We start from the raw sequence: 72,040 nt of genomic DNA on the forward strand, positions 1-72,040 counted from the left end.
TTGAGTCGGGCCATTTTTAGTCAGTCGGTCGGGAGAGGACAACCAAACATTTTTTTTTAAAGATAGCCTATGTTGTAAATTTTTAATTTATTAGTGGGATGTAAATCCAAAATCTCTCAACAGTATTAGTTTTCAGAATTAAAAACATGATAATATACCAGTATCAAAAAATAATACTAGTATTAGCCTATAGTCTTTGCGAATCCTACTCCACAATCTATCTATAGCATATCTTTCCCTTACAAACGAAATCTACTGACAAACAGAAAAAAAATACAAAAAAAAAACAACCTTATTTTCCTTCAAAATCTTCTATTTATTAACTTCTTTTTTAATTAAACGGGATTTTTTTCGAGTAATGAGTAGAGCTTGATGTGACAAGCAATTTAAATGAAAATATTTCAAAATTGTGCTACAGTTATTTACATTGCAACATTTTGATTTGGAATTTGAATACTTAATGGCAAAGGGTGGCGGACATTACAACTTCGTTCTAAACACGAATAAATTATACAAAGGCCTATTCTTAAAGTATCAGAATAAATGCGTAGACATATAATGTTACCGGTATATGTAATCCAGCGAAACCAACTTATGTATATATTCATGATTATAACACGCCCGCACTCTTAGCATGGTGTATTCTATTGTGAACCAAATAAATGGCTGATGAAATAGATGTCTGATCTTTTTGAAGTCTTGTTTGAAAATTGTGCAGTGTTTTGACACAAACTGCGTACCATACAAGGTCAACTTTATAGATCTCGAGTAGGTAACATGGCATAATCTACAAGCGAGCATTTGCTGGATTTTGAAGGACAAGTGATGTAAGTATACAAATATATGAAAAAAGGAACAAGTATTGCTGTCTATATCGTTATTGTGTGTGTCTTTTACTAAAAGACAAAACTACTAATTACATGTAAAACCTGATGTACAGGGCATTAACCTTATGAGAAACCGTTTTGATAGTAAATAAATAATATTCACCTCAAATTATCAACACCTTGAATGAAAGCATTTTTTTAAAAATTAAATCAGGATTGACAGTCAAGGTCCGCAGGATACGCGGATGTTGATCCTAAGAAAAATATGTATGACTGATGACATATTTTTGTATGATTGATAATAATTGTATTTTTTTTTTGTTGTTGCTTGATTGACAAGGGGTTTCTGGTCGCCCCTTTAGATAAATTATGTTTTTAAAAGAGCCTAATTTGAAAAACTATATATTTTGTTGTTATATATAGCGATTTCTCGTGTCACTATGTTGTAATGATGGATTACTCAATAAGAAATTTGTCTAAGGATGAGAGGGATTCCGAATTTGCCAGTAGAATGATGATAAGAGCTGCCTGTGGATCTTTTGAAGCGTTATATTCCAGTAGCAGGTACATTTCTATCATTTCATTTCGAAGTCATTTAGAAAGGTAATGTATAGCTCAAAACAATTACCCTAACATGCGTTTTTAATACATGTATTGTAAATGTACAATTTGGAAATAAATTTATACGCACATATAAAAAAAACTTATAAATATATAAATATATATACGAGGGTCATTCAAAAAATACGGAGGCAATGTTCCTAATCGTCATATTATTAATACTAGATGAACACATGTTCTTAAATAAAAACATTAATTTTGTCGAAGTGTGAAACTTCATTTCATTTGATTAAATAGAACTTAAGTTAGTTAATGTTTAAAGCAGCATGTTTTGTTACCATGGAGCACGGTTAACCAACATTGTAACGTTAAAAATGACGTGGAGAGAGTTTCTCAAAATTACTAGGTGCATTTGAATTTCATACACGGTTTGTAGCGTCTTCTCCATTCATAAAAACGTATCCATAACACTAATCGCCTAGTTTTGTAACAGTTGTGTAAATATATAGCTTGAACCAGGTTGTCAGTATTTTCAAATTCTTTACCGCGTTCATGTAACTCTGTTAGTTCTGCAACAGTGAAAAGCACATCACGTTCAATGACGTTCCCCACTCTTTTGAAAAGATTTTAAACTATAACCTGTTTCTTTGCAGACAATCCATCGTCCGATCAATCTCGATACCACTCAAAAATTGTATTTTCCATATGACACAAATGCATGGCTTATTTTTCATACATTTCCTGGTTTATACAGATTTTTTAAAGTTTGTTACAGAAGTTTCCCGAATGCAAAGCAAAATTTTATTGCTACTTGCTGCTCCGTGACGTCCTCCAACGTCATGGTTTTTTGCCACTTTTAATCAAGTCCACATGTATTTAGAAACGGATATCTTTTAAATGGAGCGATGTATTACATTACGTGATAGCATCTTAAGTAATACAACAAGACTTACATGTAATTCAAACATGTAAATTTTATTTCGTTTCAGCTCCATTTATTAGAGGTGTGGTTATAGTAGATACTATAATGTGAAAATTAGTAAATTACTCAGTTTTGACGTTGCTCTGTGACCCCAGTTTTGCTGTTCTTAATCTTCGATAATTTTTATAAATATGAAAATATATTCCAATTTTTTAACTTAGATTATTTGAATTTGTCGTTAAAATATGTGTACCAAATTTGGATTTAATATGACGTTAAATAAAATAGTTTGGACAAAAGTCTACGAACTTTTTGAACTTTTTGAATGACCCTCGTACATATCTTCTTTTTGTAGTGGTAAGTTGCCCTCTTTTTGGTTTGAAAAACGGCCTTAAAGGGGCATGGACACAGTTTCACCTAAAAATTTTCAAACTTCATTTGTCGAGATACAAGACAGATTTAGAGCTCCAAACCTTTGTTATGTAAACAAGGCTAGTGTCATGTTTTTATTTAGATATGTTAACCTATCTAATATATGTCAGTTCAAAAACATTTCAATAAATGAGTTTATTCTTAATTCGATTTGACAGTTTCTAGTGATTTGCTGAATTTCATGTTGTTATAAATGTGATATTTACTATATGTAAACAAAAAGAAGGCAAGATCCTTGTTTACATTATGAAAAAGTTCTGTATTTCGTTTGTTAATCAACAAATGATGTTCAAATTTTTGCTGATCATTAAATGATGCCTTAGTTAGGAATTGTAAACATTAATATTGGTTTAAAAAAATTAAGTTGAAACTGTGTCCATGTCCCTTTAATGCAATTGGAAAGATTTGAACTAACAAATCTTTTGAGAAATAAGCAAAATAAGCTACTGCAAATAAAAAAAACCTTTGTAATCATAGTTTAAAGACCATCCTTGACTTTTACGCTGCCGTATATAGATGTCAGACAAATGTCTTTCGGAAGAACGTGTTTGTACTAAATGCGGGAAAGGAAAACGTTGGATTTGCTGAAGTTCATTTTGAGGACAGCGCTAAAGAGATACCGTAAGTAATGTAAATGGTGATACTGGGGCCATTAGTTGGCAAGAAACGTCACTTCCGCTCTAAGGGTATATTTCACACTGGATTTTACACCTTTGGTGAAACTTCGGGGATCAGCTCTGTGGCTACTGAGCTACTCGCTTTCACAGGGGATCTGATTGGAACGTAATTAAAATTAAAAGATGATGTTTATTCGTAGAAAGCAGGACAGAAAGTGTAAACAAAATCAATAAGAAATCAATTTAACATTATACAGATAAATATCATAGTCACCACTCCGGAACTCTACAATTCCTAAACATTGCAAATATTCTAAAAGTAATGCAAAAATAAATCAGCCAAAGGAACGAAACTAACGCTTACCTAATCTACATCTTACTTATGTAATTGATCCAAATAAAAACCAAACATAACAGAAATATTTCCTAATTTTCTCGTTCTTCAGCATTACAGAACTTTTCACTTTCATTTTTCTATAAAATTGATTAAAACTCCTACATTCCCGCCATTAGAGAGTTCTTTTTGGTTTGAAAAACGGCCTTAAAGGGGCATGGACACAATTTCACCTAAAAATTTTCAAACTTTATTCAAATTGACTAAAATTAAAAATACTACAAGGCACCTTTGTTTGAAACAAGTCATGTTTTTATTTAAATAACAATCTAAACAAAAAAGAGAACAGTTTCAGTGATTTGATTGTTATAAATTAAGATTTAAACAGCCTTGTACATAATGAAAAACTTTAAGTTCTTATTTCGTTTGTTAATCAACAAATGAGATTTTTTCACTTAATAAATTGCAAAATTAATATTGGTTTTTAAAAAAATTAAGATGAAACTGTGTCTATGTCCCTTTAATGCAATTGGACAAGATTTGAACTAATCTTTTGAGAAATAAGCAAAATAAGCTACTGCAAATAAAAAAAAACCCTTTTTAAATCACAGTTTAAAGACCATCCTTGACTTTTTCGTATATAGATGTGACAAAACTTTAATGTGGGAAAAGAAAATGGATTTATTGTGTACAGCGCTAAAGAGCGTAAGTAATGTAAATGGTGATTAGGGCCATTTAGCACTAAGGGTATATACGTGTAACCGTCATGCCACTAGGGTTAGCACATTCAGTATTAGATTGGCTTAAGAAGTGGAAGGTTGTGCTACAGAGAAAACGTGAATCAAGTATCCTTACTCTCGCGTGGACAGTTGGACAAGTCCTCAGTAGACATATAGTGTCTTTATTTTTATATTATTTTGAGTCTCGGTCTCAGTTTAGTAACTGGGGAATCCATAAATTAGGGGAGCCACGTTACAATAATGTGAAATCTTTATTGGACAAAAAAGACAATACTGCAAACATCAGTCATGTTACACGTAGCTTATGTACATGTATAATAAAGGAACATTTAATATGAGTAAAGGTTCATATAAACATAATATTTTTTGGTATTTCATACAAATAGTATATACTTTAAAAATAAAATTACATATACAAAGAAAAGATGTAAGTTTTGTAACATTCTTTTGTATTATTATAATTTTATTATTAATTTATCATAGATGAATCATGAATGATATATTTAATTATTATATTATATATATTTTTAATTTTAGAGATTTGAAAGATTTTATAAAGACATTTGGAATAAAAGATGTGTGCAAGTAATGAAAATTATTTAAATCTCTTATTATAATCAGTTATGGAAAACATTTTTTCAAAAAGGTGATAAAACAAGATATATGATAATTTGAAACACCATCAAGTGATATTCAAATGAATGCCATCTAAGTAACATTGCATTATTATATACAATTATGTTATAGCGTATTATTTTATAATTAATATGTCTTTTATTATTTTGTAAGGCTTTTGCTGTTTAAAAGAGTATTTGTCTTTCCAATACCTCGTTCCGAAGCGTATCTACATTTCTTAGCCGTAGAAGAAAAGTTCAAAGGTCAAGGTTATGGCACAGCTTTGCTCAAGAAGGTCGAGAAAGAAGCTGTGTCTAGACAATGTAATGTAAGTAGATAAAAGTAGATGGTATTATGCATAAGGCTTATGGTTAACAAGGTTGTATGTGGATATGATCCTGAAGTTAACATCCACAAGTTAATTAAATATTTTATGATTAGAAGTAGGTGGGTTCGAACCCCGACTGCGACTGACATAGGTCGATGAAAAATAGGTAGCAACTGTTCCTTCGCCAAGCGCTTGGCACGTTGCATTGATAGTTGCGTATCGATTGGATACGTGTCACGACAGACGTTGACACAATAAAGATCTCACCGCTCAAAGGCGTTGAGTACCGAATAAAAGTCTAAAAATTTGAATCCCTTCATCAGAATATAGTGACTTCTGTGTATGAGTGAAAAATTAACGTACACACATACATATATACATACACAATACAGCAATAAATAAAAGCTTTATTTAACGGTATAAATGCTTGTCTCTGCTGTCTTAATGAAGTATACGTAAATAATAAATGCAAAAATATTGCCATAAAGTCATGGTTATGATAATCGTATTGAAAAAAGTTTCTTTTTTATCTCCTTTTTTTTTTTGTATGTAGAAAATATTTTTACTGACATTTTCATCAAATACACGAGCGATAAAATTTTATGAGCGACACGGATACAGGGCTGCTGGAAAACCCCGTACTGGATACGGATTGTTCCCTATCCTTGTCAATAAACCGGTCAGTATAAATCTTATTGTCTACCTCATCTCCAAAACAGCAAATGCAATTTCAAGCAAATCGTTATATGATGTTATTTACAAGGGATCATAAATAGTGGAATATTCATTGATTGGATTATAAATGGGGTGGGGGGGGTGTAGAAGACGTTCGTCTTATCTTATTAACATGACGATTGCTGTATTTTTTTTTCAGGGTATCATTCGATACGAAAAGCAGTTGTCATTGTAGTGAATACATATTAACTACATGTACATGATATCAGAGGCTTAAATATATATCTTTGTTTTCTCGACATCTTAATTCATATCAACAAAATTGTACTGTGTACGCTAGATAGAATCATTTTACTTGACAATTATATATTTATGTATATTTATAATACATTATATATTATTTAATATGTATAATATATTACATAATCATTATATTAATATGGTAAATATTTAAGATGTAAATATTTACATCAATGAATTTAAATTTTTGAATAATATTTAAGGGAAATATTAGCCAGAAATTGCTCAACATTGAAACAAAGTGTATAATATGAAATAAAGATGCACACGTACATACAGTCATAATGTTTTAGATTTCTATTAACATCGTAAAGAAACTAATAAATGTTCCTGAAGCTACCATATACTGGAATATTTCAACGAAAAAAATCAAATGTTTGAAATAAAAAGAAAGGTTTTTAATGAGTCTTGATTTTATTGATTTGAATGACAATGAGCGTATTTAAAAAATATTTGTTTTACAATGGTCAACAATTCTACAAGAATAAGAATGGTAACATGTATCAAGCTGTTGGTAAACCAAGAGTCTAATAGAAAATCCATTTACCCTCTTAAGCCAAAAACCATGGAAACATCGTAAGGTCTTAAAATTGCATTAATTTCCTGCCTTATTTAAAATTTACCATTTAATTTACTATAGTTTACATATACGTGATTTTTCTAATGTTTTAATGTGTTTCACAGAAGTTGTAAAGAAAATCTTCGGCATTAGAGGTCAAATGTGATGGCATTTTATAAACGAGGCTTATTTTTAGGACAAAAACCTTCACCACGATTGCCATTGTTTGCAGTTATATTGAATTTATTTTTTAAAAAAAATTATGTTCATTATATAATGCCTTTGGAAACACAGAAACTAACTTCATGAAGCGAAAGTACACTGGTGCAATGTATATTACATGTACATAGAAAAGGTAACAATTTAATTGTCTTGAAGAGCATACCTCTTCATTATTACACATCAGTTCAACCTCTTACTATGGTTTATAACCTTACATAGATAACTTTTATGCAAGGAGATGGGTGAACATGACGAGAGATAAGCCCATAGCGCGACAAACATGAAGGTGAAAAATTAAATCTCAATTTTATCAAAATTTTCCTTAATATTTCATCTCACATTAAAGTATACTTTAGATAAGCCCATAGCGCGACAAACATGAAGGTGAAAAATTAAATCTCAATTTTATCAAAATTTTCCTTAATATTTCATCTCACATTAAAGTATACTTTATGTAAAATCTCTACAACTTGCACAAATCTCATAAAAATCTCATAAAAAATAAAATAAAGTTATTTGCCTATGAAATATTATTTTACACACACGCCTTTTTTAATCAAGTCCATATGTAAGAGGACAAAATGAGATTTCATTTTTTCACACTATAACACTATTTTTCTGTATAAAGTGAAAATTAGAAAATTACTCAATTTTGGGTCATTTTTCTCTCCTTGGTAATTTTTTTGAAAGATTTAATTTTTTTCCTCTGTTGTTAAAATATTTGTACCAAAGTTTGCATAAAAACATACATATTTTGGTTTCCAAAATTATGGAGCAATGACCCACTATACCTTAAAAATATAAGTTTATGTCATAACTTTCGTATCTTTCCGAGAAATACTTGAAGTCCCTTAAGTCAATGATTATATCACAAACATGATTAAATGCCACACTTGATCAGGACTTGTGTAGCGAAGTGGTTAGCGTGCTAGTCTCAATAGAGAATGCAACTCAGGATTTTTATTGCCAGGGTTCGAACCCAATGGATACCACATTATTTTTTTTTTATATAAAAGAATAAATGTTAACAAAAAATTTTCCTCAAAACTTTTTGTTTCTCATGATTTTATAAAAATCAATGACGAGAACTTTACTCTAAATACTAAATTCACATTTTGAATATGATTTTTATATATCTGAAGCTATTGGGCTTTCTGCATGCTAAGTTCACCCATCTTCTTTATTTTTCAAAATTATCTTGCCGTGAGCTGTTGCTCGCTGATTTATATATTGTATTTAAAGAAAACATCATTTCTTATTAAAACATTTCATTGTTGAAATAGTTCCATCTTCATCCAAGTGGTCTTCTAATACTGGTAAACGAAAATTTAAAAGAAAACATGTAGCTGGCTCAGAATAATTTAGAATTTTTAATAATATAATTATTAAAACTGATAAAGGAATACAAAATACCTGTCTGAGATCCCAGGAGCACATGACAGTCTGTTGGTGTCATATTTTCATCCAGTCTTCCATCATATTTTTGATTATACCAAAGTATGACGCTTCCCTTAAAAGTAGTTTCTTCAAATTATCTAACACAGATTTTAAAGGTTATATACATTCATAATTAATAGAGGATATCTATATTGTGTGATTTGATATTGGCTTTACACGAGTTGAAATGGTGTATATTTACACCAAAGGTGGATATATACGACTTTCGTTTTAACAAAACTTCGAGACTTCCCCTGCGAAACTGCCACATGAATGACTGCCAAAATCAAATTGATGACGTATAACTTGATGACGTAGCACCGTTGATGTTTACATGCGTCGAGAGAAAGTAGATCGAGTTCAAAATTTAGAATATTTGCTATCTGTGTCTTTGAAAACATCATGTGAAAATTGCTGGAGCTTTACATCAAACGAACTTCTGACTGAAAGTTGTTAGGACTATGGGGATCGTGAAAATCAACTCTTTTTACGATGGCAGTACAAATCGTGCTAGGCAAAGGGGCCTGACTTTGTCTAGATTGTTTGCTGATCCATGGTAAGTTACACCTACATTACTAGGTAGGCATACGTAGTATAATATAAGAAAGCAAAAGATGTCAAAGGAGTCTTATAACAACAACTTAACTGGTACATCAGGCTTTACTTTCTCCGAAAACGATCTAAGAGGGGGGGGGGGGGGGTAAAGTTCAATTACAAGATTTCTAACATTTTTATCATTCATTTTATAAGGGCAACAATTTTCACAAATAAAAGTTTCAATAAAATAAAATCTTGAAGCGAGGGTTCGTGTCAAAACCGGAAGTGCTATTGATAAAGCATGTACCCGTTGATAAAGTATAAGTTTATCCAACGGCCTGTATCACCAACAGATAATAACGTTTATCTCATACGTGTGGGTGATGGATAAACTTTTGTAAGCTTTATCAATAGCACTTCCGGTTTTGACAGGAAAAAGATTTTATTCTATTGAAACTTTTATTTGTGAAAATTGTTGCCCTTATAAATTGAATGATATAAGTGCATTAATATCGTTAAACGCAAGAAATAGACTGGTTTATGTCAAAGAAGTGTCTTATTTTATCACGGAACCCGTATTCGCTACTTACCCCCCCCCCCCCTTAAATCGTTTTGGAGAAAATAAAGGCCTACCAACTCCTTTTACATATTCAACAATGCTTTCTTATATTATACTACGTATGCCTACCTAGTAATGTAGGTGTAACTTACCATGGATTAGCAATGAATCTAGACAACTAACGTTAGGCCCCTAGCCTTGCCTAGCACGTTTTGTACTGCCATCGTAAAAAGAGTTGATTTTCACAAAATAGTTAGTAGTCCGTTTTTATGTGCAGTTTAAAAAAAAAGTTTGTTTTAGTTTTGTTTAAGCGAAAGTGGAACATCTATAATTGTGTGATTTGATATTGGCTTTATCCAACTCTTTTAAATGGTGTATATTCGCGCGGCAAGCCTCGCGAATATATACACCATTTCAACTCGTTGGATAAAGCCAATATCAAATCACACAATATAGATATCCTCTATTTATCTGACCACAATACAAATCTATAAAAGTTGAAACATGGAAACTTCCTAAGTTCAATTACAAGATTTCTCATTTTTATTTCTCCTTTCTTTTAAATCTGCGTGCAGCTATTTTCAAAATACACGAAACAGTTTTTTTTTATGAGTAAACTATGAAAAAAATCCCCATACATGTATTGCTAATTACCTTGATAAAGGGGATTCTCGTCTTCTTTGGAGTAAAAACCATAGACCCACCGTATTTGGGTTCATTTATCTAAGAAAAAGAAATACAAAATACTCATCATGACATCAAAATAGTTAAAGTTTTATGTGCAGTTTAAAAATATAGTTTGTTTTATTTTGGTTAGAAATATACGTACGACAAAGTTCCATGTTGCAATTCTTCTTCTATCGACGTAAAAGAATGTCTAAAAGGATAAAGTAAATAAATCCTATTTTGTTTCAAATATATACTGCTATTATACTAGTAAGGTATAAAGAGGAGTAATTCTAATTTTATATTTCAGTGAAACAAACCTCTTCTGGTTGTATGGGTAGCCGAGTAATCAAACGCATTCTGTTCCTCAGCGTTTTTCTCAAGAATTGATCAATGTCGTTTGTGGTATATCTGAAATGAATAAGCACAAATATACTATCAATCTATGTGTTTATCAGATGAGTGAACGAAAATTTAGTAATTTAACATATGTAACCTTGCTGAATTATGTAATATATTAATTTAAAAAACCGAAAAATCATACTTACTTATGGCTGTTTATTGCTGTTGGTATGTTGGAATGTTGTTTATACTTAATTGTTGCCTGCTAAAAGGAAATAAAATTACTTTATTTAATCAAATTTAGAAAATAACAACAACAAAGAGATATCTTCTCAATATTAGAACATACTCCATTTATCCCCAGATTATTCTGATATCATGTATACTATTAAATTTTGCGTTTAACTCTTACTAGTAAATTCAAAATTAACAACATGAAACTGATCTAAATATTGGACAAAAGAGTCATAATAGATAGCATGTATAGACTACCTGAAGAATAATAAATAAATAATAAATAAATTCAGCAATATTTACCGTTACGGTTGTGCTATTCCTAATCATTCTTATTTCATTTTCTGTCAGAACGTCGTATAATACTGAAATCCTAGGTCTAAGATGAAAGATTTCCTCCTTTGAAAATAAATACGAAATATCCGATGCTTTCAAGATACATCTTAACTTTGCTTCTTCTTTAGGTGTCTACAAATGTAAACATGATCTACAAATTACAATGATTTATATACTACATTTAAACACAAAAAATATCCTAAAGAAGTCTTCACTTCGAACACGTGTTTCTCACCTTCAGGGGATTTCGACATAGCTGTACAAATTTCGACTTTTTACCCTTGGTGTCAAGTGTAAAACCCATAGGTTTATTTTTATCATCCAATGGCATCCCATTCAGACGCATTGTGTAAAATTCCAAATCTCTTTTTAAAAGTCGATTATTTTCTTCTGAAACACACAAAAATAATAATAATAAGAACATCACTAAAGTGTTAATTATACTTTTGAGCTTTTCATTTTCAACTCATCTAGATATGAAAAAAAGATAATTACCTTTAATCATTAACTGTTTTAAAATTTCAATTGCTTTTTGAGGCATTCCAATCTGGCAAAATAAAAGCAGATGCAGTTGTAATAAGAGTTTGTAAATCCTTTGGAGGCTACAAAATTTTCATAAACTGTATATGCAAAACCAAAGCAGAGAAACATGATTCCTGTTTATATAGTTCAAGTATACCTTGTTGTATACACCCGCCAGTACTCTGCCTACTGTTAACTCAATGATGGTAGAATCCATATCTTCATTTTCTGAAAACCTGCGGTGAAGTTCCTCAAACCATGCTACAGCTATACGCATCATGTCTTCCTTGTCCGCCATTGAAGCAATGAAATAAAGTTCTTCCACAGAAAGAGGATTTGTCGTGTAGCCTTTTATTTTCCCATCAAACAAGTCTTGAATGTCCAGGTCGAACATGTCGTAAAGTTTAAGAATATTAATAGCTGAGCTCTGCAGATCCTTTTCAGTGATCCACCCACCCACCTTCCTTTCCACGATTCCGAGTGTAATGTTAAAATCTAGAAATAAATTTAGTTGAATAGATATTTATCTATTGTATTATGATTCTAAGAAATTGAAGAACGTAAGTTGTTTTTTGAAAGACATGAAATGTTACTTCAGTCATCTTTTCCTATCATTTTCTTTTTCTTCACTCACCTTGAGATGCAGGCGTTGCTTCACAATCGTCACACCAAATGAGACGAAATATCTTATTCCAGTCATGGTAAATTCTGTACAAAATGTGGAAAGTATCCAAAGGGTTCTCCGAGAATTTATCCTCTAGTAACTGCTGTTCATTCTTTGCTTTTGTAAGAAGACTGTAAAATATACCATATATAACTACAAGTAGGGAAGTCTTCATACATAATGTCAACATTCGGAGAGAAAACAAACCTTTTTTAAACTCGATAGATCCATAGGATTAGGTCCATAAAAATATTTCAAAAGCGTTTTCACCTTGATATACTTTTGTAAATTGTTTTGTTCAAAATGTTAAAATGATTTTACCTTTTAATATCTTCAGGTACAAAATCAGCGGTTGTCTCTGTGGCATCTATATATCTTTCAAGTCCTTTTATTAACCTTTGTTCTTCTTCTCTAAGCACGTTTATTTGACATACGGAAGTAAATAATCCAGAATTGGAAGAAATTAATGTACAAATGAATAATGATAAGACGCAAAACCATAGTAAAATAAATCCCATTTTTACTTGTCTTTTTACCAGTCCACAACATACTATACAGAGTAAGAAAAATCATTGCTAAATCGATTTGGTACACGTGTGGAGTACGATGCCACATTGGACAAATCAATTCCCTAAAAACAGCAAGCAACACGTTGGAGATGCGAGGTCGTTCTCATCAGCTGTTACACAAATCGCACATCTTTTCTTTATAAGTTTATTCGTCAGTGTTAAATTGTTTATTTTTCAATGAACTTGACAACTATGCAAAATTACATGGATTGAACAATGACAGTTTAAATACGGAAAAAAGTTTTAAAGTCATGCAATACATGCAGTTTACAGCTCTTAATGAAGTTCGGGAGGAATTTCAGTAAAAAGTTCTGTCATATTTAGTCGGACAAATTGCCTACAAAGGAAATATTTAAATAAAATACAAAGTCTGAATAGGAAAAAGGAAAATTCATATGAAAAATCTTACTGACGGGCAAGACTATTTTCATTCTACCTTTCATAGGCAAACGCTGGACCACTTTCATAAGATGCTTTGGCATTCGATAAATAAGCCAAATTTTTGGTCAGGTCATAAATGGCGACCTGCAGATCCCCGGATTGGACAATGGAGACCACATCCCTGATAGTATTCTCAACAGTGATGTTGCCGTGGTACTTTTGAAGTTGATTTCCAAGAACTTCATTAAATGCAGGGCAATCCCAGTCCATTCCTACAATCCGTTATATTTGTATCATGTATACAAAAATTCAAAATTAGCCTTGTCAAACTAGGGTTATGATGATAATGGATTACAATCTTAAAAACAATTTCTTATCTTCAAATTAAGCAACTGCTTTTATTTTCTAAGATAGGCCTATACGAAAATTTTTCACATACCCCAGTAGACGACGTTTTCTATTTTAGGATGCCATTTTTCTGCTGGTCTCATGTTAAGGTCATCAAAGAAGTCTGCTACAGAGGCAGAATACTCAATACCCCGAAATTGTCCGATCTGCCACGAACATCAGATAAAACATGTATGGAATAGTGTAAATTGCAATTCAAGAGAAGCTAGAAAAACATCAGTTGTAGTTTGTTGACATACCTTCGCGTCTCCCACTCCAAGAATTAGATTACAAGTTCTCGGGGAGTTTGCTATGCGGTTAATTGAGTCGTCTAGTGTCTTATCAAATTGAAGAATATCTCGAAGAAGGAACTGAAAATACGTTTAAAATAATTTATCGTTAGAGAAGCTGAACAAGTATTTGCATATAGCATTAGGATTTTACAGTCAGTTCAACGCTTTACTTGTGAATTATTCATTTTCCAGTTGTACTTAAAATCTAAATGACAACAAATGTCTTTAAAACTAACTGTAAATGGAGTTCCAAATCTTGATTCAGAACCAAAGGTCGAGTCCGGAAAAGATACACCAATCTCTGATATTGCCATCTTCTGTGAACTCATTCCTAATGTATAAGACATTCAATATATTAAATAATTCATTATAAGGATTTTATTATCATTTTCTTTTTTTTTTACTGAAATGAAATTTTGTAAAAAGTGTAATTTAATTGCTCTTTTAAAAAAAATTATATAAAGTAAACTAACACTTCATGATTTCGTAAAATTTTTGCTCTATATAAATCATCAGTTAGTCGTCATATATATTTAAAAAATGAATAACCTGTAATTGATCCAAACCAGCCGGTCCACCCAAAATTAGCAAAAGCATGTCCGTCCTTTGGGTAGGCAGGATGGTAGACAGTCACCTGGGGATAGTCCTTAAAGGGACCTTCAAGTGAAACGGTTGGTCAATTCATGCATAAATGGCTAATAATAGGAAAACTGAGAATTTCGTAAGCATTTCACAATATGATGTTTACCATCAACACTCCAGTCTAGGGCCCTGAGTTGTAGGAGAGAATCTTTTACTGGCACAGCATTACCCCAGGCACCAAACATTGAACAGCTTCCTTTTCTGGACAGAAGGAAAGAATCCTTTTCGAGTTTTTTCTTGTACTAACAATTTTTTGAAAACATACTAGTAATCATAACATGTAAATCTAAACTATCTGAGGAAAAAATTGATACATGTAAGTAAAGCTGCTTTAGATAAAATGAACAAATACATGTATATAAAGCTGAAGAATTTTTTTTGGTGGATAAATGATTAATTTCTCCGCTTTCTTTACATTTCTTTCCAAATCTTTTCTACATTTCTTTCCCACTCTCTTTCTTCCGTTTTCGATTCACAATGTGGCACTTTAATTTACTGTAAAGCATGCTTACGTTAGTTCTCCTATCATATGAATGCGAAGAAGCTTCTGGAAAAGGAAGAAAAACATAAAAGATTATTCAACATAAATATCACGATATTCGCCTTTTAAATCACTAGGTTAATGCACTTATTATTCAAAAGTATCTTTCACTTGTAATTCAATGCCGCATCCATCGGCGATACCCTGGGCTTCTTCAAAGAAATAAGATCCAGAATATTTTCTCGTTATGTCTAGTTCTAAATCCAGTGCTTTTTCCAGGCTGTAATAAATTGTCTAATGATTATTATATTATACACGTATATTTGAGAAAAATAATTATTTATCAGGTTAAGACAATCCTACCCGAAATCTGCAATATCTTTCAAGAACCATGGTTTGAAAATGTGGACAGTTCCATTGATTGCCTCTATCTAAAACACAGATATTTTATACTCAATGACTAAACACAATATAAACGTAAAAATATACAATGATATTAAAATTCTACGAAACTTTGTGTATAATTGCAATATCTTTTTAAGTTCCCATAACATAAATCAGCCGTATACCACTTGATCCTCTAGATATTCCCAGACGGCGTCCATCATTTTGACTGCCTTGTCACCAAGTAATTGTCCCTGGGCCTTACCCCAGTCATAAGGCTTACCTGACAATAGAGGTAAGCTTAATGCAGGTTACAGATCTCTTTAGTCTGTTGCATGTAACATAAAACTGTGAAGGTTCCAATTCTTCAAAATATTGTTATTGATGACCAAAGAGTTGTAAAAGTCTCTGTTATATCTAGCTCTTTAGAACGGTAAGAGCTATGGAACAAAAAAAAGTATCTACACGAGGAGCATCTTAAACACAAATGTAAATCAGTTGAGTTTTTTTTTTTTTTTTTTTTTTCAAAATATTACTTTTGGTGTTTCAGAGACTATGAGAAGGACTCACCCCAGACATGCACAATGTCAAAGGCGTCTTCACCAGAACCAACAGTATAGAGCTTGCCATTCACAACTGACTTGACGTGTCTTGGAGGTAAGGTATAAACTGGGTTTAAATTTTGTTTAGCGTTTTTACTGGGCTGTAACCACAGAGAAAAATGTGGCCAACGTATTCTTCTACCAGTCAAAAAGAATGAAGGACAAAAATGTAAAAAGAATACTAAAGTTTACTATCCAGAAATGTAATTTTTATGTGAAATCATATTTAAGACATATCTGTTTAATACATGTATATAGAATTTTAATTCCAGTGTTTTGGTATAATCCATTAACTTACTGATCCGTGACAGAACGCAGCCTCTGTGACGTCAGGAACCAGAACGAGAATAGCCAGTATCCAAAGAGACTCCATTTTGTATTTACTTATATATATGTGGATTAATATATACCAAGAAAGAGTGCATGTATATATGGCTTTATCAGATACCAAGGTCTTATCTCCTTATATAGAACATTTGGTAAGATAATATTTTCAGTACTATTGTTCTCGCTTTACAAAAAGGGCATAATAGTGAATTAACATTAAAAAAAATTATATGTGTATAATTTCTTACTTTAAAATGAGGTCAAAACAAAAAAAGAAAATAATTACACTGTCACTAAATTCACGAAAGACGTTTTGTTAAAAAAAAAATATAAAGATTAGTATTCTCGTTTTTCTTAATGTATTATATGTAATTTTCTATTTCAATTATTTTTTCCTTAATGGATTGTACGGCATTACCTTAATTCGCCAAAAAATACACTCCACGCCGGTGTAATAACTACAATACAATTTAATAAAATTATATTACATTTGGTACACTGTAATAAGCTTTCAAAATATTCTCGCCTGGTCTCGATTTTAAAAAAATGTATATTTTATTGATCCGGTGCTGAAATTTTAATTTACTCCAAAGAACAAAAACACAATAAAATATTTAATATTTTATTTTAAAAAAGAAATTGGGATAGTTTAAACAACCCATATCTATCTGATATTTTAATCCTCCTTTTGAAAAGTCATTGATGGTGATACTTTATCTTCTATTTTTTAGTTAAACAGTTATATAAATTTTGAATAAACTAGCCCAGACAACACGAACTTATACCTTAAATGTACCTTATACCTGGCTAACAATTATCATATACCTAAATTTATCACAGTCAAAATATAATTCCATTTGATTTATTAAATTAAGAAGGCCAAAATACTGAAACTCATCATTAATATTTTTATACACATGTAATGTAAAAGTAGTAAATAAATTAAATACAAAGAACTTTATTCAGTATTAACCAATATTTGCCCCCCAAATCAAACTTTGATGGAGATATATTTAATTAAGTTCTTAAACAGGGGAGAATATGCTGACTTCAAAGCACTGAATATTTTCATAAGTAATGACGCCATATGTACGTAATGACGTCACAAACATGACGTAAATTTCAGTTTTTTATGAATTTTACAGAAAAATGTATATATTTCGTCGATATTTTGAGTAAAAGTCACCGAGCGCATGCGTGTTCAGGATCAATATTTTGATATAATGTGTAGAATGATAATATCAATGAAATATGTCAATATTGTTCCTGAACAAACTTGCGCTCTATATATTTTAAAGCTAAAATTGTTGAAATTTTGTCCATTTTGTCCTCTTTCTGAAAAAGGATATAAAATCGGACTAGTTTGTGACATCATAAAATCAAAAATTGTGAATATACTGCTTTGAAACTATAATATTTTCCGTTAATTTATATTTCTCATACAATTTATCGAATTCAGCACATTTCAGGATGTTTTCAAAATTTGACTTTTGTGGGGGCAAATATATGCAATATACCGCATATAGTTCTTTAAAGGCAATGGCTGTGTCGATCATTTCTTGTAAATAAAATAAATATATTCATAAAAATAATATTAGATAATATAGAAATTTTTCTTAAATTCTAGTACCTATTTCTATTCATACACAAAACATGGTTGGTTTTTGTTTAATATTCTATTTTCATGTATCAGGAATAAATTTAACACACACTCTGTCTGAATGTTCTCTTTCTATTACGTAGTTTGTTTCTCCTTATCTAGCACTATCTAGCGCTTGAAGCATCTCCTCCCTTGTAGGTACTTTAATGTCAGACATAATTTGTTTCTTGAGTTCCTCAATCTCCTTACTAACTTCCGGTAGTAATGTGTCAGGGAATTCTGGGATGTCTTCCTTTTCTAACAAGTGTTCAGTATTTCCAACAGATGAATGAGCTGTTTCCATTTCACGTTTTGTCAGAGGAGCACTACCGGGTCTAGTCTTTGGTTTATGGGTCACTTCTTCATATTCAGGGTCCCCGGGTGCAAAACTCACATCGGATCTTTGTTTAGAATGTAGCATGGACTAAAAAAAGTTAACAAAATATTACTTACTTGAAGTATGTGAATGTTTCATTTTCATACCATTTTTTAATAGTTCAAATTCATCAAACACAAGTTATCTCACCTGCATGACCTCTCTAGCGGATTGAACCCTTTTAACTCTGTCCAATTCTACATTCATTTTTTCATCATACAGCTGTCCGCATTTCTTCACATAAAGTCGTCTGTTACGGAATAACATGTATTATATTTTTAATCTTGTATGTATAACAAACTTGAAATCTAATATAAACAAAATATGACAAGACTTACCTTAATTCAATATTTTGTGTTATGAGGTCATTGATCTTTTGTTGATACTTGGAATCGACTTGCTGAACTTTCTCATCAAATTGCTCTTCAAATGACATCAGTTTTACTTTCTGCAATATTAAAATGATTAAAATGAACATTATGTCTTACAGTTGCCGGATTATACCAAAATTAACTTCCCTTTCGGTAATTATTTTTCAATTCCATCAAAATAAAATATATAAGTACTAGGGATGTCAAATCGGTCAATTTTTAATACTCGGTTACTCGGACGTTTTTGCGATCGAGTACCCGAGTACTCGGTAAAAGTGTAAATACATATAAACAGGTAAATTGATGAATGTAAAACATTGTAAACTCTTGTAGAAATAAAACCACGTGCTCTGATAGAAGGTTTACCAGTTCATGCATTTCTGTTTTAACAATGATGAGCACTTCGTGCCCGACGAAATTTAATACAACATTTTTTAAAGTTCAATTTATTTATCAGATAATCACAAGAAATAAAATCGTTAGTGGTTCACAGTGTTTTTGTTTAAAAAAAATCTACTCCGTAATTGTAATGTAAATCTTTGTTGCGTTTGACGTCCAGGTATCAGTCCTACAATTTGACTTGAACTTCACCAAGTTCTAACAGAGCGGATTTTACGATTTTCGTATACTTTTCGATCCTAGATTTTATAGTATTACGGAATGGTATTTTGTAGTGAGGTGCAACTATGGACATCATATTTTTAAAGCCTTTGCCTTCAACCATTTGTTCATGTATTGGCATGTAATCAAACACAGACATATCAACAATCGCACGTGTAATATCATCTGTTTCTTTTCTCGAGAATTTACGTCTTCTCGGAGATTTGACAAAATTGTCTAATTTATTTAATAATAACAGACCTTAAACGATGTTCAGTGAAAACAAATAAAGCAAATCATTAAATTAGGGTAGAAGACAGCCGAAGGTGAGAAAAGCCAGGTAACAGGTGCTTGGTCACGATAATTACTGTATAAACATGGCCACGGGCGATAACGGTTATTTAGAGGAGTAGGAAACCATGATTACTGTATGTACAAGTGCAATGAGTATTTTACGTTTTAAAACAGATTGTTTAATGCATTAATAAATAAACATAGAAATATTCAAAAATACACATCCGAGTAACCGAGTACCGATTTTAGTATTCGATACTCGGACGTTCGACTTATTAAGTACTGATTAGGTACATGTGCATCCTGGACACGGTGAATACTTTAAAACATACCGTGTCAGCAAGTTCTCTGGAAGTATTGGCCAGCTGTTGACAGGTTTCGTTATAAGCAGTGGTTATGGTCTCTAGATCACGCTTTGTTTCCTACAAAAAATATGAGGATAATGAACAGCAATCATGCGCAAAATTCCTAATGAACAATTTAAAGTAAGAGCAATTACTGACAATTGGAAACGTCAGAGGTGGGTTCAGGTGCCAGGAGGAGAAAGCATCCCCTGTCAATAAGCTACAACAATATATGCCCTTTGTCTTGATTTTGTACATGTATAAATCCATAGTCAGATCAGGTTGGAAATAATCATACATAAAAGTTTCTATTGGATATAAAATAATATGTTGTGAGTCATGGTAAATCGAAAATTATAAAGAATTATTTAATTTTACCTTTAATTCCGCTGTTGTTTTCTTTAACCTTTCCAAATCAGCAGCTGCATTTGAAAATTTCCTTACTAAAGCCTACAGAAAAAAGCATGTTCTAATCTTTATGTAGTTAATGAATTTTGTTTTTCAACAGACTGCAGTATTATTCTTATTCTTCCTTTCCAAAAGAAGACAAATTTTGCTTTTTAAGATGGTACTTACATCCAGTTCTTTTTTGTGTTCCTTGCGTAGACTTTCAATGGTTTTCTGATGATCTTTCTGCATTGCAATCCTCTCTACATTCCTCTCCTGTATCACTTTCATTTCTGTCAGGAATTATTCACATAAAATTACAATTCATAATAATTTGTTATCTTTAAAAACTAAGCTCACAAATGAATTGAAAACATTAAAATATTATAAATCCTACTCATTTCGTGGACAGCAGCCTGTTTTTCCTCCTGAAGTTGAAGTTTCAGATCATTTTCTCGGTTGTTCCACTTATCGTCCATATCTTGATGAAGTGAACTTTTATATGACTCAAATGCGCCTTGTAGAAATTCTATTTCTTTCTTCATTTTTACTGAAAGAAAACATTAATTAAAGTTCCAGAGATGTAAGATTTACTTCTTTTCAAACTAAACCATTTATTTTCTTAACAAACAATTTAGCTGGTTAAACTGTTAAATGCATTCAGATTTGGGGCATTATAATTGTTAAAGTTTTTATTTAACACTAATTGTTGACATATGTCGCTTCTGTTTTTCTTTCAAAAGTCTCACTTTGTTGAAACTTTGACAAAACCTCCCACAAAACCCATGGTCCATACATGAAATGTAATGAATACAAAACTAACAGAAATCTTTTGATTCAAATTTTAGGAATCACAAATCCCTAATTTACTCCAAAATCACATTTAGATATAGTGACTGGGGCATCAAATGGTGGATTTTTTGAACAACCATTACAGTAGGAATCACACAAAACATGGAGGTGTCAGAATTTAAGAACTCTGTAACATTCACATACAGAGTTCTCATTTAAATGCCAAGAAGATGAACAGATAGATGAAACTATGTGCCATGTCCGTTCTTAAAACACAGAGAAGATGCAGAAAATTGGACTCAGGTCTAATTTGCCTACACTAAAATTACACTGAATAGATGGACAAAACTATAGGACTACATTATTTTATTTACTTACAGATTTGTCCCTCTGCTGCTGTTTTGTAAGCCTGGTGATCTGCTTCGATACTGAGACGGAGTTTCTCCATATCATCTCTATGATCATCTTGTAAATCTCTGATAAAACATTCAACCATATTGGAAATGGAACATTTTACCACATTAGAAAGAAGCAAGTAAATGTATACCAGATAAATCAGCTATATACACTTCTACTTCAAAAGGTAAGTATGAAATTACAGTTCCAGTCTAAAAATGAACTGGTAAAGTAAATTTTAACAGATTTATAAGATAAAGAGTCACCTAATGGCATCCCTATGTTGATTGTTCAGTTCATCAACTTTGTCTTTTAGAAATTCCTCTGCCTGAAAAAATAATTCAGGACAAAAAAAGAGTAATAAATACGCATAATTACATATAAGTAAGGTGTACTTATGGGAACGAAAATATTAATTGGGAGTAAAAATGATTTAGAAATAAAAGAGAAACGCTATGATGAACACACACCTTCTGTTTAGTCTGTCGATGGTTTACTCGTTCCTCCTCTAAGTACAAAGAAAGGTCGGAGATTTGCTGCTGTAATTGCTCGATGATTGTATCCCTATTTCAAGAGCAGACAATATACTAAAACGTTTGAAAATTGTCCTTGCATCAGTTAATTGTTTATTATTCTTTTTATAAGCGCTAATATGGCCTTTTATATGGATTTTATATTACCATCTATTAAAATAACCTTCATAAAATACCATTTAAATGAAAATCATACAATTTTGGGGAAAAAAATTTTATAATATAAACTTTTATATAATAATTGCATATTTAAATTATTAATAAATGCACAACACACATTTGTTATTTTCACACTAGTTTTCATACAAGCTTCTTTCATGTTGAAGTTTTGCAACTCAAGGTTCGTTGAATTTGAACAAATTTGTAAACTATAGAATCAAAAGTTAGAGTAAATCATCAACAAACTCTTGATTATAATATTCAGTCACAAAACACTTTAGTGTTCATTCTTGAATAAAGGAATAAGGAAAAAGAAACATTAATGGAGTGCTGGACTTGAATGCAAGGAAAATTGTTCATCTAGATACCTCTCCATAATTTGCTCAAGGAATTTAGTATTTTCCTTTCCAGGCACCTTCGGTGCCTCTTTCTCCACTCTACGGTAAATGGTTTAATTAATCAGGGTAAAGAGGAACTAATCAATACTTTTTTATTTAACAGTACATAAAGATCAATTCAAACTCTGATACATGATTTATTATTTTTGATTGAAGTATCATATTGATTCTTTATGATGTGTTAAATGTTTGACACACAGAACTTCAAATGTTAAAAGAAAATTAATTCCTATCTTCGGAAACGCATAAAACCATCATCATTTAAGTTAATTTGAACATAACTCAGTAAGGAACAAACATTACTTAGACTGTCGAGAGGATGGTCTGTAATTCATGAAAAACATATTTGTGATTTATAAATAATTTCTATGTACTGATACATTATTTGTAATTTATAAACAAGTTCTATGATACTCTATTTAACATGGCTTATGGAAGAGAGAGCACTTTTTCAAATAAATGTTCAATATGCTATAATTTGTATAGATATTGACTTAAATTATAATCAATCTGATTTTTAGTACGTATTTTTTCTCTATTTTGTATGTGCTAAATAGAATGGACTTATTTCCAGACAAGAGAAATATTTACCAGTGAAATATTGCATAAAAATCTACATAAAGTCGTTTCCTATTATTCTTTTTTGTCTGTCTGTCTGTCTGTAAACAATCATTCAAAATGCTACTCCTCCTACAGTTTTGGTCTGATTTCAATATAACTTGGCACACAAGTATGTATCGGTTTTTGATTTCGATGAACGGTGTTGCCTTTGTTACTAAAAATAGAAATTTCTGTGAAATTCTTTCAAAATGCTACTCCTCCTACAGTTTTGGTCTGATTTCAATATAAAATACTAAGAACATTTCTGTGTATCAATGAAATAAAATAGAAATTTCTGTGAAATTCTTTCAAAATACTACTCCTCCTACAGTTTTGGTCTGATTTCAATATAACTTAGCACACAAGTAGACCACACTAAGATACATAATTCTGTGTATCGATTTTTGATTTCGATGAACGGTGTTGCCGTTGTTGCTAAAAATAGAAATTTCTGTGAAACAAAGACTTTTATGATTTCAATATAACCTGGCACACAATAGACTAAAAAAAAATTCTGTGTATCGGTTTTTGATTTCGATGAACGGTGTTCAAAAATAGAAATTTCTATGAAATTCTTTAAAAATGCTACTCCTCCTACAGTTTTGGTCTGATTTCAATATAACTTGGCATACAAGTAAAACATAATTCTGTATATCAAGAAATTTAAATAACAGTTTTGGTTGATTTCAATATAAAAACTACATTTTATATATCGGTTTTTGAAAACGGTGTTGCCATGGTAACTAAAATTAGAAATTTCTGTCAAAAACTCTCATAATGCTACTCCTCCTGCAGTTTAAGTCTGATTATAATATAATGTGGCATGCAAGTAGACTATACTAAGAACATAAAGAGACTTATCAAGTTATTCTTTTTATTGCTGTGGTAAAGTGATTCCTCTGCTATAAGAACAAACAGGTTCAAAGTTTTAATCCCAAAATACTCTTAACCTTGATGGTGACAGCGAACTTTGATTTGCTCCTGGACAAGATATAGCCAGGCCCCGTGACAAACGGTACCAGGGGAGTCTGTAAGTACCAAAATTAGCATAGAAAACAGGTAAATATAGCATCAGTTATCAACAAAAAACAACTAGAATATGCCGATTGCTCAGCGGAAAATACTGACGTCTAGATTCTTTTGCCATGGCGGTGGTTTGTTGCGTTTGGCAGGCATGTGGTTTTCTAGGTTGTGGCGTCTTGTGGGTTCATGTTCTACCTGGGACACACGATCACAGCTAGACCTAGAATGGGGTAAGTTTTATTTCATACATAAATGTTTTGGTTTGGTTTGGTCATTTTGACTCTGGTATCAATGCTTCAACAACTGACAAAGAAATCTTTTGATGTGCAGTTTTAAAATCAATTTTGAAATAACATGAAACTTGTATGTTATTTATGTTATATTAATTAAAAGAAAACTAATTGAACCCTGTAATTAAATAAATATATTGTTCTCGTTATTTTGAACTTCTAAAGAGTGGCACGCATAAGGTCATATATTTCTAAACCTCTAGGTGATAAGAGCAGGCGTCCGAACTCAACTTATCAAAACTAGCAATACACCTGACAAGCATATCAGGGTGGAAAACTTAATTGAAAATAAGTTAAATATTTATTCAAAGAATTAGTGATTGGGGCGTCAACGCCTTTGAAAATTTATCACATAACACTAGCAAAGCCTATTTCTTTTTTAGAAAAAGTGGGCCATCAAGAGTTGGTTGACTTAACAGACTAAAATAAAATACACACCGTAACTTAAATAATTCACAAACATTATTAATGTTCCGAACAATTTCTTTATTTTTTCATACTAGGATAAGCTGTCTGTTCATTATGTAATATTATGCAATTCTGTTTAGCATTTAATTAAGGTCATCTTCATTTTAAACTCTTAACACTCAAGAGGTTTATAGTCAATTTAATTCTAACAATTGATTTTTCATTGAAAATCATCTTTTATGTTGTTTTTTAAATATGTAACTGAAGTCATGTTTAAGAAAAAGTAATGTACGTTACAAAAACTTTTATTCGAAATTCAATGTTGGTAAAAAATAAGTTACCAGACTCAATTAAATCTTTATAAATTGTAACTGACATACTTTATGTCTATGATATACTAGTTATCGTAAGTTTACTCACACAAAAAAATTACAAAATAAAATTGTATATTTTCTTTAAATTCCCTTTTATTTTCTTTAAATATATGTACTCTTTTATCATACCTTTAATTTTAATACTGTTTTATATGTACTGTGTACATATTTACTTTTCCGTATATAGGAAAAGACTCTTGCAGGCTTCTATGTACCATGCACAATTCCACGTTTGAGTAAACCATCAAATAAGAGTTATACAGTTTATTTTTAATATTTGATCATTTATTTGAATCAAAACATCGTATCAACGAAAATGTTTCTACATTCCTCACATCTTTACTCAATAATAAATATCTTTCACATTAATATTATTGACAAAATCCTTTCCAGTACTATTTGGAAGAGATTTAAAAGTAATATATATATTTTTTAGTAAATAAACATGCCCCCCATTAATATAAATATTGCATGATTAAGAGTTTAATGCTAGATAAATGAGCTAGCATCAATAAATAAATTTACAAATGATTTAAACTTTTGGCCTTTATTTAGATTTTAATCGTAGGTTAACTTAAAATACATAAAATATTATGCAAAGGTTTTTTTGTGTCCTACGCACCAAAAATTACTTAAATCAAAATGAATTTCATTTAGAATTCAATTTTTCTCGAAGATCAAAATCTTCTAAAAATTAGTGTGAGTAAACTTACATGTAGTAAGTTAAATGAAATATATCGAATACAAATGACATGCACTTAAAAAGGAAACTTTGATTTTAAAAAATTTTTAATGATATATGCTGTTAATTATGTTCTGTTGAAGTACAAAAGCTAGAGTGCGATGTCAAAATACCCCCACCCCTCTCCCCCAAAAAAATTTTCACGAGACCTTAATTACATCAATAGAGTTTGTTAATGTATCCCATGTATTCCAAAATATATTTTGAAATCCAAAACATATACTTTTTGAAATTCCGATTTAAAGGAAACATAAAATAGTTTTTTTTTCTTTTCAGCAAAATCGAATAAAATCAATGCAAACTGATTCCACCATGTGACACTGTGAGTTGAAAAAAATGTCATTAGCACTTACTCTGATTTGGCAGATAATACTGCAGCGGCTGTACGTGGCCTGTTTATCTTTGAAGGGGCCACTGATGTTGCATTGTTGAGATTCGTATTGGCATTAAGTGAAACTCGAATAGAAGCTGGAGTTGATCTGAAAACAATAAAAACTTGATTAATTTGAAAGTCACGTTTAAAACATAAATTTGTTAACTTTTATATACGTTTGTATTGATATACTATATTATGTACTTTGTCAAAGCATGAAAATTGTAAAAATAATATTTATAAAATCATCGTATATCAATATCTTAAAAATAACCTGGATATACATGTATATCTTTATCCAATAAACCAATGACTATTACAGCAAAAAGGTCAATAACAAAATCCACGTGGTTAAAAGGAAGTTGCCCACGACACGTTCTTCAAGGTATTCCTTATTTACAACTCAATTTCAATCTTATCTTTAAGTGTATTTCTTGTGACAAAAAGCCAATAGGGAAAGAGGTTATCGCTGATAAAAGTGATCCGTAATAAATTTCAAGTCCTTCATCAGAAATAGACGTGTTTTTACATGTCAATCAAATATAGTACAAACATGGTACGTACATTCTTCAAAACGGTCTAAAATCTTTCTTATTTTGTAGCAAACAGTAAACTTTAAAAATAGCAACGTTAACACTGAAATTCATGAGAAAATAAATGAAAATGAAAATGACAATAATCAAATTTTAATCATCGCACTTTTAATTTAAAAAGTTGACACAAATTACTTTCTACCTGATAGATGTTTGAACGAGTTACTTGTTTGTTCCAATATCAATATAAAAAGGTGTAGGAACAAATTGATGCAACTCTGTACAAACCCAAAGGTCGACAGTCACAGCTCAATCAAGATTTAAATACTTATTCTGGTTTCTTCCTAAAGCCCTGTCTTGATTAAGCTGTGAGGGTGAAGAAATGTTCATTGAATGGTGGAGATAATAACCCCTCATTATGCACATTCAATCTTCTCCTGTTTGATTTATCTGCATTTAAAATAAATATCCAGACCATAGTTTAATGCGACGAGAGATCAATTTCTACTTCAGATTTTTGAAATATTACGAAGTCTGTTGCATATGAAGTGTAAAATGTTATTTGATCAATAATTTAATAGTTTAACAGAATGTTGCTTCACTTAAGTGATAATATTTAAAAACACTTCTCGGAAATTTAAAATGCAAAACTTGGTTTTTATTTTTACGTAAAAACTCCAGCGATTGAACAGCTCACAATCTTTCTGATTTACTCATGACTTTATTGACACAAGACTTCTATAGTTTACACCTGTATGGCAAACCTGACGTCAAGTTGTCAATGCAAAAAAAGGTACATTGATTTTTATTGCATCGGATAAAAAGTTACCAATATTTTAAACACAGTTTAGAGAGGGTTCACTTCAAAATGTAGGTTTAACTATTTCAAGAGAATATATAAAGCCTGTTTACAATGTATAAATGTTTTCCATAAGTCAGCAAAAACAGATGCTTTTGAAAATACAATGCACTATATCTTTATTTGTAAACAAAGTCCTCACAATGAAATTGTTTAAGACTGTGAAAGTTGAATGAAAAGTTTTTTATGAGACACGAATGCTGAAAAATTATCAATCGTGTTGCCTTAATGCTGGATTTGTGCAAATTCTTTATCTCATGTAAATTTACATAGCAATGAGAGAGAGAGGGAGAAAGAGAGAGAGAGAAAGGTATCCCCTATCCACACTTACACATAATGTATCACGAGTTTTCGAGGATCGTCGATATAGGAAGCATAGGAGGTCAGTGTGTATCCTTCGGACTGTACATTGGGCAAGAAAGTAGTAAAGGTTGGCTGTGAACCAGTGGAAGGTACCTCGGCCTCAGTAAGGAATGACTTTGGGTATGTAGTTAGCTTCTTCTCATCAAAGGAGAGGGATTTAGGCTGGTTAGTGAAGAACTTGGGCTGGTTAGCGAGTTGTGGTAGTACGTCAGTCATCACAAACCTTTACCTACGGGAAATCGATGGATGAAATGATAAATTTATAGATGTGTGGACAGCAAGACTGGGTATTTTTTTCGTATGTCTCTAGCTATTCATTCGGCTTTGTTGTCATTGGGAAAAGGTTGTCGACTTAGATCCATAAGTAAACACTGGGGATCAAATCTGTGCACCTTAATCCGGGTTAACCGTGCAAGAAAGTCCCTGACTTCTGGTAAAAGTGGTCGTCAGCTGGTATCCAGTTGTGGAGGAAGATTCATCGATGTCCTTTCGTGGAATTGTTAAATATAGATAGTAGCTCAAGGGCGTTACAAATTGAACGCCGCTAATATTTTTTTCTTTCGTAAGCTTCCATTTTTCCAAACGACTGAAGATGATAACATTAACAAATCCAATATTAATGAAAGATTCACACAAACTCAATCCATTTACGTCAAGAATCCGGTGATAAAATTTCTAAATATTTAAGAACTTGTATGCAGTCATTTGAACATTTCATCACAGAGATTAGTAAAAATCAACCAATGTACGTGTCTAATCAAAAGTTGACGTAGGTAGAGGAAAAATAAAATCCACCGTTCCTTGCAGTAACCTAAACTTTCATATCATTGTCGGAAAATACATATCTGGAAGATCAATTTTGAATCCCTGTTATGTTCTAAAAGCATATTCATGTGCTCAAGTATACGTGAATGTTTAGACCCTTTAAATTTTTCGAACAATTCATTTGTGTATTGGATTTGGCTGACACAGAATGGAGAGGAATAAACACTTGCACTGACCTATAGACGAATTGTCGAGGGAATTTCGAAGGTCATCTGCTGTATTAGTAGTAAATTTCTTGTTCAAATAAACGGTATGTGCTTTAATTTAATAGCATTGTATGCATACATATACATGAATGTAGGACTTGATGTTCAGCCATTCAAGGTGAAAATTAACACCAATCTATGAAATAGCTGGAAAAGTATCAAACAGTTGTTCTTGTTTATGTCTTCACTAACTAGGAGATTTGGATAGGAGAAAAAAGTTCCTTAACAAGAGACTGACTTAAAAGCAAATGGTTTCAGAAAATATAAGAACCCTCGGTTGGAATAAAGAATAAACGTTAAAAGTCCGAAAACTTTGAATTAAAAACAACAAAGTATCCAAATGATATGGTTTAAAAAGGAAAGTCACAAAGCTGAAAATGTGTACATCCATGATGAGCCTGTTATATTCTGTATGGTATGAACCTTCTTGAGTGAAATAGAAATTTTGGGGTATTTCACTGTGATGTAGCTTCAAATTATACTGCAAAAATTGGTAGTATTGTTAAAAATGTCCTCCTTTTAACCATCAAAAGGTGATTGCAAAATGAAATACATTTTCGGGGTGAGCATTTTAAAACGATACAAGAATACTAGAAATTGAAAAGCAAACAAAACCTATTATTGTACATGTATGTTGAATAAAAGGAGATAACATACTGAAAATCTCTGTAGGAAATTGAGTCAGGAAAGAAAAAGAAGAATCGTACATTGTGAGAATCAGAACTGGAAAATAAGACAGCTCACACTCATTGGGTGGAACCCGAAAGATAAAAAAGGAGATAATTATACAAAGGACACATCCATTGAAGAAAATGAGAAAAGAATCTAGGAGTGTTAATCGTTTTCAAATCTTCAAGGCAATTTGAATTCTCATATGTAAACCACAATTTCTGAAGAAACAAGCCAGAGTTAGAAAAAATACTTTGTCAACATTTAAAAAAAAGAGACGTCAGACATGAAGTCTTAAAAATTAAAGTAAGATGGTGCCAAAATGGGGATTCTGTTTAAATCAGAAAAGTGTGAGCTCCACAGGAGCAATATATACAATGATAAAAATTGTTAACTCGACTTAGCTTCAGCAAATTGCAGTTCAACCTAATAAAGTTTTGAATTTAAAAAAAGTACCGATATTTTTATATACATGTCCACTGTTGTACTTGTATTTACATACCGATATTCATGAGTTGGAAAGGTTAGGTTCATTCTGGTGATATTTGCAGTGAAACAGGTCTCCAGTGTTGTTTTTTTTTTTAAATTCTTGTCGGATTATTTTATTAAAGCGTATTTTCCACTTAATTTATCATCAAATCCCATCATCTGATTATTAACGATAATATTTTCCTCAACCTTTTGTTATTTTACTTATTTTAACCAGAGTATCGAAAACAATTTTCTTTGAAGTAAATCTGTATTTAAAATATTTCTTTATAAATACATCCAAAGGATAATTGTAACCTTAAAGAACTTAAAACTCTTCAAATTGGTTAACTTGAGATGAATTGTTTTACAGCAATAATTATTTTAGGTAAACAGATATACGGTATTCCCGGTACGTTTATATAGACGATTTATCTCTTTATTGCTCTTTCGTTAAGTATTGTGTCAAGTTCATCAGGTATCTTTTTAGCCAAAGATTGTTTTAAAAAATATATCATTGCAAAGAAAAGATTGAAATGAAATGCAAGTTTTAATAAAAAGTGACGAAATAGTACTTCTTGTTAATTTTTTTTATATATAGGTGTGTACTTTACAGATTTTTTGAAAAAATAATCCTTTTCGAAGACTAATAAGACATTTTGTCTACCGATTTTATAATCTCATTAGAAAGATATGTGTCTGCAGTTACAAGCAAGGAAAGGGAATGTCATTGAAATACGCTATTCACGGAAGCAGATCCGTTCATTTCGGACTTTCAAATTGGTTAGAAATTTATTTCAATATGAGAAAAAAAAATATTTAAAAGAAACAATTCGTATTTTTCTTTAAAGTAACTTAACAATGTTTCATAATCAGAAAGCATTATGCCTTTTGTTTTTGACAAAATCCAATAAAATATATGATATTTAAAAAAAAATACTTTCTTTTTACATACAAATTGTTACGCCATTATTTTCTACGGATTTGACTACGGTTTTTTTTTTTCGTTTACTCGAGCATGAAAAGGAGCACACACCGGATGTGACGTTGACAGGGGATGGGTACTCCTCCAAGGCACCTGATCGATCCCACAACTGATGTTTTAGAGGTTCGTGTGTACTCTGCGCCTGGTATGTGCATGTTCTTCAATGGACTTTAGAGTATGCTTATTGTTCGTTATCTTCTTAATTCATCCACTGCTAAAAGTGCTTGAAAAATAAAAACTTTTTTTTTAAAAGAAACAATGCTGGTCACTCTTTTATACAAAAATAGATGTGTGACCAAAGGGCTACTCTTAAAAAATATACAATGCAAAATATTGTGATTGAGGGAGACAGCGAAAGGAGTTACATGAAACATTTACAAAAGGAATGTATGTTTCAATGTATTGGGGGAAATCTAAAATCATTAAGAATACAGGTGCTTTTAATGCATATTTTTTTTAAAAAGTTTTATAGAAAATAAGCCTGACCTTAAAGTCGAATAATAATTAGCTACTTCCATCATACAAGCACGTAAACAAACAATCTTGGACGTTATAATCAACCAAGATTAAATCTATCAAGATCAGCTTTGTGAATCATTAATTTTTACATTGAATACCAATAGCCTGTTATAAATGAATGGAATCTTTCTTGCAATATGTAACGTGATATTAGCAGGTTGAGGTCTTAAGTACAGGTTCTGTTTCCATAATCATGGTTCATCAAAGAAGTAAAACAATTAAACTGCCTGGTTTTGATCCTGAAACTTTATGGGCATGTTTGTATGAATAACTTCAGTCTTTACATCATTCTGGACGTTTAAATCAGAAAACAGAATTCAATTTAAATGCATCGTTTATTTTTTTTCAAGAATCTACGACACACAATTAAAAGCATTTTAAAGTTTCAATAAACTAGAAACTTAATTTCTGTTTACAAAGGAAAGAGAAATTATACAATGGTGTAAAACCATTTTAAAATTCCAATGCAAAGCTGATTTTTTTTTTCAAATGAAATCGCTATAAACATGTCTATATGCAGGAATAGCTGTTGCTATCAAAATGTATAGATTTTTCTTTAGAAGTTTTAAGGAAAAATATAAATTTTACATTAAAGAAATCCTTTGGCAAGCACAACCACTTATTCCTTATTTACTATATGTAGTAAATGTGAACCATTTGTTTCAAGACAGAATGATAATTTAACACATGTTAAAAGCTGAAAAAAAGTGCACTGTATTTAGGATGCTGAATGAATGTAAAAACGATATTTTAAGAAAACAAATATTTTTTTTTCAAAGCTACTAAAATATCACCTAATAAAAAATATTTTAAAATCCAAATAACCTGTTAAAGTCTTCTTAGTAATACACAATCTCTAAACCAGTACCCGCAGGCCTTTAGATCGCTTAGAAAAAAATTGAGGTGTAAAATCTTTTTTACACACACAATTTATTTTTAAGAGATCCAAAGGCCTGTGCCTGTACCTATATGCATTAAGTCTACAAACTGTTGCATCGTAAGTCGGAAATAGCGGAATCATGACGGGATAGAAGGACAGTTTCCAGATATTTCATGATCAGATAGTCCGATCCTCAGGTTTATAAAATTAGCAGTTAAGTAATCAAAAATACTCATAAAAGTATCTCTGAATCCACAAAGTTATGTAAATTTATCCACAGTATTTCTTTAAAGTAAAATATTAAAGTTAATCATATTATATAGGGAAAATAGTCAAATCTCCAATATTTTTGCAGAAAAAGCAAATTGGAATATCAGCAATGTATTTTCTAATTGCAAATTGATGAACAACAATATTTTAGGTTAAAAAATGATAGGTATCCAGGCATTTAGAGAAATTGTCATAAATTTTATACTTATTTGGTATTTTTTTGTCTTCTATTTCCGTTATGTATTCTATTATACATAGTGTAAAAGGCTTTTGCTGTCATTGCAAGACACCACAAATCACTTCTGATTTCATATCATGCTAATAATCATTTTTATCAAAGGCTGAATTCAAGAAAATCTTATTTCTCGGAAACTGTACTATTTTTTTTCTTTTTATAGGGTACAAATGTCAACTTTTATAAGACCTTTTCTAAGACTTCAAAAACCTTGAATTTTATAAAGACGAATAAAATGGAAATTGTTGCATGAAAAAAAAATCATTTTCAAGGTTTATTTTGATGCATTTCAAATAAAATATTAATTTTTGGAGTTTTCCTTCCTGGCTGAGGATCGGATATCCTTAATTAACATACAAAAATAGTCGGCATATTAAGCATTATTATACTTCTGTTAAAATGTTTCCTATATAAAGTTCAGAAGGTAAAATAGCTATCTTTTATAGTTTACGCATAGCAAAGCTATACCCCGGGGTATAGTTTTTGCTATCCACCCTCGGAAAATTTTCATGCAATTTTTGCCTCCAATTTTGATATCCAGCGATAAATCTACTGACTGATGATGTCATAATGACTTCAGTAGCATTAACAGGATATATTCCCCTCGGGCAAGCCCTCGGGGAATAGTTCCCTGTCGCGGGTTTGATAAAAGATCTATCCCACTCACAACCAGTGGATAAGCACTATCCGATAATTGTTGGTGTAAGTAAACAAAGAAATAATTTAAGAATGTTCTTTTTGAACTTTTTAAATCTTGCATGCATCGTTATGGATGGGATATTCACAATATCGACTCATAAAATATACATGTATAAAAATTGATTTTCTACATGATCCCTGTCTTCATTTATTACCAATAATGTTTTTTTTCTTAAAAAAAGAAGACAATCTATCAAAAGTAAAAAAAAAAAATAATGGAAAAATACACACAAGCAAAACATGTTGCAACAATTCAGAGAATCGTAGCATAAAAACTTTACAAATGTTTAGAAAAATTTTATGTTACCTGGGTGAATAGAAGTACATGTTTCCGGATACAAAGTTTTTCATTTCTAGGGAGGTGAATCCGAACATTGAATCCCGATTAGGAAAATCGATTGGGAAAAAAGAAAATTGAATATCTACATTGTATTGATTTTGTTTCAACCTGCAATAAGGGGAAAGTCGGGTGAAAGCTTTTAACACCGGTTATGTCTGCCGCTAGATTTTACTTTGATTTGCAACAACACTGACAATTTTTTACTAGTCTTATGTATTTTGTAACTCCTGCGGTGCCTGTTGTTCTTTCATTTGACACTGACATTAAATATTGCTGTAATTTATTTTTTTCACATGCACTTGCCGGTTGCTCCATAGTAACATGATATCGGTTTAATCACACTGTTTATACATTTCGTAAAGTTCTTGTGACTGTTTATACATGTATATACCTCTATTCAAATGAGTTTATCTAAAAACAATCTACAATTTGGTGCTATTTTACAATTTTAGACAGTTTGACTAGACTTTAATTTAGAATTTTTTAAGGGTGAAAAATACACTTTAAATAAATTATTCAAACACCTTTTGTGAAGTGATTATTCAGCAAACATACTTTTAAATTACTTCATGAGTAATAGATTCAATTTTTTTTTCAAAACCTGTACTCGAGGAAGGAAAAAAGCCATTCAATATAAAAACCAGAAGTCTCTGTCGAGATTGTAGCTCTACTGGTTTATACTTAAAACAAAGGAAGAGAAAAGTAGCAGTTGGGACTTGAGACTTTAAATTAGCAATAAATAGAAAAATGATCCTTGCCACTCATCAAAATAAAAACCAATGCACAGAATTATGTATCTTAGTATAGTCTACTTGTGTGCCAAGTTATATTGAAATCAGACCAAAACTGCAGGAGGAGTGGCATTTTGAAAGAATTTCACAGAAATTTCTATTTTTAGTAACCATGGCAACATTGTTCATCGAAATCAAAAACTGATGCAAAGAATTATGTATCTTAGTGTAGTCTACTTGTGTGCCAAGTTATATCAAAATCAGACCAAAACTGTAGGAGGAGTAGCATTTTGAAAGAATTTCACAGAAATTTCTATTTTTAGTAACCATGGCAACATCGTTTATCGAAATCAAAAACCGATGCACAGAATTATGTATCTTAGTGTAGTCTACTTGTGTGCCAAGTTATACTGAAATCGGAAAATCTGTAGGAGGAGTAGCATTTTGAAAGAATTTCAAAGAAATTTCTATTTTTAGTAACCATGGCAACACCGTTCATCGAAATCAAAAACCGATGCATAGAATTATGTATTTTAGTGTAGTCTACTTGTGTGCCAAGTAATATTGAAATTGGACCAAAACTGTAGGAGGAGTAGCATTTTGAAAGAATTTCAAAGAAATTTCTATTTTTAGTAACCATGGCAACACCGTTCATGGAAATCAAAAACCGATGCACAGAATTATGTATCTTAATGTAGTCTACTTTTGTGCCAAGTTATATTGAAATCAGACCAAAACTGTAGGAGGAGTAGCATTTTGAAAGAATTTCACAGAAATTTCTATTTTTAGTAACCACGGCAACACCGTTCATCGAAATGAAAAAACGAAGCATAAAATTATGTATCTTAGTGTAGTCTACTTGTGTGCCAAGTTATATTGAAATCGGACCAAAACTGTAGGAGGAGTAGCATTTTGAAAAATTGTTTACAGACAGACAGACAGACAGACGGACGGACGACGGACGCATTACTATCGCATAAGCTCTTCTGGTCTCTGACCAGTAGAGCTAAAAAAAATATAGAAACAGCACTTTTTTAATGAATCATCATTTGAGCCTTCAGAGCAAGTCACTTGTTTATACATGTATATGTATGAATGACTCCTTCTATCTTTCAGTTTGGACTTCATGATTTTTTTTCTTAGCCTCAAAAAGAAAATGTTTTAATTTGAAGAATTTTCATCAGACCTCATGAAGATTCAGATATTTAAAATTGATAATCACAAAATTAACAACATACCCATCTGATTACAAATACATCCATATGTAAATTAAAATTAGTTAAAAGATCATTATTACAATCATGTATTTTCAAATAAAAAAAAAACAACAATTTATTCATTGGCCATATGATTGCTTAGATTTGTCATTCAAAGAGGATGATAATTCATAGTAATAGCTGCCTTAATTAAAGTGAAGACTATTCTAAATATGATAAAGCTAGATGACGAAGATACTGGCATATCCATAGTGAAATACCAAGACTCAATCAGCATATTTGGATTGAAACTTAAACAAGAGGCCCATGGGCCACATCACTCACCTGAGAATCTTTTGTCATATTGTTCTTTACCAGATTTCCCCCTTGTAATACATTTTAGAATCTACACTACCCCAGGGTGCTTCCACATCAGTTTCAGCTTTTCTGGCCCAGTGGTTCTTGAGAAGAAGATTTTCAAAGATTTTTCCTATATATTTCTATGTAAAACATTGATGCCCCATTGTGGCCCGGCCCTACCCTCGGGGGTCATGATTTGAACAATTTAGAATCTACACTACCCCACAATGCTTCCACATCAGTTTCAGCTTTTCTGGCCCAGTGGTTCTTGAAAAAAAGATTTTCAAAGATTTTTCCTATATATTTCTACATAAAACTTTGATTCATCATTGTGGCCCCGCCCTACCCCCAGGGGTCATGATTTGAACATTTTAGAATCTACACTACCCGACAATGCTTCCACATCAGTTTCAGCTTTTCTGGCCCAGTGGTTCTTGAGAAGAAGATTTGCAAAAAATTTTCCTATATATTTCTATGTAAAACTTTTATTCCCCATTGTGGCCCAGCCCTACTCCCGGGGGTCATGATTTGAACAATTTAGAATCTACACTACCCCAGGGTGCTTCCACATCAGTTTCAGCTTTTCTGGCCCAGTGGTTCTTGAGAAGAAGATTTTCAAAGATTTTTCCTATATATTTCTATGTAAAACTTTGATTCCCCATTGTGGCCCTGCCCAACCCCCAGGGGTCATGATTTGTAAAATTTGAAATCTACACTATCCCAGGGTGCCTCCACATAAGTTTCAGCCGTATTGGCCCAGTGGTTCTTGAGAAGAAGATTTTTTAATGACCCCACCCTATTTTTGTCTTTTCTTGATTATCTCCACTTATGAGGGGACTTGGCCCTTCATTTTAACAATTTAAATTTTCCTTCACCCAAGGATGCTTTGTACCAAGTTTGGTTAAAATTGGCCTAGTGGTTCTTGAGAAGAAGTTGAAAATGTGAAAAATTTACAGACGGACGGACAGACGGACAGCTAGACAGACAGCTGGACAGAGGGACGGACGATGGACAAAATGTGAACAGAAAAGCTCACTTGAGCCTTCGGCTCAGGTGAGCTAAAAAGAAAGTATACCCACTTTTTCCAAAAAAAAAAATGCTTGTGTACAACACATATACTAGCTCAACATTTACCGTCCAATTTAAATTTTTCATCTCAGCAACTCATTAACATGTATGATTTTTTTAGTAGCTGTGCTTCATTTATAAATGGCACTGGACAATGTTTTATAAGGAATATTTTCCTTATAAATGCAGTTTCTAAATCATCTCTAGATTATTGACTTACTTTGGCCTCCTGGTCCTGGATGAATGACTAGAACTGACGGCAGAAGGAGGAGGTAATCCAGGTATGGCAAAGAGGGAGCTGCTCACTACCCCCTGGTTGGTGTAATTAAGAATGTCGGCACTCATTCTAAAAAAAGGAAGAAATTAAATACATAATAAAAAATTGGATGTGCAAAAAATGAAAATATTTCATATTGAAATTAAAAGATAGTATCACAATCAAGGCTGTATATACATTTTTAATTGAAAATAAATAAATATCTGGCATTGATTTTTCTTTTAGCAAAAAAAAAAGGTGATTCTAATATTTGCAAAATAAAAAAAAAAACAAAAAAACAGCCAGATCTTTGTAAAATTCATATGAAGTCATTTGAAATGCACTTTGGTCCTCTTCACAACCTTATATAAATACTGACCAAAATAATTTGTAAATGTAAGCAAAACTTCATTTCTAGGAGAAAATTTGATCAAGAATAGATGTTAAAAAAAAAAGGTTTCATGCAGCACAAAAGTGTGATCATTCAAAAAAAATCTTTGCCTTTGAAGATCATGATTGTTGTGTACTGCAAAATATCTCCATCTGTATCATCAAGTTGTGTTTTTCATTATTAATAGAAAACACTACAATGAATATTAAACTGTTAACGAGGTAACTTTAGTTATCCATATCAAAATATTTGTAAAATTTCACAATACTGTAATTATTAAAAACATGTGATAATTTCTAGACCCAAATACTGTAGAGTAGTCTTCAAATACTGGAATTTAAGTGAAAATATACATAAAACTGTACAAAATATTGACAAAGAAATCAATGTAAGATGTTCAATTTTTATCAATAAATTTCAAATCAACATACAGTGTAGCACTGCATGCAGTGTTAAATTGTTAATATAACTTATTTCAAGAAACTCTTGAAGATTTTAAAATTTCAACAATCCCTTTGGTAAACGCTGAACTTGGTAAAAAATTATTATAATATAATAATATGTGGACATGGTAGCTTTGTCTTTTGAAATGCTAGACTTCATCAGTATTAAGGAAGAAAGCTACATGTATATAGTGTTCCCCTAACAGCCAAATTGACTGCTTCAATTGATAAAAATGTGGCTTAGAAATCAAAAATTGTTTTCAGGTTGAAAGAGATTCTTTTCATAACATCAACCCTTTGCCTGTATCAACTGATCTTTAACCCTTTAGTTTGAAATAAAGGGAAAACACTGCTACATGTATAGATATGTACTTTTTAGGCTTCATTTGTACGGCATTTTTAAAAAAATCAATAAATTCAAATAAAACATACATTGGTGTGTTGTCTGTTTTCAGTTTAATATATAATATTTACATTCGCTGTGTTTTTCTACTAAACCAACTGTGAAATTGATTTGAATACCATTTTCGTGTATACTCACGCATAGAAATATACACAGAGAAATGTGCGTGAATGTGATGTCACAATAAGTCTACAGGGATGTTGGTAAAAGTATAACGATATGGGGCAGCGAGAAATTCTATAATTGAGAATATTTTTGGTGTAGATCTTATTTAAATGTAAATATAAGGAATGTTTTTAAGTTTAGTGAGACACAAATAATACAAGTCTGTGTGATTCACACACCAATAACTCACAAAAAACTTAAAAACATTCCTTAATTGAAATATGGAACCTTGTAAAAATCTGTGGTCATATGAGAAAATTCGAACTATACAAAAATAACATCTATTTGACACAAATAATATTTGCTCCGTTACCTGGTTTATGGACTATAATTTTTCATACACACTGAATGATGATCTTTCCGCTTCCATAAAGTGATTTCTCACATTCAGAAATGCACGGAAAATATCAATGTTTTTTGTTGTTTGCAAAGAGATTCATTGATCCTTGAAGCTACATTATTATTTGTTTCCAAGCACGCCAGTCAGATCGCTGTCAACTTGGCGCTTTAATTTTGACTTGTTAACTCATACTCTCAGTCATTCGGTTAATTTTGCAAGTGGTTGCCATTATGTCTCGGACTCCATTTATTTGATCCTCGTATTAAATTAAAATTTAACACCAGGGAAAAAGGATTTGTTGATCTTTAATCTTTTTAATCCCCAGAAATTGCACGAAAATATTTGAAAATTATTTTTTTTTTAAATCGGATCTGAGGTGTGAACAACTAAAAATACATTTTTATCATTTCCCTTAGAGAACTTTTAAAAAAGACCGATGTTTGTCAGTTAGGCTTATTTGTGAGAAACAGCTTAGAGGATCAAATTATCAATAAGCAATGATAAATATTTGTGAATCTATCAGTAACATACATTTTAAAAAAATTATATAATAAATAATACAGTTTCTTAGGTACGCTTAAAATTTTCTTGAATAAAAACGATGAATTAAAAAAAACCTATAGTCTATTTTGCACCGGTTTGTTTTGCAGCACTAGTTTAACTTACTCAGAAGGAGACTATATGTATTCAACTCTGCGTAATTAACCGGTGTTTTAGAGTAGGATTTCCCCCATAGCCAGCTTTCCCCCCGGAAATCGTACTCTAAAGTAGAATTTCCCCCCGAGCGGAAATCACACACTAGAACCACATTTTCTCCTCTTTCTTTCCCAGAGTAGGATTTCCCCCTTCGTTGTAATCAATATAAACCACAGCCGCAACATTTTTGCCAAAAAAACAAAAACAAAAAAAAAGATCGAATGAAACTGATTTTCAAAAGGTAAATTAATGAGTTTTTTTTCAACTTATGTTGTAAGAATTTTCCAAGCATTTCAAATCATGGAATATGATCCAAAATATGTAGCTTTCAAAAAAATGTAAATATTCTCAAAATATGATGAAACAAAGAAATGGATTATAAAATATTAAATTACATTCTTGAAAATGTCCCTAGAAACTTTGAAGCAAGAAAAATTCATACATTTTACAAATTTTTAAAGAAACATGTTGAACTGTAAAGTTGCATATTTAACTGAACTTTTTGCAAAATTATTTCATTTTGGCTGGATTATTTTACTAGAGAAATATCACTTCTAAATTGAGAAAAGCATCTAATTTAGCCAACATTTCTGAATTTTAATAGAAAAAAGATTGTTTTAGTTATTTATCTTTATGAATTTTCATATTTGACATGTTATATTTACATTGTACAATACATGTTTAACAAGCATTCTTAGAGTTTTGCGTTAGCAATACTTGTCCCCTACCGGCAAGTGAAATCTAGTTAAGTCTAGTTAAAAATATTCCGTAAAAATTGATTGAAGTGGACCGAAGTGCAAATTTGAAATTCACTTACCAAAAATTAGCTCAATATCTCCAATCGTGTAGAAAAACATTACGAAAAAAAACTTAAAATTGAAAAGGTCGCAGTTCCTTAAAATACTAGTAATTGAAGCGAAACGAAATGCAAACTTGAACTTAAACTCATCAAGATATACATACTCCTATACCAAAAATCACCTCAATGTCTTCAAGCATTTAGAAAAAAAAGTGCGGAAAACCATTTGTGACACACAGACAGGCACTGGGACAGCTGAACTGTTTCCCTACGATAAGGGTAAAGTGTTTTTTATGACTAGGGTACTAAAGCCATTTTTTTCTACAAACTAATTGTACACTGAACTATAAGCGCTTGGTTTCAGGATGGTGTCATGATGTATTTTTTAGGCGTGTCTGAATACCTTCATCAAAATAAAAATAAACAAGATGTGTTTGGGAAACACTATGTGCTGGGCGGAAACAAAGGTCGAAAAAGCTATTTTTAGCATATATATCACAGTCAAGGTCACAAGGTCATTGAACCTGGTGTCATTTGAAGGAACTGCATTAGTGGAGCATGCATGCCAAATATGAAGTCTCTGTCTCTCACAGTTCAAAAGTTATGGCAAAGGTTAAAACTGACAACAGACAGACGAAAAGTTAAACAGACAAACAGACAGACAGGACAAAAACAATATACGTATCCGAGCGCATAAAATCGCTGAAATTAGCGCGTTTTAAAATGTTATATATATTAAATTATATGACATTTTTAAAACGTGCTAATTTCAGCGATTTTTTTTTTATTTTTATTTTGATTAAAGGATTCAGACACGCCTAGAAAAACACGATGCACAAAATACACCACATCCCGAAACCAAGCGCTTTTGCACTGAAGAACTGCATGCTTTATACAGAGAAGTCATAACGATTGTATTTTTAAAAAGCCATAGTTTGCATACAGAATATTACTCGAATTTCGAAAAGTATATTTTCCATTTCATTGTACACATATGTAATTTTAATATTCTTCAGGATTATTGCCATAGAGGCGTTAGACAAGTACTTTCTAAATTTTTATTTCTGTACATATACATTTACTCTAGATTCTTAGTAATTTCCTATTTTGTGCAAAATCAGACTGATAAAATAAACAGAATTGTAAAAAAAGATCCACCCCCGCTTCCCATATGATCATAATGAGAAAAAAAAGTCCCTTAGATTTAATTTCTCATCCTGAATTGACTGTTTCTGTAAGAGTTATGCCTCTTTGAACATAAACTGTGAATTTGAATTATTACATCAAAATTCGATTCAGTTTCAAAACTTCCGAAAAAACCTCACACCCAGAGATAAAAAGTGGGGAAACAATAAATGTTCTACCAAGCCTATTTCTATGACAAGCCGTTTTACTATTCATTCGTGAAATAAAAATTTTCTTTCAATAATATGAGAGATACATGTATCTCTCTAGCATAGAGAGATGTCTCTTTAGCTTAAAGAGATATCTCGTTGACTAATAGATATATCTTAATACCAGAGAGAGAGAGAGAGAGAGAGAGAGAGAGAGAGAGAGAGAGAGAGAGAGAGAGAGAGAGAGAGAGAATCACAAAAACATTCCATAAAGATTTTTTATACTGAATGTACTTCAGGAGGAGAGAGAGAGAGAGAGAGAGAGAGAGAGAGAGAGCTCCACAAAAACATTCCATAAAGATTTTTTATACTGAATGTAAAAAATTACAGTACATATAACCTACCTTTTATATAAGAGAACTTATAAACTTTTTAACGGATTTATCTGATTCAGGCAGTTTTTCAAATTTTGGTTTCAACGATATAGCCATATCGCCAAGCAGTCTTTATACATTTATAGTATTAATATATCCCTAACTGTATGGTAGCAGTATCCGCCTAAGAAAAACAAGATGAAATAGATGTCAATTCAACATTCTTTTTTTTCATACTGTGATAACATTTATTTCGCCATATAAGCAGCAACTGTCAAAAAGCAGAAGAAATCAAAGTATGCTATCTCAAACTTTTTAAAACAATCTTCGAGCTGCTTAATTAACTCTAAAAATAAATACAGATTATACAAAACACGTATTATAGCAATTGATATTGATAGTGATTTAATGAAAATCAAAATCTGTTTAAATACTATCACAAGGATATGTCCATACAGGTAACTTTGTAGTAAATAAATGTACTTATAAATCATGCAACAACAACAGGAAGTGATTGAAGCACTAAATTAACATGGAAGGTATTGATTCCTTATCGCAAGACAAATTTAATATGTTCTTTAAATGACAACTTTGAGATCGTGTATGTAGTATTTTATAAAAACTGGAAAAAGTTATGAAAGTTTTATTTGAAGAAACTGAGAGTGGAACAAGTTAACCTAACTAAAACACCTATGATCAAAGAAATTCGATGGAAATAAAATATATTAACCTTGATTTTAGCTTAAGGCCTAAAAACGACTACTTATAAAAGATTGAGTATTGTATTGATCACATTAACTAAAAGAAACGGGTATTTGATCTTGTTTTAAAATATTAGTACGTAACAAGAGGCCCATGGGCCACATCGCTCACCTGAGTAACTTGGGTGATGCAGATCTTTTTTTAAAGATTTGTTCTATATATATATTTCTATGTAAAACTTGGATTCCTTATTGTGGCCCCGCCCTACCCCTGGGGGTCATGATTTAACAATTTAATATCTACACTACCTAAGGATGCTTCCACATAAGTTTCAGCTTTCCTGGCCCAGTGGTTCTTGAGAAGAAGATTTTTAAAGATTTGTTCTATATATTTCTATGTAAAACTTGGATTCCCTATTGTGGCCCCGCCCTACCCCCGGGGGTCATAATTTTAACAATTTAATATCTACACTACACAAGGATGCTTACAAATAAGATTCAGCTTTCCTGGCCCAGTGGTTCTTGAGAAGAAGATTTTTAAAGATTTGTCCAATATATTTCTATGTAAAACTTGGATTCCCTATTGTGGCCCCGCCCTACCCCCGGGGGTCATGATTTTAACAATTTAATATCTACACTACCCAAGGATGCTCCCACATAAGTTTCAGCTCTCCTGGCCCAGTGGTTCTTGAGAAGAAGATTTTTAAAGATTTGTCCAATATATTTCTATGTTAAACTTGGATTCCCTATTGTGGCCCCGCCCTACCCCCGGGGGTCATGATTTTAATAATTTAATATCTACACTACCCCAGAATGCTTTCATATAAGTTTCAGCTTTTCTGGCCCAGTGGTTCTTGAGAAGAAGATTTTTAAAGATTTGTTCTATATATTTCTATGTAAAACTTTGATTCCCTATTGTGGCCCCGCCCTACCCCCGGGGGTCATAATTTTAACAATTTAATATCTACACTACACAAGGATGCTTTCACATAAGTTTCAGCTTTCCTGGCCCAGTGGTTCTTGAGGAGAAGATTTTTAAAGATTTGTTCTATATATTCCTATGTAAAACTTGGATTCCCTATTGTGGCCCCGCCCTACCCCCGGGGGTCATGATTTTAACAATTGAATATCTACACTACCCAAGGATGCTTCCATATAAGTTTCAGCCTTCCTGTCCCAGTGGTTCTTGAGGAGAAGATTTTTAAAGTTTTGTTATATGTTTTTTTATGTAAAACTTGTCTTCCCTATTGTGGCCCCGCCCTACCCCCGGGGGTCATGATTTTAACAATTGAATATCTACACTACCCAAGGATGCTTCCATATAAGTTTCAGCCTTCCTGTCCCAGTGGTTCTTGAGGAGAAGATTTTTAAAGATTTGTTCTTTATATTTATATGTAAAACTTGGATTCCCTATTGTGGCCCCGCCCTACCCCCGGGGGTCATGATTTTAACAATTTAATATTTACACTACCTCAGGATGCTTTCGTATAAGTTTCAGCTCTTCTGGCCCAGTGGTTCTTGAGAAGAAGATTTTTTAATGACCCCACCCTAGTTTTTTTTATTTTCTTGATTATCTCCCCTTGGAAGGGGTCTTGGCCCTTGGTTTTAACAATTTACATTTCCCTTTACCCAAGGATGCTTTGTACCAAGTTTGGTTAAAATTGGCCCAGTGGTTCTTGAGAAGAAGTTGAAAATATGAAAAGTTTACAGACGGACGGACGACGGACAACGGGTGATCAGAAAAGCTCACTTGAGCTTTCAGCTCAGGTGAGCTAAAAACTACAAATATGTTTTCGTTAGATTAATATGTTTTGAATCTGTGAATACTAGTATATGAAATATGGAAAACAACAAAAACAGATGCTTTAAGTTCTTAAGAGAAATTAGTAAAATACTAGCATGGAATATATGGAGATAATGAACAGTATTCAAGCCCAAAAGTCCATAAAACAATTCAAAACATCAGAGGTGGGATCGGGTGCTATGAAGGAGTGAACATTCCCTGTCGACAGGCCACACGCGACCCCATATCCCAGTGATCTTGAAATGAAATATAGCATAGAATCTGAAGTTCTTGTATAAGGATATTTACTAGGAAAAAACATTACCCAGCAACAAAGTCTTATAATAAACGTAATAATAATAATAATAATAAACGTAATAAGTTTCTCAATCGTCGAGTTCCCTAACTTATGTAGCAATTCATATCACCTGCACATGGACTCGTTGACTCTCAGTTGATTCGATACACAAAAGTATGCTCTGCATATGAACAAAACTAAAAACAAATCAAGACATTGAAGAAAAAAAAAACAATTGACGAATCAAGAATATAAACAGTCTCGTCTGAAGTCATTGACAAGTTCTCTGGAACCTTGTCATAAAATGTAATTTTTCATTTTAGTCAAAACTTAATGAAGTTTCATACTAATTGGTAGGCTCTTATTTATACACTGATCATGACGAGGAGCACAAGCCGGTGTGACCTGTCGGCAGGTAATACCCACTATTCCACGACACCTGATTCCACCTCTGATGTTTTAAAAATCTGTGTTTTCTCTGCTCCTGATTTGTTTTTTATGGATTTATGAGCTTGAATGCTGTTTGTTATCTCGATATTTCATTTCCATTAAAGGAGAAAGTTCTATTTTCAAAAGACAATTTAGGATTACATGCAATGTTTTACATAATCTTGATATGTTATGGTATATTTTCAGTATCAAATATATTCCAAAGATAGTAAGTAAGTATGACCAAATTACAAGTAGAATGACAGGAAAAAAATGTAGAGGAGTAAGATAGACAAAAACAAAATATGACTTCTTTAAAACAGCAATGTTCTGTAGTCCAGATATGCTATTTCAAGTCAATAGCTACAGTTATCGAACCCTGTAAAGGTTGTGCAAACAATTGTATTGTTAAGTCTTTTTTGGCGAGCTTGAAAACTGTTACTTTCCTTTGAATCAGAGATAGTTTATGTCTGTTTTAAGCAATATTAATCTTCACAAGATTTAGATAAAGATTTTGGAGGGTGTTTTGGCTGCGTATTTATCTTGGTAAAAAGATGAAAAATAAAGATAGTGACTCTTATTTGACTTTTAGGACTTAGCCATCCATATATTTTCTCTTGTTACCAACGAAAACCGAACATCATATAAATTCAATATCCAATTTAAGAAAAATAAATCAAAGCATAATCCTTTGGTGCCTTGATTTTAGTTATTTGCACTTTTTTCAAGGTAATGTAAGATGTGTTATTCCAATTCTGGTTGCTTAACAAGTCAGTTGGCAATACTGAAAAAAAAAATTTATTATTCTAATCTCAGCTGGTGCATGTATATATAAGGTATGGAGCATTCTTTCGTGAAAGTTCCAAGAAATCAGCTAAAGGTGAGCATAATTAAACATATTCTATTTTCTTTTTCGTTTTTTACAGTTGTACTTTAAATAATAAAAGTTTAATTTGATTCCAAAAGCCCCTTTTTCATTAATGGAAGTAGAAAGGGAAGAGGGGGTAAAATCATGGAAATGCAAGTAAAGATGTCCCAGATATAGATGGATATTTATTGATGAAAGGACAGAAAATAGATATTTTAAAAGATTGAATTAATCAATGCACATTTTTATATCATCGCGATTTGGTTTGCCATTTTAATTTTGCTACGATTCTCAAAAAAAAAAATGACCCTCTCATACTACTGCATGTGTTATTATTTTTCTTAAATAAAAATTTTAAAATATCTTTACAGATGAATTTGCATAACAGTGGACTGTTCCTTGTTCTTCTGGTCATAGTAACATGCGTTCTAGGTAAATTATTTAAATTGTTACGAAAATTAAGTTGTTTTATAACAATGAAACAATGCTAAGGTAATTTTTACACGAAATGAATTTAGACAAGTTAGCATTCATACCCTGTTAAATGTTGTCCTCCTAAAAGATGGTTGTTGATATTTTTCTACGTTTATTTTAACAACAATTTTTTATGATAATCGAACGTGGTTACCTAAACTTTTCCATCGTCAATCTCTCTTATTTGTATATCAATATACCCTTATCACCTGCGTGTCTCCCAGTTGATTCGAAACACAAGAGCATGGTTTAGGCATGAACAATTTCTAAAACATGGCAAGATTTTGACAAACACGTTGATAAAACAAGCAATATTAATCTGAGAATATTGCTGTAGTAATATAAGTATCCTACCTACAAGGCACATTGCAGTTTTGACCGGTCGACAGGGGATGCTTTCTCATTCATGACACCTGGGTTTCAAGAGATCCATATTTGCCTTGTTCTAAAAGTGTATTGTTTCAATGAACTTTTTAGCTAACAAAATTAATGTTCAATATCTCTATTTTTTTTATCAAGAAATTTTAGTTACCCTCACCCCAACCCTTTTAAAAAATGAAATGACTTCTTACTCAATTTCTTGTTTGCTGAAAAAAACAACCTTCTTTGATTGAGAGCAAATCCTGGAAATATTATCTAAAATTACCAGAGTAAAATTGATCACTTCATTAAATGTCTCTGAGTAAAGTTTTACGGTTAAATGTCGAAGTTTCAAAGTATTTACTAAAGCCATTTTTAAAATATTGTTTTGTAATGTTAATAAACTTTTCAAAAGGGTTCAGATTTTTTAGCTTCTCGGAGAGTAAATAAAAAAAATGTATGGAGTAGTTTAAGATTATGTAGTATTACCATATTGACTTGAGACAATCTGAAAAGAAACATATAACATCTATAATTATTATACTTCCATGTTAAATACTAAAATCTGATTGGTTTAGACGCAGTTAACAATCCGTTCTATTACCCTCAGCCTTAGCAACGCATGTGACAACGGGTAACACAACGGTAATGCCACATGCGTGGATATTATGCGCGTACGGTTCACCGTAGAATTCTCAAAACGTCAGTTGCGCGTTTGAAAGAACTGGAACAAACTTGACGTCAATAAAAGCTTGCGTCCGATGTAGCTTACTTGAAAACAACAAACGACAGACGAAACATGCTTGCGAGTGCAGAAATAACGAAACTTTATATGATTAAAGACTCTTAGAGTATCAAACAAACAATAAAAAGGTCAGTAAATCTTTTTAGAAGTAGCGAGGAGTTTGAAAGCTTTCTAAACGTGAACGTAAAGATGATCGATGATTTTTTTTGCTGACTTAATTTAAGAAGACATTCAGTATAATAAAATAAATGGTGCCTGTTTGGGAGGGTAACAGTTGAAATTGCCACCCCATTGTCAACCAAAGCGTAAGGGGAGGTTGACAATAGTTTTCCTTGGGGTGTCAATTTCAACTGTTACCCTCCAAAACAGGCACCATTTATATATTAGATTTTCTGAACTGAAAAAAGAAGAATTCATATTTTGATAGAAGAATTCATATTTTTATTCAGAAAGGAACGAAGGATCTAATGCTACAACTCCAGTACCTGCTTCTACAACCACGACTACAGCAAGACATACAATGACTACACCAAGAAATAGAAGCACAACTAGGACATATTATACAACCACCACAAATAATACTGCCGGTCAGAGAGGAGCTGGTTCTAAACTGATGTTTTCGAAGTTGTCCCTCATATTCATGTCTGTGATCGGAGTTTGTGTAATGAAGTTTGTGTGAGGACTATCGAAGCTAGCTTCTTCTTTGTAGAGTTTTTTTGTTTTGATTATGCCTTATGAAGTGATCATAAAAAACTCGTGTTTATGTCTTTAACCAAGTACTAGTATTTATTTTTTCTGTAAAGAATTTATGAAATAAATTTTATTTTGACGTGCACATAACGCTTATCGTTATTCTCCCTTACTTGAGTAGCAAAATACGTTTATAGCCTGCATATGGAGTTAATGTTTTGCAGTTGATTCGATACGAAAGATCATACTCTACGTACATGTATTGATAAATCCTAAAATGAGGCAAACTATTGACAAAAAAGTTGATGTACCCATGATATCAACAATATCTCGTTTGATGTCATCATTTTGCAAGTTTAATAGTCGATGAAATGACCTTGTCAGCAAATACAACCAACCTTTAATTTAAATGCTGATAGACACTTTTCATACTAATTGTTTGACATTATTTACGCACTGAATTGCCCAAGGATTTATATCAATCTTGACAAAGAGTACACGGCGGCTGAGACAAGTCGACAGGGAATGTTCAATCCTCCATGGCCCCTTATCTCAAGTGTGGTGTTTTTGGAGGTCGGTGTTTGCTCTCCTCCCGATTTATATTGTTTGAATTGAGTTTTAGCTTAATTATTATTTTTGTTAAATTCAGCTTATATGTTAATTTATAACTGTAATTAATCAACACAAAGAGCTCACTGCGGTGTGCTCCGTTTATGGGGAATGCATCCTCCTTCATGGTACCTGATTTCACCTAAGTTATTTTTAGAAGTTCGTATTCTTGCCAAGCTTTTATTTTGTACAAGTATTGCTAATACCATTTATGGGTTTGATAAATATTTGTATCTGCAACTTTTCATTGATAAATACAACCATACCGAAAAAAATTTTATTAAGTTTCTTTATTCTAGTTACATGTATTGTAACTTTTGCAAATTTTTGTCCTTCTGTAGCACCTACCTCATATACAACATACAAACAAAGTGTTTATCATCTTTGTTTGAAATATAATCGTTATTTATTGTCTTTATTGTCTTTGTTCTAAATGGAGTTGTGCTTTAAAGGGGCATAGACACAGATTCAGATGAAAATTTCATTTTTGATTTGTATATATATAAAACAGTTAACTTGTGTATTTTGAATGATGTACCAAAATTTGAATGCTAGAGGTTTTGTTACAAGCGAGATACCGAAGATAGAAGTCTTTATTATGTAAACAAGGCACGAGTCTTATATTTGTTTACAAATAATATAAAGTAAATAAAATACCATTTATTTGACAAAATAACTTGTGGAAACGAGATAAACTCATTCAATATGTTCATAAATAATTTTATGAATAAAAAAAATCCACATTAGATAGAAACTTACACCAATACAACACACATGTAAACAATAACAGGACTCGAGCTTTGTTTACATAATAACAACATCTTTCCTCTGTCTCTCGTTTGTAACACAACTTCTAACTTTCAAAATTTGGTAAATCATTAAAAATACATAAGTTTACTATTTTATATATAAAAATTAAAATAAAATTTTCATCTGAATCTGTGTCTATGCCCCTTTAAAGGAATAATTTTGTGTACAGTACTTCATAACAAATCCTTTGTAAAATTTACATATACACGTTTTATATTTCTTAATACAACCGTTATATTGTCAAGACAGAAAGAAACTATGTAATCTCTAAGATTACATATGCAGGTGTAGTTTTATTTTGTTTTAAATCAAAAGTAGAATTAAATTTTTGTAACATATCTCCACATCAACACAGCAATATAAGCATTATACTTGACAAAAGCGTATATCAAATTTTGTCTCCTACTGTTACTTACATTCTTTTGTGTATTTAGAAATAATTCATCGTGTATGACATTTTCCCATTCTAAAAAGAAGGGCATGAGATGTCAAGAACGAAAAACATGTTCCCAGGACTTATTAGTAAGGTATTTCCATCCTCCTGTGACGTCATAGGTTTTCGCAAAATCTGTTATTATGAATGAAACATATGGAGACAACGAACAGTTTCAAAATCAGTAGTCCATTTTTAATTCATATTCATGATACCCAATGAAAGTACAATGAATATTTTTGGACGAATGCTTTTCAATACTAGTAGGTGAATTATAAAGTATTGTTCAGTAAAAGAATTTAAAATTGAATATTTTCTTTATTTAATCGATCTTTAAAAGAATTTGATAAATGCAACAACTCTCTCCTTTCATTTATCTTCATTCAGTATACATTATTGAACTTCTAATGACCAATTTAACACAATTCTAAAAAGAGAAGAAACAAATATCATAGAACTTTCACCATCAGGAATATTTATTTGAACCAGTTTTTATAATTTTTATCACACTTTTGCAAAAAATAGAAAGATGAAGTTTTGTGCAAGCAGTTGAATATACCTGTCAAGACAGAAGATTTTTAGAAAAAAACTTCTTAGGATCAATAGAAATTGACCATCGCACATTTATAAATGTACATATATACAAGATATATATAATAAAACATGGCCATAAAATGTGGCATCACAGGTGGACAAAATGATATATATACACGAATGGTAAAATTTTTATTTGTTGGAACCAGGTTAACAACTATGAATATGTTCGCGAACGATTTTGACAACAAAATTGTACTAAAATTGTAATTGTATTATGCCCTTTTTATCAGGCGATTTAAATACAGAAATAAGGTACCGGGGTATATTTTTTCAAACATCTATTGTGATATCAATACGAGTTGGACACGTGATCAAATTCCACAAACCATTATCTGACACACGACTTTATAAAATATCCTTGTTTGATATTCTATTCAATTTATGGATTTAGCAAATGTGTTGTCGACAATATTGTAAAATGTTGATATTCTGAATTTTGTTTTTATTTGTAGATGTCGTTCTATATAATTATACTGACTACTGAACATTCAATAATGTTTATAATGAGGAAGCAAATAATAATGATATAAATATCTGGATAAAATGTAAGTGAGATAAACGAAAAAAATCACTCAAAACACTTAAGCCAATGTTTTAATATTTTTCAATCTCGCAGCACAAATAAACGTAATCCCACCTGTCACTCAAAAGAAAGAAAAGGACATTTGATGACCAAGTATTGAGATTACGAAAAGACGGAAGGTACATTGAAGCTCTTTGATTGGTTGTTAGGACATGGAAATTAGTATGTAATTCAATACGTAACCAGAAAATTAATAGAAAAGCAGATAAACTGAAAAGATTTCTTTCAAAGGTAGGTTCGAACCTAAAATATTCTCATTTCCAAATTTTCTTCAATATTATATGACCAATAATTTATAATAAATCTGCTGAATTGCTTCTGATATCCTTAAAAGAAGGAATCGAAGGATTTTGTAATCATTGCTTTACACCTATATTTAATTAACAAAAGCAATTTTCAAACGTACATGCATTATGTTCCTAAAAGAAAAAAAGAAGAGTTTTTCAATTCGCATATGTATCTTTTATGATGAATACCCGCTATATCTTTTTTTCGTCAAAAAAACTTTCTAAAAGCACATTTAATACACCTAAAACATTTTTTTGGTCTTTTTAATTACAGATGTCAGTCAAGGGATTGATGAGTGTCATTTTTCTTGTCCTTTTAGTTTCCTTGGTAGTCAGTGCTGGTGTGTATATAAACATTTTTCTTGTAAAACAATTTTCTAAATTCAAAATAATTCGAACGCTTTTCGGTAATAAGTTTATTCATTGGCTTTATTTTACTATAGCCGCTCATGATCGGAAACATGTACAAAGGCGAGAAGCTACCACCAATACTACAGCAGCGGGTCATACCACCTCACGGCCTCAAAACGGAGCAGGTGCTTTTATACCATTCCTGACTATTTCCTGGACAATGGGCTTGACATTCTTTGTTGGCTTGTTACTTCGAATGTAATCCTAAATGAACAATTTGATGTTCAATTTACAAAAACTGGTCCATTTTAATGCGACATTTTACTATATCTTATCATATGATATGTCTACTACTTTACCAAATTATTCAACAAATATACGAGCATATTAAATTCTTAATCATGGTTCATGTAAGCAAACGATTAGTGTCTTTTACTTTTATGGCAACGAAAACAAATTTTTGGAAACGCAAAAAAAAAAAAAATATTTTTAACCAGTCTATCTAGAGACATTAGAATTTTTGAGTTATCGGAATTGAAAATCTCAAAATTCAAATATATAATAAAAGCATAGGCCTTGAATGACAGTACGACACAAACATTCAAACAAAATTTTTGTTATTTATCTTTAGTAGTTTCATCTGAACACCAAGAAAATTTTTTTATAGAAATTTAGAAACATAATATAAAAACTTCAGTCTATTGAATTCCTCCCCTTATATAGTCAGTATCGTGTTCAAATTTCAATTTATGGAACACATTATAAACTTATTGGTCACTTTTACGAAATTGCTTCATGAGAGAATTAAAAAAGAATATTAGCAAATCAATATTTTTTTTAATCCACTTTGACTTACTTTTTTTTTTAAATTTTTAAATTATATTGAATATACATTATTGTTAATATTTCCAAAGTTTCAATTGTTTAAAATTAAAAAAACCCGGAGATTTTTATTTTTAAAAACTTTTAATAAAAAAATAAGTACTGCGTTCTAAAAGAAATTAAAAAACTACACAATCAGAAGAAATGTTTGGGTTTTTTTTTAAAACTTAAATACTTGTCAGAGATAAAAATGATAACATCATTTGAGTTTCTTATTATATACATGTTGTATTTATGCAACAATATTCCTTTTTCACCTGCATACAGAATTTATAACTATCAGTTAATTTCATACAGAAGAGAATTTCTAGATATGAAAAATTTCTTAAACGAGTTGATGAAGCAAGAATATCAGCAATCTCGTTTAAAGTCATATTTTCTTAAGTGCTTTGTTGATACAATGACCTTATCAGCAAATACATTTTATTATTGAGTCAAATATTGACTGACTGTTTTTTCATATTCATTGTTAAGCCATTACCCGATCATGATATGGAGCACACGGCGGGTGTGAGCGATCGGTACCCAAAAGCGTAACAGATGACTGTACACACGGGCGGACATCCCTATCACTATATACCACCTGCTTTTCAAGAGGGCGTATACTTTTCCACTCCTTACTACAATAAGATTTTTTGACCATTGAACGCAGATGTCATAAGGTTTTGGAAGCACCGATTTAAGTTGTGATAAAACTGTGCAAATATACTTGTTGACTTTAATTGTTAATCTTGGCTTTACATAACAAATTCAACTATAAAACTAGGTAAAAATCTATTGCAAAGTATATTTTATTTCACGAAACAAACAATATTATCAATTGAGGTCAACCAGAAACACTCTAAATCTAATTTTGTTTATATTTACTGTAGAAGCAGAAATATTCGCGGAGGATTAAATTTCGTCTATTTCGTTGTTAACAATTATCACCGAAAATAAATCCCCACTCGAAATTTTTATTTGACTATATTTTGCATTGGTTTGATTTCGGAACAACGAAAGTTTATGTCCACGAAATCTCTTTAGATGACTAATGAACGAAATTTTTTGCCCATTTTTTAAAAAATGTGTTGTATGACATCTATGGAGATAACAGAAAGTCTCTATTCTTGATTCAGCAATTTGTCTGTCACTTACCTGGTTTAAGAAGTTGTTCATACGTAGAGAACATAGAGAGGCTCTTGCATATCGAATCAACTGATAGATATATACACCGTATGCAAGTGGTAAATGTTGCTGCATGAATAAGGGAATTTGACGATTATAAGGCTCTGAATCCCAGAAAGATCCTACAAAGATGATAAATTTATTCAGTAAATGTTTCTTGTGTCTATTTCCCTAAGGAAAAATAATATTCTTATAAATTAAAGTTCTTTCTTCAACTTGGGTAGCTTAACATCCAACTTTGCTCTTCAAAGAAATACATGTTTAAACTAAAATGTCGCCATGAGTGAATCTATTATTTAAAATAAAATGCAAAGATCATAATTATAGTAAACAGTAATCAAGCTAAACTATCCAAGAAAACAACATAAGTGCAGTACAAACTTAATTAGATCCCTTAGGAAATCAGTGATTGAATCAGGTGCCTGCGTAAGTAAGCATCATCTGTCCCAATCTATCATACCCGCCATGTGACCTTTGTTGTGCTCTGATAAGCGGCGCTGTAAATACTAATATCATTGCCATATATCATACCCCGGAAGTAGCTTGAACTTAAAGTAAAATTTTGGTTTCCTTTCATATTGTTCATTTTAATTTTGAAATGTCCACTTATGACATTTATTAAAAGAAAAATGTGGAAAATATATAACTCCATTTACAACAGTTCTTTGATCGGGCAGAGGATGGGGACATATACAATTCAAAGAACTTTATTAAAAAAATGAGAGAGAGAGAAAGAGAGAGAGAGAGAGAGAGAGAGAAAGAAAGAAGGTTACGTAGGTTTGAGCACGTAACTGCGCTTTAATATCAATAGCTTTTTTATCTTTTCAGATTTTTTTTTCTAAAACACATTTTAAATCGACATCCATGTAAAACATTTCAAATCACCAAGATTTTGAGTAGAATTGATGTGCACCTAATGAATCCTTCATTAAGTAACTAGATGTGCAAAATTGCACGGATTTAGGATTTGTCAACATGGTTTTGGAGTACGTCTTCTTTCGACAAAATACCTCACTTGTAGCTCATTTCTGCTTTTAAAAAGCATATATCATGTCAAAAAATCTATTCTAGAATAATGGCTTAATATGGTGTCTGAAGGGCTTTAAAATATATATATAAAAAAACTTTTGTACAATTTTCAGAGGAAAATTTTCTATTCACATTTCATTTTTGCCGGTATGCCCTAAGTCGGAGATGATCATGGACATGTTTTTGATTTTTTACTTACTTATGCAGTTTTTAATACTTTTTTCCTCTTATTTGCATACTAAATATTTACAAACCAAAGTTTTGAACCCATAAAGGACTGATTTTTTTTAAAATCAAAATTGAACGGATGACGTATTGGTTAGAACCTTTAGCACTACAGTCGCGGGATTGGGTTCTTACATGTATGTCGCTGGTACATAGAACGTGGTGAACTGCCATTCGGATTAGACCGAGGTCCTGTGTCGCAGTAGCTAGGTGATGGACGAAAAAAAAATAAATAAATAAAATCACCCATTGCTCAAATATCTGCAACATATACTTTTAAAAGTAATTTGGCATGGTTTAAAGATAAATGCATTCTGATTATTATTATTTTTTTGGCTAACCGAATAAGCTTGGAAACAAACACTATAAATTTAAATATTATTTCCTTTATTTCTTATGAAGATCATTGCCATTAATCAGTCCATTAACGACACTAAGCAAGTCACATGCATGTATAGATTTTCTAAACAACGGCTGTTTTATCAGTTATGCATACAATGACTGATACGTCTATTATACAATATTTAACATATTTAATTTTACTTTGAATGTTTTTATACAGATGTAAATATAAACTAGATGCTGTCACGAGACAGTAATACCCGCACTATGGTGTTTGCCTCTAAATATACACTCATTCATATTGGACTTTCCAAGGAAGAAGTCAAAATAATTCTATAATTATCACCGTACATGTATTCGTCAAATTGAACATAAAATTTTCAGATGACCATATCAACTCTGAGCCTCACATATGTATTTTAAAATACTTAATTCATAACCAGTCTGAAATAACAGAATTTAATTAATGATTGAAGTAAATTACTTAATTAGATTCAAATAAATAATTTTCCCATAATTTGGAACTTTTTAAATTTACTTTCTCAACCACATAAAATATTATTTTAGTACAAAGCGTTTTTGATGAATTTATCAAAATGTGCAAACTGATTTTAGTATTTGGTCGGGAAAAAAACCCATTGAAAATACAACCCGATTAATTTGTCAATGCCTATCTCCCCCCCCCCCCCCCCCACACACACACACACTCTCTCTCTCTCACTCTCACATTTTTTAAAAAACATAGTTTAGTTTATTATAATAGTTTGAAATTTGTTCTTGTACTAAACAGTTTTATTTTCTACATTCACATTGGGTTTGCGTCACCCATTATCATATTTATAGATATCACCTCTCGGCACACCTCGGCCAATTCATACTGACAACGGAATCAGCAAAGGTTTGTCGAATGAGATTATTTAGCACATGTATGCTGACGATGCAGTGTGGTCAGTTAAAATCATTTGTGTTTTAATTGGATTATATGGATTATATTTCATGAATTCGTTGTCACGACCTATGACATTCGGTAAGTACAAGATTTAGTATAGATTGCATAAAAATAAATAAATGCAAATGGTTAGGTTGAAGTTCAAAAAGGGTCAACATGGTCAAAGATCATCGCATGCCACAGTCGACAAATTTCACATTGTCAAGTTATCTCCCGTTGCGGACATTCAGTATATAACAGACGCAGATCCAGAATTTTTTTTTCAGAAAGGGGGGGGGGGGTGTCACACCTCAGTCAAAAAAATCAGCCCAAGATTTCCTGAGATGGAAATAAAAAATAATAATAAAAACAATGATGGTGGAGTCCCTGTTTTCTAAGGGGGAGGATGTCCAAAGTCATTTTTATTCTCTACAGTACATATATAGTCTTATTTAAATAACTGCTAATTACAGGGGGGGGGGGGGGGGGGGTCTGATCTCCTTAGCCACTGACTCCCTGTACCTGAAATGACAATTGATCTTATGACTCCATAATAGTAGAAAATTTTTTCATTTGACTATTTATACATATTTTGTTTCCTATGTTTATGTACTTTTGTCTGTCCACGGAAACTTTAACCTTGCCCATATTTTTTAAGTTGATTGGGCTATACACATGGCTTCAATATTTCATAGCTAAATTTCTTTTGGCAAAACCTTTTAATGGGTACCACCAATTTTGACCTCTTGATCTCTTGACCTTGGAGTTTGACCCAATTTTACAAGAAAAATACCTTGAACTTGGCGTAAGTTTTGAACAGGTGGTGCTAGGACTTTCATGCTCTTACATGTGTAATCATTGTGAACTTTCAACAGGTATAATTATTTTTGACCTAGACCTTAGAGTTGAATCCAATTTAACTTTAACCTTGGCAATAACTTTTGAACAGGTGAGGAAGTTCTAGGGATTGCTCCCTTTTTTCACATGTGTATTCCTTGTCACAAGACTTTCCCTTTGATACCAACAATTTAGACCCTTTGACCTTGACCTTGGAGTTTGACTTACATTTGAGAAACTTCAACCTTTGCCAAAAGCTGCCAAAACAGTTGCTGTCACAACAAACAAACAAATTACTAAAAAAAAACACAGAATACATGTACATATTTTATATTCAACAGATATACATCTGGTCATATCTCTAGTTCTCCCTTGAATGAGACATGGTGATATAAATTTTAAAAAATAATTATAAGAGTTGAAAAGGTTGTGCATATTGAAATATACTAAGCTCTGCGGATGAATTAGATATACCAGTTTAGCTTTATTTTGCTACCCAAAGCACCTTGATTAACTATTTATAAGCATACTGTTTTCTGAAATGTACAGATTTCTGTTGTCCATCTGTTTATCTGCAAACTTTTCACATCAACTTCTTAAGAACCACTGGGCTAATTTCAACCAATTTACATTTAAATATGCAGGGTACTTTTTAAGCGCCCGGATCGATAGATCCCGGGCGTATATTGTTTTTGTCCTGTCTGTTTGTCTGTTTGTCTGTTTATCTGTTTGTCTGTTTGTCAACTTTAACCTTGGCCATAACTTTTGAACAATAAGGGATAGAGACTTCATATTTGGTAAGCATACTCCACTAATAATGTCCTTTCAAATGACTTCAAGGTCAATGACGTTGTGACCTTGACTAAGACTTCTATGCTAAAAATAGCTTTTTCCACTGTTTGTCATAACTTTTGAACCATAGGAGATAGGGACTTCATATTTGGTATGCATACTCCACTAATAGAGTCCTTTCAAATGACATCAAGGTCAATGATCTTGTGACCTTGACTGTGACCTATATGCTAAAAATAGCTTTTTACACTTTTTGCCATAACTTTTGAACCATCAGAGATAAGGACTTCATATTTGGTATGCATACTCCACCGATTAAGTTCTTTCAAATGACACCATGGTCAATGACTTTGTGACCTTGACTGTGACCTATATTCTAAAAATAGCTTTTTCCACTGTTTGTCATAACTTTTGAACCATAGGAGATAGGGACTTCATATTTGGTATGCATACTCCACCGATAAAGTCCTTTCAAACGACGGCAAGGTCAATGATCTTGTGACCTTGACTGTGACGGATATGCTAAAAATAGCTCTTTACACTTTTTGCCACAACTTTTGAACCATAGGAGATAGGGACTTCATATTTAGTACGCATACTCCACTGATTAAGTTTTTTCGAATGACACCATGGTCAATGACCTTGTGACCTTGACTGTGATCAATATGCTAAAAGAAGATTTTTTTAACTTTGTTGCCGCCGGGCGCGTAGTGTTTCACAAACACATCTTGTTCCAACATAAATCTTCTTCTCAAGAACAGCAAAGACATTTATTGTCCCCATTTTTGCTAAAGGTAGGGTACATTAAATCTCATTTGTTTGTCAATCTGCCCATCTGTCACAATAAATTTAACCTTGGTCATCATGGTCGTATATTTTGAATGAGAAGAGGTAGGACTTTTATATTAAACATGTGTATTAGTATTAAATGGGACAATACCATTCTACATACACTATGATTTTCATTACCCATGATCTTGAAGTTTGACCTAATTTCCTTAAAAAAATTAATTGCTTTGAATTGATCATTTTGAAAGATAAATGAAAGGGCATTCATATTACCTGTGATAAGACCTTCCAAAATGTATCATGACTTTTTGACTCTGTGACCTTGACCTTGAAGTTTAACTTAGTTTTCATTAATGTTGTATTTCCTTTTCATTGAGAAGAGGTTTGACTTTCACATTTCAAGTGAACATTACCCATAACAAGAGGCTCCCAACATGCTATGATTTTTTACCCCTTGACCTTGATGTTTTAACAAAATTTCAAAAGAGAGAATCTCCCAAAAGATGATAAGACCACAACAAAAAAGGAGTTTAATTAGGGAAGACTGGGCTTTTTCCATAAAAAACGTCATTTTTCAACCCTCATTTGACCCCCCGGGCAAAATCAAAATTCCGAAACCTAACTGCACATCTACATGACCCAACTAACCATCTCCCAAAGATGATTAGGATGCTGAATAAAATGTAAGAGGGGTTCAGGGAAGATGGGGCTTTTTCCATAAAAAACATCATTTTTCGACCCTTATTTGACCCCCCGGGGCAAAATCAAAACTCCGAAACCTAACTGCACATCTGCATGACCCCACCAACCATCTCCCAAAAGATGATTAGGCTGCTGAATAAAATGTAAGAGGAGTTCAGGGAAGATGGGGCTTTTTGCATAAAAAACGTCATTTTTCGACCCCCATTTGACCCCCCGGGGCAAAATCAAAATTCCAAAACCTTACTGCACATCTACATGATCCCACCAACCATCTTCCAAAAGATGATTAGGCTGCTGAATAAAATGTAAGAGGAGTTCAGGGAAGACTGGGCTTTTTGCATAAAAAACGTCATTTTTCGACCCCCATTTGACCCCCCGGAGCAAAATCGAAATTCCAAAACCTTACTGCACATCTACATGACCCCACCAACCATCTCCCAAAAGATGATTGGGCTACTGAGTAAAATGTAAGAGGAGTTCAGGGAAGACGGAGCTTTTTGCTTAAAAAACGTCATTTTTCGACCCCCATTTGACCCCCTGGGGCAAAATCAAAATTCCGAAAGCTTACTGCACATCTACATGACCCCGCCAACCATCTCCCAAAAGCTGGTTAGGCTACTGAGTAAAATGTAGAAGGAGTTCAGGGAAGACAGGGCTTTTTGGACAAAAAACGTCATTTTTCGACCCCCATTTGACCCCCTGGGGCAAAATCGAAATTCCAAAACCTTACTGCACATCTACATGACCCCACCAACCATCTCCCAAAAGATGATTGGGCTACTGAGTAAAATGTAGAAGGAGTTCAGGGAAGACGGAGCTTTTTGCTTAAAAACGTCATTTTTCGACCCCCATTTGACCCCCTGGGGCAAAATCAAAATTCCGAAAGCTTACTGCACATCTACATGACCCCACCAACCATCTCCCAAAAGCTGGTTAGGCTACTGAGTAAAATGTATTAGGAGTTCAGGGAAGACGGGGCTTTTTGGACAAAAAACGTCATTTTTCGACCCCCATTTGACCCCCCGGGGCAAAATCGAAATTCCAAAACCTTACTGCACATCTACATGACCCCATCAACCATCTCCAAAAAGCTGGTTAGGCTACTGAGTAAAATGTAAGAGGAGTTCAGGGAAGACGGAGCTTTTTGCTTAAAAAACGTCATTTTTCGACCCCCATTTAACCCCCTGGGGCAAAATCTAAATTCCGAAAGCTTACTGCACATCTACATGACCCCACCAACCATCTCCCAAAAGCTGGTTAGGCTACTGAGTAAAATGTAGAAGGAGTTCAGGGAAGACGGGGCTTTTTGGACAAAAAACGTCATTTTTCGACCCCCATTTGACCCCCCGGGGCAAAATCGAAATTCCAAAACCTTACTGCACATCTACATGACACCACCAACCATCTACCAAAAGATGATTAGGCTACTGAGTAAAATGTAAGAGGAGTTCAGGGAAGACGGAGCTTTTTGCTTAAAAAACGTCATTTTTCGACCCCCATTTGACCCCCCGGGGCAAAATCAAAATTCCGAAAGCTTACTGCACATCTACATGACCCCACCAACCATCTCCCAAAAGCTGGTTAGGCTACTGAGTAAAATGTAGAAGGAGTTCAGGGAAGACGGGGCTTTTTGGACAAAAAACGTCATTTTTCGACCCCCATTTGACCCCCCGGGGCAAAATCGAAATTCCAAAACCTTACTGCACATCTACATGACCCCACCAACCATCTCCCAAAAGATGATTAGGCTACTGAGTAAAATGTAGAAGGAGTTCAGGGAAGAAAAGTGTGACAGACGGACGGACGGACGGACATGAGTAACAACAATATACCCGAACTTTCTTTAGAAAGTGCGGGTATAACAATAAAATTTCATTCTTTGTTTTCTATTACTGGAATTTACGTAGCAACTATACCAGAAAAAACAATAACTAGCTAACGCTGGTTATGTATTTTTTTGCATCATCTGTGACATTAGTGGAAAATTTGAAATCACAAGATTTTACCAAAATCAACAGCTTAAAAAATTACGACTTTTCAACTTTATACACAACAATTTCCCACAATAAATTAAATTAAGTCCAGGCCTTTTGGTATCATTGACAGCTGCTTTTTTTCAATAAAAATGGAACGAGTAAATTTACTTACCTTGTCATTGGTCATTTGGAAAATTACAAGGGCTGACCAATAAATAATGTCCTGAACTGCATGACATAAAATGCAGATATCATATGACATTAAGCTTGACTTCTTCGCAGTATCGAATCTTTAATGAATTTTTTAACAATTTATGTGACCACTTTTCATCGCATAGTTTCGTTGTGAGTAGCTGGAAAACAAGGGCTATTCAAGACACTGCACTAAAAAATTAATGGTAAAGAATCGGTAAACTAGAGTGAAATTAAACGCTTCATTAAAGCTGCTGTAAAACTCAATAAGAATAAGAAAGAAATATTCATTGAAATATATAAAATTTACGGCAACCAATGTCTGTTTTATGAACAATTGAGCAGGTGGATTTCAATGATAAAAAAAAATATAATGGGCATTAAAAATTTGTACTGTCCTTGCCAACAAAACTTATAACAACTAATGTACTGTGTGCAAAATTTCAACAAATAATCACTGATGATGTATGATTTACTTTGAGACACAAAGTAGTTTGATAGACATTATTTTGGGAGTACTATAGTAGTTCACAATGTTTTAAAGAAACATTTGACAGTAAAAACCCCTAATACTCAAAAGTCACCCTATGTTTGGAAAATGAGTGAAAACGACAGCGTGTAAGAATATCTAAACAATTATTTTAAAATATCAGTAATTGTATTTATCCACGTTTGTTTGAAATTTAAACAAATAATGAAACTTGAATCTATTGCTTAAAACCCTCAAAACAAGATTTACAAAAAGATGTACTTGACAAAAACAGCAAAGGTCTGGGAAGAGCAAAGAATTGCAAGAGCACAAAGACAGATTTATAAGCAATTTTCTTAAACATTAGTGGTCTTGTTGTCCAAATTCGTATTTTGGGAGGCAGTTTAATTTCTGGAAGAGTCTAGAAAGCATTTTTTTTTTACAAAAAATCGAAAGGTCAATGAGAGGAAGGAACCAGAATCAGGAATCCACTACTTTAAATTTCGTCATGACAGCGTCCAAACCCGCACGGCCTGAAGAGTATAGGAGTTTTTGGGATAAACAGAAAGTTTTTTCACATTAACAATATTCGCCAGTTATTTTGCCTTTTGAATTGTTTCATTTTCCAAACTTGAATTAAAAAACTCCTTTTAGAAGGAAGTAACGAGTCCAGGAAATCATAAGATCTGCCATTTTCCAGTACACTAAGGGTCATACCCCAAATGAGTTCTAAAAACAATCAGAAATTGGATAAAAAAAATTTACTCACATGTGTTTGAATTAATAGAGAATATTAAGTTAATTCATTAAGACTAAATCATTGAAAAGCGTCTCTTGCTTCTTTCTGAGCACCGAGGACATTATTTATTGAACAGCCCTCATATTTTGTTAAATGCATTCTGATTGTACACACATGTACTCTGAAGATGACATCAAAAAGATGCTTGAGTTTCTGACAGACAATACATGTATCTACGTGGTTTTTGGAGACCAGATCTTCCAACAATCTATTGGAATTCCCATGAGTACCAATTGACAGACCTATTTTTGTATTTTTGTAACACTTGCGGTGACCTTCAACTCGACATTTCGATATATTGACGATGTATTGTTAATTAACAAATGGTAATTTCCATTCTTGTATGATATATCCCGGTGAACTTGAGAAAAAAAGATACAACAGAGTCTGATACACCTGTTTCATATTTAGATATTTTTCTTCAAAAGACGTTAATGGTAGTCTAACAATCAAACTCTATGATAAACGTGATGGCTTTAACTTTTCAATGGTCAACTTCCCTTACTTAAGTGGAGCAATATACCTTCATCACCTGCATACGGACTTTATATCTCTCAGATGATTTGATACGCAAGAGCATGCTCTAGGTACGTACAATTTCTAAAATTATTGAAAAACAACTTGATGAAGCCAGAATTTCAGCAGTCTCGTTTAAAGTCATCATTTCGTAAGTTCTATGGTCGATACAATGGCCTTGTCAGAAAATACAATTTATCGTTGAGTCAAATGCTGACTGACGTTTTTCAAACTAATTTTTAGTCCCTTATTTAAACATACCGAATTGACGACGGAATTTTTTTCCCGTTATTTATCATAACAAGGAGCACCTGAAGGGGGTGTGACCGGTCGGCAGCGGATGCTCATTCCTCCATGACATATGATCCCACCTAGATGTTTTGAAGGTCCGTGTTTGTTTTGCTTTGCTTATTTTGTATTGTTTTATGGACTTTTGGGCTTGAATACTGTTCGTTATCTCCATATATTTCATTTATCTCTTTTCAGTCCAATAAAATATAAATTGACACATATAAATAACGTCGGATTTTTGTCTCTAATGATGGCTCTCAGTCAATCAAATTGCTATGAATTATTCAATTATTTAATAAAACATTTTGATAATGTGTAGCATTATCGTTTTCTCAAAAGAGCATACTATGATTTTTCCCCTAGAAATGTAATTTTAACGTTGATCGATGACGTCACAACTGAATCAAAACAAAAATTAGGAGATGGGATGTGACTTGTATCCAGATAACTTGTTTAAGAGGTTAAATATTTTCTGCTGGCATATTTTCCATGATGCGCTAGCGCGCATCCTGCAATATGCCAGCAGAGCAATTGCTATTCATAACGCCATGTTCACTAAATAACGTTGTTTATTTCTTAAATGTTTTCTGCTTTTCAATTATCTTTTTGGTGTGTCTAACTTTAAAAATGTTTTATAAAGAATAATATTAGAATCAAATATTGTTCAAAATTGTGCTGTTTTCTTTTCATTTAAGTTTGTTTTGTGTTATTGGGATGATGAGTAATATAATTAATAGATATGAACTCTGTGACTGACTTTTAACAAGAATATTTGCGAAATGGATTTTGTCAATTTGGCGACGTAATATTCATGGCGTACCGAGCATCTTAATTTGGTTACTTGAAATGTGCCGTTGCTACGATTCTGACAAAAAAGCATTAGACTTGATTATTGTAACAAAGCCTTTGTGTGGATAGATACCAGAGGAAAAGTCATACATGATTTTATTCTGAACAAAGGAGAAAGAGAATCTAGAAAGTGAAGGTTAAATCTGTCGCATATGACTATTTAAGCAGAGATCGCGTGTACAGAGTCTTTAGTTTCGGAATTATTTAACAGAGTGCACGGGCAGTATGTATCAAAATCAAAGCTTTAATTTTTTACAAGTTGTATGCTTTTTATCATTATGTAAATTTTAAATAGCTTAAACCATTTCGTAGAATATATGTTTGTTAATCTTCAATTGTATTTTTGATAAAGTCCATCAATTTATTACAACAGGAAATAAAGAAAAATAAAATAAATTTAAAAATTACAATTGTACAATATTTCTGTAAATGTAATTTTAAAATTGATATTTTTAAACCCATCATTAAAACATTTCAATAAACATATTTTAATTCGAAAAACTATTTGTATTTTTGTTGAATTGTTATTTTATACATACAACTCATTATTGGTTATTTTTTCCAGATGAACCATACCATGGCTACATCAGTCATAATTGTGTCAATAATGTTACTTTGTGGTTTGGCACTGTGTAAGTTTAAAGTTTGAAAACATGCATTTCATGTTTTTACAAAGAGTAGAAGTTTATGCCAAATGCTGCAGCTGTTTGTATCAATTTTCATATTTTGAAGCAACTACAGTGAGAACTGCAACAGCCAATCCAACAACGCCTAAAGGGATTGCAGCTACTAACTCGCCCACAACTACATTGCCTACTACATGTACCTTAAAAAACACAACATGTTCTACATCGAGTCATAAACCCACGTCACCAGGAAATCATGCCAAGAGAATCACTACTGAGTTCATATTGAGTGTGATGGTTTCGGCTATCCAAGCGTCTGTTTTTTTCAATTTTGTTTGAAAACAATCCATAAATCCAATGACAACTACACTGCAAGGATAAGTCAAATATAATTGTTGACTAAAGAAGAACCGGTAATCAAAATGGATTGAAATAATCTTATTTATATAATACTTTGATTAATGGGTTATCTTTATTATTTTTTTTAAATCATTAAAATTTCAAATATTTATGTATAAATAAAACTGAAAAAAAAATTAAGATTGTTGTTCTAATTAAATTAAATTATTAACGATTTTTTTCTTTCAAAAAATGTATTTGTTACTCATTAATTGGCCATTGATAAGTGCTGAAATCAAAATATAGATGTTTTTAAACATTGACTAACAAGATTATAACCATGAGGCGAAGAAATCTAATTATGTGTCCACATTGACTGGCAAGATTATTATTGTGAAGTGTGAATAATAATATAGGACAAAATAGTAATATTGTGTACACATTTAACAGACAAGATTATAATAGTTACAGAACAATAATAATAATGTTATAAGAAGCAAGATTTTTAGTATTGGATGAGATAATTATTTTTGGTATAATTATATAAGAAAAAAGAATAATAATGTTGGGGTACCCTACAGCTTCCATATATAAGATATGGAACATGCCATCGTCTTAGTTGAAAGAAATCAGCTAAAGGTTTTTTTGTTGGTTTCTTTACTTTATTTTGATTTCAGTAGTTCCTTTTTATTTTTGGAGGTAGGAATTAGATAGTAAAATTAATAAAGATGGATATTAATTGATGAAAGAATAGAAAATACTGTGAAATAACAAATATTAGTGGGGGTTTAATTTTCGCTGTTTTCGAGGAATGGAGATACCCATGGATTTATGTCCACCACGAAATGTAAATGTCATATGCATTACATCTTAAGATTCTCCTACCACGAAATCAAATTCCCACGAACAATGTTTATTTTTTTTCCTAACCTCGAAAATTTGACCCCAAGATAAAATGTGATATTGCAGCAAGTACCACAGATTGAATTAGTAAATGCATATTTCATATCATCATGCTTTAACTTGGTTTTCTAATTTGGTTTTCTAATTTTGCTACCGTTCTCAAAACTATATGACCCTTTTATACCAGTACATGTATTATGAAATCATTTTTTCATAAAAATGAAATATCTTTTCAGATGAATTCGCAAAAAGTTGAATCCTCATCGTTCTCTTGGTCCTAGTAAAATGCTTTTTAGGTAAAATATTTAAAATGTTTTGGAAAATATAGCTGTTTTATAACAATGAATCAATGCTAAGGTAATTTTATTTTTTACACAATTGAATTATTTAGCATGGTAACGGTTTTCTACCTAATTGACGTAAGCCTCATAAACCTTATTACCGTAAACTTTTCTTTTTATGTTATAAGATATTCTTATCACCTGTATGTCTCCCAGTTGATTCGAAACGCAAAAGTATGCTTTATGTACCAACAATATCTAAAACGACGCAAGCTATTGACAAACACATAAATGAAACAAGGATATCAACATTTTGGCTTTCAAGGAAAGAATTCTCACCATCTATGGTCGATACAATGACATTGTCAGCAAAAATGTCATCATTAAGTCTAATTCTGACTTAAGTTTTTCATACACAATGTTATCCATTATTCACGCACTCAATGGATGATGATTTTTCCTTTTGCCTAGGCATGAAAAGGCACACATGGCGGGTTTTACCGGTCGACATGGGATTCATTTTCCTTCATGACACCTGAATTCTCCACTCTTGTTTTAAGACATCCATATTTGGTCTGCTCCAAATGTATGTTGTTTGAATGTTCTTTTGAGCTTGGAAAATCTCCAAAATATAAATAGTTTGAACATTTCGCTTATCAAAAAAAAAAATTAGTTACATCTACCCCAACTCCATTCCTTTAAAAAAATGATACGGCTTCCTACAGGACAGATTTTCTTGTTAGCTGAATACATACAAGTAGTATAAGGATTCTGGCCGGGGCGGAAGTGACGTCATAACCGGAAGTGGTTTGACCGGAAGTGGCTTAACCGGAAGGCGTCTAGCCCGGCCGGGTCAACTGAGTGCAGTCCTAACCCTTAGCCCTCTAACCCTAACCCTAATCCCTTAACCCTAGGCCCCTAACCCTAACCCCCTAGCCCTAACTAACCCAAACCCCCCTAGCCCTAACCCTAATTCACCTTAAACCTTAACCCTAACCCCCTATCCCCTAACCTAACCTATTCCGTTAAATACGGGGTGTTTACACTGTGTTTACATTGGTACTTTGGTAGTACGATTTTTTGGCAGCGACTCAAAAAAAAAAGAATGTCATTATGACGTCACGCATTCATTCACAGTCTAGACAGCCTAGCCTAACCAGTTCAAACTGGGTTTTTTTACTGAAAGACAATAACAAACCTGGATTTTGTTACTGAAAGACAATAACAACCTGGATTTTTTTTTTTTACTGAAAAACAATAATAAATAACACACACACCAATACAGATTAGAACAAGGGAATTTTATTCGGACCGAGTGCAAAAAATTAGGGTCGTGTGCAAAAATAGTTTGGACTTCTCTTTCTGTAAACTATCTAGTCAGCGAGCTTACCTATGCATTGTGACGTCATAAACTTGGCAGCGACGTCATGTTAGTCCTTCACAAGCCGCGATGGCTGCTTATTTTGACACAATAACACAGACTTTCACAGTGCTTGAGACTTCATCTAATAACAATATGGTCCTATGGATTTCAGTACCAAAACTGATTTTCTACCGTTTTTCTTCCAAGAAAGTTCTGAACAGCTGAATCCTGGATCAGCCTAGATCTTATATCACTGGATTATTTAATGAATATTACTATATTGAGTTACCTGGTTACATGGTAAGTTTTAACAAACTTTTCTTTATACATTTTCTATGAAGGTAATCTTTGTATTTATTCATTATTACTGTGTTATATACCTAATGTTTAGAACATTCATATAAACACTGCCATTGTTTACCCTGAAATACACTAGGACACTAAAAGATCCTCAAAATGTTGATAAATCTTTTTTGCATGAGTTATGATCATATTGTCTCACATTCCTTTTATTGGATCAGTATTCTAAATATTCTTATGAGGAGACTCCTAGCATATCTTATAAAATACTGATACATGCTTTTAAAACAACTAAAGTGATATTCTCAGTTGTTATTTCTAATATTTCTATGAATCTTTAATCACAGTGTCCTAAAGAAGGATATGGAGATAATCAATCAGATCATATTATGCCAATGAATCTTTTGTCTCAAATCTTTTTTAATGAAATATACAGAATCTTTTGCCTTATTTGTCACTCATATTTTTACATTCTGGTGCAACAGTGGCCCAATAAAAGTGGGAAAAACTCACTCTGAGCATCTCTGTAAATCTATAAACATGTGTCCCCCCCCTTTTTTTTTTTAAACCTTCATGTATATACATGTATGTATTTTATTTAGTCAGTGATTTCAAACATCAACATGTAAAATATATATTGAGTACTTTAAAAGTGAATATGCATGATTTGTACACAATATTCTGACATACTAATGGTGACATCAGTTAAAAGAGTAATTAGTTATGTAAAATTCAGTTTATATGAATGTAAATGGGGTATTTATTCTCAGTTCATGTAAGGTATAATTTGCATGTAACCCAGAGTGTATTTAATATTTCTATGATGGGTCATTCCATGATTGAATTTAAATCAGAAAAATATTCACTAAGTTTTGGTAAAATACATGGTGTCTTTTACATTTCTGTCCTGTTTGTCTGTCAATTGTTGCTTTACTAAATTACTTCCTTTGTAAAATGAGGTTAATTGAGTATCACTGAATATTGTATGCTTTTTTTCCGGATCAGCTAAAGATGTTTTTTCACTGGATTATTTAATTGGGCATATAATTGGATAATTCTGTAAGTTTGTCTTTGTTTTGTTTACATTTCCTATGAAGGTCATCTTTGCATTTAACCATGATTATATGGTTTAATTTAATTACTGTGTAATTCTTGTGTGATCTGTTGTCTCTAACTTACATTCATATAACCACAGTCTTATTTTGTCTAAAATATACTAAGGAAACTTCATATTGTTAATAAGTCCTTTTGCATAAATTATGATATAATGTCATTATTCATTATGTCTGTTACCCATGGAATTCAGACTTACTAAATTGTGATCTATAAGGAATGTAATAAAAAAAAAAGTAAGAATCTACAAAAGGTTTATCCTTGTTTTGATTCTAAATATGTGGTATATATGGCATACATAATCATTTCATTTTCACTTTTGTTTCTTGGTAATGAGCTTTTCAAAAAATGTAGGACTACATGTTGTATATGCTAATATCTTTTTGTATGCTGAACTGACAGGTATTAAACAAAATTGAATATGCTGTTAAGAGAAAGTCTGTTAGTGTCTAAAAATTACACTGATAATCATTTTGTATTTGTTATATTAATGCAGTAACTGTGCTTCTTTTGTTATCTAAAGATAACATGATGAACTATTTTCATGAACTTTTTGGCACTGTATTTAAACATGCAATGTTTCATGCAGTTCCTTGTCATAATATTAAAATGGGTTTTATTTTCTATACAGTCCTCAACATGGAAGATATGGTTTGTTCCTAACCATCTATAATCAATTCTCTATGAAGTGAAGCCTGGCTGCTGGTCTTCCTTTGGAAATACACAGTTAGTCAACTTAACATAAAAAACAAAACAAACTTGAAGGTAAAGTTTCAATGAGATATCCAGTCCTAATATATATATATATATATATATATATATATATATATATATATATATATATATATAGTTTTGTGCCATGCGGATTGTGGGTTATTTTGCGTCTTTTCCACTCACGTTGTGGGTACCATGGATGGTTTATGGGTCATTATATATTGACCCACAAACCATGTGCCTAAAAATTTGTTTATGACAATAATATAGTAACTATATTCATTTTTTACAAAAAAAAAAATTTTGACCCATAATTACACAATCAAAAAATGACCCACAATGCAATTTTATATATATGAAATCTTACCGCTGAGTGCATCGGCAGGATTTTGCGCGTGTCCCACAATATTTTATATACTTTGCCCATGAGTATTGGAGTGATAAGGAGAAACGGCTAGACTTTATAGCCTGATTTCAGTGAATCATTATTAAATTGTAACGATTTTTTTTTTATTTATATGTATAAGATTTTATTTTCAATGTACTACATTGTATAAATCTAAAAGAAAAAAAAATAAGGCTAATTTATTTCAAAAC

At 32.0% G+C, this 72,040-nt stretch overlaps 4 protein-coding genes and 1 long non-coding RNA gene across 5 annotated transcripts; 3 read left to right on the forward strand and 2 right to left on the reverse strand.

The window, feature by feature from the left end:
* The first annotated feature begins 703 nt into the window (after nucleotides 1–703).
* On the forward strand, nucleotides 704–6,753 carry LOC134272015 (uncharacterized). The gene is made up of 7 exons (XM_062754251.1): nucleotides 704–827; nucleotides 1,251–1,391; nucleotides 3,220–3,363; nucleotides 4,971–5,018; nucleotides 5,223–5,376; nucleotides 5,930–6,055; nucleotides 6,251–6,753. The coding sequence occupies exons 2-7, from the start codon at nucleotides 1,276–1,278 to the stop codon at nucleotides 6,284–6,286; spliced, it is 624 nt and encodes a 207-aa protein (XP_062610235.1). The 5' UTR covers nucleotides 704–827; nucleotides 1,251–1,275; the 3' UTR covers nucleotides 6,287–6,753.
* A 1,140-nt stretch (nucleotides 6,754–7,893) lies between these two features.
* On the reverse strand, nucleotides 7,894–16,577 carry LOC134272017 (prolyl 4-hydroxylase subunit alpha-2-like). Its single transcript, XM_062754253.1, has 24 exons — nucleotides 16,467–16,577; nucleotides 16,137–16,269; nucleotides 15,752–15,849; nucleotides 15,546–15,613; nucleotides 15,354–15,462; nucleotides 15,214–15,248; nucleotides 14,808–14,902; nucleotides 14,609–14,716; nucleotides 14,296–14,390; nucleotides 14,027–14,137; nucleotides 13,819–13,933; nucleotides 13,435–13,651; nucleotides 12,751–12,903; nucleotides 12,400–12,560; nucleotides 11,923–12,260; nucleotides 11,739–11,790; nucleotides 11,479–11,633; nucleotides 11,211–11,375; nucleotides 10,880–10,938; nucleotides 10,652–10,742; nucleotides 10,495–10,542; nucleotides 10,320–10,388; nucleotides 8,546–8,642; nucleotides 7,894–8,445 (listed from the first exon to the last, which is right to left on the reverse strand). Exons 1-24 carry the CDS (start codon nucleotides 16,539–16,541, stop codon nucleotides 8,381–8,383), a joined length of 2,712 nt encoding a protein of 903 aa, XP_062610237.1. The 5' UTR covers nucleotides 16,542–16,577; the 3' UTR covers nucleotides 7,894–8,380.
* Nucleotides 16,578–17,475: 898 nt separating this feature from the next.
* LOC134272009 (early endosome antigen 1-like) lies at nucleotides 17,476–29,345 on the reverse strand. The gene is made up of 16 exons (XM_062754243.1): nucleotides 28,318–29,345; nucleotides 26,575–26,700; nucleotides 24,513–24,627; nucleotides 24,335–24,412; nucleotides 23,088–23,092; nucleotides 22,755–22,823; nucleotides 22,165–22,258; nucleotides 21,961–22,022; nucleotides 21,677–21,774; nucleotides 20,904–21,056; nucleotides 20,696–20,799; nucleotides 20,498–20,569; nucleotides 20,108–20,197; nucleotides 18,849–18,958; nucleotides 18,661–18,760; nucleotides 17,476–18,558 (listed from the first exon to the last, which is right to left on the reverse strand). The coding sequence occupies exons 1-16, from the start codon at nucleotides 28,563–28,565 to the stop codon at nucleotides 18,250–18,252; spliced, it is 1,833 nt and encodes a 610-aa protein (XP_062610227.1). The 5' UTR covers nucleotides 28,566–29,345; the 3' UTR covers nucleotides 17,476–18,249.
* A 17,641-nt stretch (nucleotides 29,346–46,986) lies between these two features.
* LOC134272006 (uncharacterized) lies at nucleotides 46,987–49,350 on the forward strand. Its single transcript, XM_062754242.1, has 3 exons — nucleotides 46,987–47,092; nucleotides 47,452–47,512; nucleotides 49,109–49,350. The coding sequence occupies exons 1-3, from the start codon at nucleotides 47,051–47,053 to the stop codon at nucleotides 49,336–49,338; spliced, it is 333 nt and encodes a 110-aa protein (XP_062610226.1). The 5' UTR covers nucleotides 46,987–47,050; the 3' UTR covers nucleotides 49,339–49,350.
* Nucleotides 49,351–52,528: 3,178 nt separating this feature from the next.
* Nucleotides 52,529–53,283, forward strand: LOC134272007 (uncharacterized). Its single transcript, XR_009993121.1, has 3 exons — nucleotides 52,529–52,612; nucleotides 52,943–53,009; nucleotides 53,112–53,283. It is a non-coding gene; the product is annotated as an uncharacterized LOC134272007 (long non-coding RNA).
* Nucleotides 53,284–72,040: the final 18,757 nt, after the last annotated feature.

The sequence above is a fragment of the Saccostrea cucullata genome, unplaced genomic scaffold (genome assembly GCF_032062105.1).
Source record: "Saccostrea cucullata isolate Sc308-1 unplaced genomic scaffold, CSIRO_AGI_Scuc_v1 ctg602, whole genome shotgun sequence".
In the NCBI taxonomy this organism is placed as follows: Eukaryota; Metazoa; Mollusca; class Bivalvia; order Ostreida; family Ostreidae; genus Saccostrea; species Saccostrea cuccullata.

Coding starts and splice junctions, on each gene's coding strand:
- LOC134272015 (XM_062754251.1), top strand. CDS start 1,276: ATGATGGATTACTCAATAAGAAATTTGTCTAAGGATGAGAGGGATTCC. Junction 3,364..4,970: donor GACAGCGCTAAAGAGATACC/GTAAGTAATGTA, acceptor TTTTAATTTTAG/AGATTTGAAAGATTTTATAA. Junction 6,056..6,250: donor CTATCCTTGTCAATAAACCG/GTCAGTATAAAT, acceptor TTTTTTTTTCAG/GGTATCATTCGATACGAAAA.
- LOC134272017 (XM_062754253.1), bottom strand. CDS start 16,541: ATGGAGTCTCTTTGGATACTGGCTATTCTCGTTCTGGTTCCTGACGTC. Junction 14,138..14,295: donor GATTTGGAACTCCATTTACA/GTTAGTTTTAAA, acceptor ACGTATTTTCAG/TTCCTTCTTCGAGATATTCT. Junction 10,743..10,879: donor ACAGCAATAAACAGCCATAA/GTAAGTATGATT, acceptor TATTCATTTCAG/ATATACCACAAACGACATTG.
- LOC134272009 (XM_062754243.1), bottom strand. CDS start 28,565: ATGACTGACGTACTACCACAACTCGCTAACCAGCCCAAGTTCTTCACT. Junction 26,701..28,317: donor AAACTCGTGATACATTATGT/GTAAGTGTGGAT, acceptor TATTGTTTTCAG/ATCAACTCCAGCTTCTATTC. Junction 21,057..21,676: donor AGCAGCAGAGGGACAAATCT/GTAAGTAAATAA, acceptor GTTTTCTTTCAG/TAAAAATGAAGAAAGAAATA.
- LOC134272006 (XM_062754242.1), top strand. CDS start 47,051: ATGGAGCATTCTTTCGTGAAAGTTCCAAGAAATCAGCTAAAG. Junction 47,093..47,451: donor TTCCAAGAAATCAGCTAAAG/GTGAGCATAATT, acceptor ATATCTTTACAG/ATGAATTTGCATAACAGTGG. Junction 47,513..49,108: donor CATAGTAACATGCGTTCTAG/GTAAATTATTTA, acceptor ATTTTTATTCAG/AAAGGAACGAAGGATCTAAT.